This window comes from Hydractinia symbiolongicarpus, chromosome 6 (genome assembly GCF_029227915.1).
Source record: "Hydractinia symbiolongicarpus strain clone_291-10 chromosome 6, HSymV2.1, whole genome shotgun sequence".
Lineage (NCBI taxonomy): Eukaryota > Metazoa > Cnidaria > Hydrozoa > Anthoathecata > Hydractiniidae > Hydractinia > Hydractinia symbiolongicarpus.
In genome coordinates this window covers 23536448-23608536 of record NC_079880.1, presented here as the reverse complement: position 1 = coordinate 23608536, position 72089 = coordinate 23536448, and the positions used below count along the sequence as shown (strand labels likewise).

Here is a 72089-nt window from a genome sequence, read left to right as displayed (position 1 = left end):
CTATACATTTTCCCAATCAGCTTTTTCATCTCTAACCAATATATGCTACCGGTAAAAAACATTTTCGTATAATAATTTTTTGTTTATCGATGGGTTATTGCTGGCGCCATCAAAATCCAAATCACGGATCACTTCCATCGTTCCTCTGTCGCCTAGGTGGATTTTCCCACAACTTACCGACTAGTTTTTCACTATTACAATGCTAACATATATTCATATAAGGAAACATCTCCTCTGATAAAATCATGACAAAGATTCATAGCCATACCTTTTATCTTTTCATATCTTTAAGGGGAGGTAAGATTATCATCCTCCTTAAAACACGAGACACAACACCACCCATCATCTATGATATGGTTAACTCCAAGTGCATGCAAACAATTATGTAACAAACAAATGTGGAACTCTTAGTAGGGCGTCCTTTTAGTTGTCATAGCCTTTTCAAAAAGCTTTCTCACAACTTGGATTTAAAAAAAAAACACAAGCAAGACCCTGTCGTTACCCCGTTCAACTAAAACAGTCACACCCAATTTTATTTTGTTAAAGTTCTAAGATTTCTAATTTCTTTAATTACAATATAAACAGAATACCACCTGTCTCTTTGTTAAAACAGTCACGCCCAATTTTATTTTATGGAAGTTTTTGAGAGATTTGTAAGTTAACTGTATATATTATGCACCTATGATTGCAATAAAAACACTACCTGTTGCTTAGCTACAACAGACACACAACAATTTTATTTTACCAATCTGTTTTTCACATAAACAAGAAATGGAACCAACTGTTTTTTGCTGAAAGTTTTTTGGTGAAGATAACGTAAAAGAAACAATAATATTAGCTAGTATAAAAAGTACCAAACTAAATAAAAAGTTAACAGAACAGCATACATACAGCTGGCTAACTAATTGAATATGCTCTATTCTATCTCGATCTATACAGTCAAAACCTTAGAATTAGTTTGTTTAAGATTTCTATATGACTAAGAAAAAAACTATGTGAAAAAGTCTAAAATACATAAAATTAAATTATCCTTAAAAAACAAAGAATTCTACATTCAAATAAAAATTATTATAAATCCACCAACATCAATGTCATCATTTACGTCAACATTCTAAATGTTTTCACTTCACAATCGTCCAAAAGTTTCTGTGAACGTGACCCTCGAGAACAGTACCGCGTCCGAGAACGGTTTCGATCCGCTTATAGAATAAAACATATATCGCTTTCTTCCGATTGGTTAATTTGCTACTCGGCGAAGTTTTGGAAATACTTAGGCAAAAACAGTCGCGCGGCGACTCTGTTTTTAAAGCTCTACAAGGAGCGGCGCGCACAGTTACAGGCCGCGTTTCGGTTATAATCAAGTATTCAGCAGAAGAAATCAGTGGCTATTCAATATAATCCAGACATTGACCTCCAGGAAACAAAAAAAAAAAACGTTTATGTTTAGTCAAACATGAAAGATCTACTTCACTCCTCTTTGCTTGATTTGTTTAATGGCGTAACTGTGCAAACTGATATTGCTTATGTGACGCAAAATGACGCTGTATACTCCATAGCAGTTGTAACTTCATCTGCTGTTAACTATCACCATGTCAATGGGAATAACGACCACTCTATTACGCAAAAGCTGCATACGTGGGACGCTTTGTGGAGGTAGAAATAAAGGGTTGCTATATTTACGTTAAGGTGTGTTTTGTTTTAAAAAGAAACTGGTTAGTATGGAAACCGTCTCTATTTTAAAGAAGTAATTATTATTTAGGAGTAAATAAACAAGATTTGTAAATAAAGTTTTTATGATGGTAATAAGCAGTAGTTGGAGGCCATGATTTTTTTCATACTAGCTACTAGCTGTGTAAACACAACACATAATAAAGCGCTTTATTGATGGATACAAATACTTATTTTTTATCCCAGTCGCTAGGGAGGATTACAAAACTATAAAGCAATAGTTGTTTGTATAAGAACGAAAACAGTGCGGCTTTCTTATTATCAAGTGCTGCTGTAACTGGAACACTGAATGCAACGTAAATACTTCGACGCAATGGAACACTTTATGGTTTTCATCTTCGTGGCTTTTGGGCAGGTAAGAACGTTAACGTATCAAAACTGGTTGTTTAGTGACATTGTAATCAATTCTAAGAATTTATATCAGGTTCTTTATAAAAAAAAGTTGCATTAGTCAAATAAAAGGTTTCTATTTTTTCGTCAGAATGCTTTTTTAAACATTTTTTGACTGTGAAATATCAGATAATTATACACGACGACACTGAGAAACTGTACATAAGAGTAGAAGATCAGCACGAATGCTATAAAGTTATAACAATATTGACTTGAGCATAACTATAGGAGTGAAAATGACGCCCATATGCGGCTACAGTCCAAACTAGTAAAAAAATATTTTTGTGTATAAGTTGTAAAACAGCTTCTTCTTCACCAGCTTTGATATGGTAATTGATTATGTTTTGGCAGCTCAAGCGAAGCACGACATTTATATCTATCATATTGCACGTATAACTTAATTGGAGTAACATTCTTATGAAAGATTGTTTGCTATAAAAATTTTCTTCAGAGAAGCATGTCCAGTAACAGCTTATAGCGTATTTTGTTCGAATGTTTTGTTGATAAATGATAATTGTCGTCAAACTGCAGTTCTATCCAAGAAAATAAAAATGTCATATAAGCAAAGCATAAAAGGTTATATCAAAGATAAAGTTATTATCGATGTGTTGGACGTAGAGAATCCATAAAATTTCCCAGTTTTTTGAATACCCTATAAAGCGTTTTGAAGTTTCATTTACTTTTTACGTTTTTATGTTAGATCATAATATCGCAAGCAATATCAGCAAATCAATCTCTGCTTATCACGTTGACAAAAGAGGGATCCACTCCGTTCCTATTGTCTGATTTGGCAAAGGTTGCTGACGCCGTAACTAAATGTGTCAAACCGGAAGGAATATGTCATCACGAGGACGTCATTGAAAATCAGTACCACTCCACAATCAAAATCACTCTGCAGAATAATGGTACAGACTTTTCAGCTGTCGGCATTTCAATATCGCAACGTATTCGAACCAATCGCTTCAAACGGGATATGTCACAACATAGAACATATCCAACATTGAGGGTGAAAATATTTATACGAAGCGATGAAGGGTTGAACTTAAAGCAACTTGGGACAAGAAAAATGCGTGGTAAGTGATGCGTTTGTTTATTGAAATGAAAATGGAACAATTCAGTAAGGCAATGCTTAATTCCTAAAAAAACACGTAAACATTCTTGACGTTACTACTGCGCTCATAATCTTTTAAGGTATGATGCAAAAACATCATTTTTCACACACAGTGAGCCAAAATTAATTGTTCAATGCGCATTCTGCATGCCATTTGACATCAGTGGTTCTAAAATAGAACAGTCGTTGTTGTTCTGTGCAGCTATTTTGAATATTTACCACTGGATAGAACTGTTAATAGGGACAATTATCTAATGTCAAGGAGATCATGGGAAGCAGATTTAACCTTCTTAATAAGCAAATGATAAAAATGTTTTTTAATGACCTGATGTTTATTTTTTTTTATATCTCTTTTTGCTGTGACATACTTATAAGAATTTCAAGCTACTAAATCTTAAATTTAAATTTCAAGTTACTAAAGTTTGAAAATAAATCGGAAATCATAACACTGTAAAGACATATGGCTTACCTTTTCTAGATTATCTGAGCTACTTGAAAACAATGCAAAAAAGGCTGTTAAAACCTGTTAAGACAAAACCTGATAAGGTATCTACAGCACAGAAGAAGGAGGTTTCAAAACATTGCAAGATTTTTAAAAGAACCACTGTCCCAGAAAGAACAATTTATCGTGAAAATATGCAGCTTGAAAATGGTGACAATTGGACAGTTGATAAGTGTTTAAAACGCATTGCGTCTGTGTTTCAATCCTGTACTGCGTAACATGGCATTCACGTGACACTTATCAGTAAGCAAAAGACGGCATATGGCACGCATGTGACTAAGCTTCTTTTATGCACACAGCATTGTGATTCTATTTGTCACAATGCGCACTATAATGCACCCTACATACGAGCATTGGTGCTGAAATTTATGCATCAAACTCTGTTTATCGAAACGTTAAACGAAATATCTTTCAACAGTGTAACCTGTGCAAACAAACAAAAAAATTGTACTGGAAATTTTTTTTTGTATAAATAGGTAAAAAAAGAAAGACAACTAAAAGTCTGTTTTTAATGTTTTTACAACCCCCCTTACGCGTTCCTTATTGAAAGAAATTAACAGCTACCCCCACATTTCTGCTTTCACTTGCCAATTTTAAAATTGCAACTTTTAATAAAGCCATTAATGGATCTAAATTCTTTTTGACCCTGACACTAAATCAAAACTGTAACCTATTTAAATTTTCTTTTGGTACGTGTGTTGTGTTCCGTTAGAATTCAAACCACTTGATGATTGCAAATATAACATTTTTTTATCCTAAAATTAAGATGGATTAGTCATTTTTCACTGAAGATCTTGCGCTGAAGAAGTGATGACTGTTTGTAAAACTGCATTTTATTGCCTTTCTAACAGTACCAGTCCGTTTGTGTTGCGTCACATATTTATACCAAATCGAACTAAGCGATAATATTCCGATACAACTGGGTTCCATTGGTTTTAACTTTGAAGCGATTGACCATGGAAAGCTAGTAAAATGATTTTGACCTTTCGCGTAATAACTGTGATAAATGATAAATGATAAATAATATTCTTTTAAACTTGGAATGACTACTTGACCTCCGGAACTTTGGAACTGTTGTATTTAAAACTTAAGATGAATAACACAATTTTTATTCTGGTATCAATCCTGGGCTTTAATGCTCGCGAAACACGTATTTCATTGGCTTTCTAACAGTACCAGTCTGTTTGTATTACAACAATTGCGTCACATATTCGTACCAACGTAAGTTTATTGATAATCTTTCAATATTATTGAGTTCCATCGGTTTTAACGGTGAAGCGATCAACCTTGGAAAGCTAGTGAACTAATCTTAAGTTATGAGTAAAAACTGTAATAAGTAAGACATTTCAACTGCGAGAAAGACATTCTTCCAAATTTGGAATGACTGCTTGAACTCCGCAGCGGTGTTGGACGCTGTGCTAGTGCTTCATTCAAAAATTAAGATAAATAAGCCAGTTTTCACTGTGGTACCAACCTTAGCCTTTACAGCTCACTGAAGAAGTGAAAACAGTTAAAAAAAACACAACAACAAAAAGAAATCGTAGGTATATCTCTTTGCCTTATGTCCACTATGATACTTAATTTTTATCACCCACTCTTCCATTTAATATAATGTATGGTCAGGTTTATTGCATAATATTTCCCAAACTTCAAACGGCAGAGAGTCCACAAAGAAAGACCAAAAGAAGCTACGAAGATAAATAATTTTAAAACGTAAAAAAAGGGAAATCGTTTAGTCAGGACTAGTAATAACAATAACAATAACAATAACAATAACAATAACAATAACAATAACAATAACAATAACAATAACAATAACAATAACAATAACAATAACAATAACAATAACAATAACAATAACAATAACAATAACAATAACAATAACAATAACAATAACAATAACAATAACAATAACAATAACAATAACAATAACAATAACAATAACAATAACAATAACAATAACAATAACAATAACAATAACAATAACAATAACAATAACAATAACAATAACAATAATAATAACGGTTATATTTCAGCTCCATAATTGTACAAAATGGCTCTTCTTCTGAAGTAATATATGATATTTGTATGTGCATAAAGGTTAATATAAAAAACAACAACACAAAAACAGTTCATAACATTGTACGTTTCACAAGAGTATTAGGAAGAGAATTATAGAAAAGATCAAGAACTAGTAAGATGGATAATTATGTGAAACATACTAGCTATATTTCCTATATATATTATAGTTATAATATTGTTGCAAGGCATTTGCAAATTTGTGCAAGTGATGAAGAGACCAAACATGAGTTGCAGCTTATCAAAGGAAGGGAAGGAAACTTTTTGGGAGTGCGGTCAATTTGGAAGGAGCACACCGATTGCAATTATTAACACACTGCTCTGGCTGTTTACCCAGCATTTTGGAATGAGGAGAAGACAGAAACATCATGCAATGAAAATTGAGGATTTCACTTTTTGAAATGATAAAAAAGCACACAATGCTTGACTTATGCTGAAGGAATTACAAAAACTAGGCAAAGTGGATTGCATGAAAAACACAGACTTGTTACATCGAAAATGTTTGAAACAAAAACCGCCCGTTGCCCAATTTCATTGTTCAAATGTTATCTATCAAAACGCCCCTATGTCGCTAAAATCTACCGTTTCTTTTTATTTATCCATTATTACCAATACTGTTTCAAATAATCCTATTTTAAATAAAGGTGATTGTTATTAAGTCATGCTACATACCTAACCGTTTAGATATTTTGAAAGCTTTTCTTTAGCTTTCCAACAAGGGGTTAACCCTTTTATCATTTACTGTATAAACGTTATGAAGAATTGAAGATGTGTGATTGGAGTGTAAAATTTGACAAATCGCTACGCACTCCTCCATGTGGAAGGTGGAATTTTTTTCGGCCCAAAATGCAATTTTTTTATCACGGAATATTGTGAAAAAGAAGGTATAGCCTCGGAACACAGAACTCGGAAAAAAATTATCAATTTTGATTGAAATTCGGTATGAGGGAAGCTAAGTACATAGTATCAGATGAACTCATATGATACTTCAAAATATCAGTGCGCTTGCGCAACAACAACACTACCAAATATGATCAACAGCCAAAATATAGCAATAAGGCGTATAATAAAGATAACTGACAAGACTAATTCTAAAAAGATTATTGCAGAGTACCACGTGATATTCAAAAAGTATATTTCACTGACCAGATTCCGTGTACTTTACGGACCAGGATCTAAAAATGGTAAAAAAGCCTAAAATCATCAAATAAAATCGAAAAATACTCGTATAAATGAAATAATTTCTATCTACCATTTTAAAAAACTAATTAGGTGGTATCACGTGATATATCAACATTATATATTTCACTAACCAGGATTAGTATAATTCACAGACCAGGACCTTGAAATGTCAAAAACAGCTATAAAATCATTGGATAAGAGAAAAATGTGCATTGTTAAATAATTTGTGTCTGTAAATGGACTAAGCAGTACCACGTGATATGCCAACAGCATATTTCACTGACCAGATTTTGCGTAATTTACTGACCAGACCCTTAAAATGTCAAAATAGCTTTATAAAAGCATCAAATAAAAATAAAAACATGCACAGACAAAATAACTTATGTCTACTATTTTGAAAAAAAATAGGTAGTACGATGTGATAAAATAAAAGCATATTTCATTGACCAAATTTAAAGTAATTTACAGACCAGACTAATCAATAGATTAAATTAGTAATGAACATTCAGATAAAAAACGCAGAATTGGGATAATCTTTGTTCGCCTTTTACAAAAATGATTTGAGTGGTACCACATAATATTTCGAAACAATTCACTGACCAGATACTGGAAAATTTAATGACCAGACTCTATCTCATCAAAATAAATATGCAAAAAAATCACATAATAATATTCCCTATCACATGGTGTGATGTATCCGCAGAAAGAACTATGGAAAATTTACTCCTTGCGAAATAACTGTTAGGAATTATAAAAACTACAATCCTATAAAAATGAACGAGGATTTCATAGTGCTTGATTAAAGGTGTGTATATAATAAAGCTGATGTAGATATAGCACTTCAATACTTTAACGATATAATGGAAACGATATTTAACAAATATGCCCCAATTATTAAGGAAAAGAATCGGGGAAACGTAGTGATCGGATAACTCCTGAAGTTAAGCAATCAATGTCTCATCGTGATAGGCTGTATATGAACGCAAAAAAATCGAAAAGTGACACCGATTATTCGTCGTGTAAAAAAGCAACAAAAATGCCGGCAACAATATGATCAAAGCTACTACTGCAAACTTTCATAAAAAACTTATTGGAGAAAATTCAAGCAATCCTAAGAAGTTTGGCGTTATAATCATGAAAATATTTTCCTCCAAATCAAAGTCTATCAGCAATGACACATCTAATAAAAAGGTTACGGCAAGGACGTTTAGTTCATATTTCGCCAATGCAACAAAAGTTATTAAAAAATCAGTCTTACTTACATACTTCGTGTGAAAATATCATTGAAAATAACTATGAAAACACATCAACTTTTCTAACTGCAAATATCTCTAACGTTTTCGTAATGAATCAGTTAAAGAATCTTTGTCGCCATAAAGCAACGGAAAACGATAGCTTACCATCTAGTATGGTTAAAGACTGCCCGGAACATATATCTAAGACATTAAGCCATTTTACTGATCGATGACATCAGAAAAGAGGTCGATGCCAGTAATTAAGTTGGTTCATGCTTTATTGGCTTGAGTAGGGCTTTTAACACCGTAAGTCACAGTCAATTGCTAGTGAAACTAAAAGTATATGGTGTAGTAAATACTCAACTACTCTGGTTCACAAACTATCTTCTTGGAAGGTCGAAAGTCGTTGAAAGAGAAACTTCAAAAAGAACTAAACAACCGGTTTATTACGGTGTCACACAAAGGTCCATTTTGGTAACCTTAGTGTTTATATTCTTTTCTAATAACATTGTTGACATTGTCAAACACTCCCATATATTAAAGTATGCAGATAACACAATTCTTTGTGTCGAGAAAAAAAAAGTAAAGAACGTCAATAAATAGCTAATTGCTGACTTTTACTCTATTGATAAGTAGTGTGTGGGGAACAATCAATCTTGCCAAAGGAAAGACAGAAATCATGCTGCTTGGAACAAATGATGAATGTGAAAATTCTAAACTGAACATAATATAGCTACCGTAACCAGCAAATTCACAAAACGGCAACGTATAAGTATTTGGTAATTACCTTCAACCAGACTTTATCAATGATTGAAAACTTTGCAAAAAACATTCAAAAAAGCTAATCTAAGAGTAAGACTACTGCAAAAACTGAGTTCGACATCAGATACTATACGCACATTGTCACGATCTTTCGCCAGGCGCGGATTTAGTCTATGTCAACCCTGTCACATGACGTAGTAAAAAAATAATCCGAATATTACGCAGCGGTGCACGAGAAAAAAGTTCCGAGATAAATTTGGGTGTTTTCAAATTATACCTAGAATTCCTGGGACGAAAATTTACTTCTTTGTTTCCTTCGCCTTATCTGCGATATCACATAACCCATAATGCGAATCCAATCAACCGGTAGGTAAATCCATGGAATGTTATACCTAGATTATACTTTATAGCACACCAACCCTGTCAAGGTTGTTTCTAGGTATTACTATAATATGTTCTTCCGTTGAGAGTTTGACCGTGGCGCTAGACGTTATAGCGCACAAACCCTGTCAAGGTTGTTACTAGACATAACTTTAGTATGTTCTTTTGTAAGGGTTTGACCGTGGAACTAGACTTTACAGCACACAAACCCTGTCAAGGTTGTTTCTACGTATTGATAAAGATTATAGGCGCTTGGTATAAATATCGGTCACACATGTTCGAAGGGATCTTTCCGCTATCAACATGGATTGAAACAGCTTGCGAGAGCGTGTGAATTTGGTTCTCGAATGAGAAAATTCTGATGGGATACATGAAATTTATGCCGAATTGCTGGAGGAACTTAAATATCATTCTATGTTACTATTTCCTGACGTGGTACAAAAGCAAGTTGATTTTTGCTTAATACAACGAAATTAGCCTGCAGAGTACTATCTTCCTGCCCATAAACCCAAAACAAACAAGGATTGCTGCGCAGTAGCTTTACTTTAAGGTTAGTTGTTTTTTTTTTTTTTTTTTGTTTCTATGATAGCTAAGCTATGTATTTCTCCTTATTTGTTATTATGGATATAATGTTTTGTTTATAATATTAGCTAATTAAAAGGTGCAAAATATTAGACTTAGAAGAGCAACTTTCAGTCAATTTCGGGGCGAATTTAGCTGTTTGTGGTGTCAGGTTGCTACATCTTTTGTTTAGCTAATATCTAGCGTTTATGTTATAACAGAAGTCTAGTAAACTACACTTATCATTCTTCCCTTTTTGATATTTTTCATGAGAGCGGGGAAGACAGATATGCATTCTTTCCACTTATAACTATTGTCCACAAAATTTATTACATTTCGTTAGCAAAAAGTTGTGAAATGTTGACATGAAGCTTAAAAGAAGTCTTCTATACCGAACGGTATTATTTGTTTATGTTAGCTTTTTTTATAAGCTTTTTAATGATTTTATTTTTTAAATAAAATTGACTTTAGTTATCACAAAAAAAGTTTCTTTGCCTCACATGTCAATTAAAAAGCTTGTTATGATTTTAAAATATCCTGATTGGTTTAAATTCTCGAAAAATCAAGCTGATTGGTTTAAAAAACAATGCCATAGCGGATCAACCGTGACTAATGTAATAAACAATGTGCCTGTTCTTCGATTGCTGATTTCGCATTTCTGTATAAAAACACTTTCAAAAGATGCTGAAGAAACTCAACTCTGCCGATCAAAGTGTTCAAGAATATTTTGTAGGAGGAAGATGTATTACTAAGACTTGAATAAAACTAAACGATACGACTTGAAATTTTCCCTTGTGCCACGACCTTGTTGAGGAAAACAACTTGGTGAATTACTGTACGTAAAACTCGTTTTAGTAGCGAAACTTCTGACGCAATGGCGTAGAACAGAACAAGTCCCCCTGCATTGTTTTCTTTATATTCAACGCTTAGACATAATAAAAAAATGGCTAGATTCGTGCCTGTTTTGCCGCTGTTACATTGCGTTGCCATTAAATCTTACCTCTATAAATTTTATAATAAGAAATCAGCAAAATCAAAGCAATAGCTACCGATTTTATCATATATTTATACTTTAAAACGTATAGTGTTCACCGAAGTTCTTGACAAATTAATGAGGACAACTAAAGTAAGTGTTCACTCTTCAGTCAAAACGTATTTCTTTAGGCAACTAGTGGGCGCTTGATCAAGGGTGTGCTTAATTGAGAATGAGTGCTTAATTTTCATCATCTGTCGAGAATTAAGCAAAATACAAGCTGATTTATAGACATAATATTTGTGAAAAGTTGCCGTTTATTGACTTTTTCTTGAAACCAAACCAAAGAGCATCATTTGGCCAGTGCTCTGTGGAGGGCATGCTTCGAAAAACGTGCTAACTGCAATTTCCATAATGTGGGCGTCACGAAACATTTCGCTTCACGACTTAAAGGTCGGAGAATTAAAACGGGCTGTCGTCAGCAAGAATTGCAAAGTAATAAAGAACAGGATCAATTTACATAGCTATAAAAATGTTAGTCTAAAAATTGGGAGTGGGACAAAAGCTATTATCTATTAATGTGAACTGTCAGTTAACTAAACTCCGTCAAGTATTGTTATGAGCAAGGAAGTTTTTCACACTATTATCGAGCCATCCAGCTTTAAACATATTAGTAGATGTTGTGTTTACAACGTTTGTCATTTTTTTGATGTCATTTTACTCGCCAACTTGGTGCGGGACACCAAGTTGGGAGTGTTAAAAGCTTAACGCAAATCTACAGGTAACATCTGTAACGTGATAATTTGATCATGACTCAGAGCATATGTTCAGAGCAAATGTTCAGGCCGAATGCGTTCAGAGCGAATTTTTGCAGTAAATGTTCACAATTAATTTGGTTTCTGTGTGGTATGAGTGTTCAAACCGATTCGATTTTCTGTCTTATTTATGCCGCAAGAACTGTCAATTAAAAAACACAGTGTAATTAGGCAAAAGTGAAAGTAAGTAAACTTTTCAGGGCAACTATAAAAATACTCTCTTAAGAATGATTTCCAGATACTCGTCTATAGGGTCCAAATGAACAGAATTAGTGTCAAAATAGGCATAGAAGTTTCTCCCGAGTCAATTCAACTTTGCTAAAGTTGCTTCTACATTATTTTACAATGGGGACGTTCTTGTTTCATGTTATTTCATTGTCGCCATGAAACATGAATTCTTATTTCATACAATTACGTCAGCTCACATGACTCAACCAAACGAGAGAACGCAGTCATTCTTCTACATATTTTGTTCTAGAAACAAAAGCACTCTAATTGTGTTTCTGTGAATAAAGACATATTTAATAACTTCCATAAGTTTTCTTAGCAAGCATTTTTATTAATTCTAAGTAGCCGAATTTTTTTGACAAAGATGAAATGACTTTATCAAGTATTGTTCTGCAACGGTTGCGTTAACAACCGTAGCTAATCTGAAAATAATCTTTTTCATCAGTAAATCCTTTGTCTCCGAATTCTTTTGTTTATTAAACAGTCTTGATTTCGAAGGTCCCTTTTCCAATAAATTGCTTTGTAATCTATGTGTTTCGAGTCACGTATTGGCGAGTGTGATTCAACTAACAACTCATATTTATTGAACATAAGGGTTTGTGATATTAACTTCGAAGGTTGCCTGCGATGCTTTCCTCGTTGCCGAGCCGCTTGATTAGATTTAATTTTTGTCTTTTTATACTATTAATTGGAATCGAAACGCACGTTAGGCTACGTTAGAAAGTTTTATTGGTTAATTAGTCGTCATGCACACACAGACAGATTGCAGCTCTTGATATTATGAGATTGAGGTTTGAAGGTTATCAATGATGTCATCAATCCGCTGATTCCAGACCAGATAATTTGGCCTGGTTTTAGGAATTACTCAATTTTCAACCTAAGTAAACCTAGTTATATCGTTATAAAATAACTGATGCTGCCACCCTATTTTCAAGTTATTTGGCCTCAATGCAATGGTTTTGCAAACCGTATTAAGTACATTGACGTCAGCCTCTTGGGTTGACATCGATCCATAACATCAACAAAGTTGCCAAATGAGAAATAACTGTCGCGGAATAATCAAAGAGGGAATGAGACGAACATGAATTGAAGGTTAAGATAGTGTGTTGCACACTAGGATCAATTCTGATTGTCATTCTCTTTTCGAGTTCTTATGTAGTATATTTATTGATAACTGCTTCAATCACCTGCTGCCTTTAATTCATATACATTTTCAACTATTTCGGCTAATGGCAGAAACAATTTAATAAACTTGCCGATCCGCTCTCTTTGTATGTATAGACTGGAACAACTCGCTAAAGCCTAGCGAATAAATGCAAGAAAATCATGATTTTGTTTTATTTTTACCAAAAAAAAGTTGTACATAAATTACACAATATGGACGATGGAAATATTGTCTTCATTGGTTTCTTTTTGACGTTATTTCACTCTCTCTCTTCACTCCAAAATAAAACGTCAGAACATAGTTGCATCACTGTTAGCAGTATTACAAACTGCACGAGTTATAATTTTTATAAAGATATGAAGATTTCCTATAATAGGGAACCGCGTGTTTGGTATTTGTTTGAAAGATGCTTTTTGTGCAATCTTGCAACTACAAAACTACCACAATGTATTGCAATCAATTTCGTGTTTTACTTTTCCGTCTAATTTTAAGTTTATTCAATTATAAGTCTATATACTTAAGAATCCGTAGGTTTGTCCACCATTTTTTAGTTTCGCTGTTCCCATTATTACGAAAGTGATTTTCGCTGTTTTCATTGCTTGTATGGAAGTATCGGAAATGTAGCAGAGCTAAAAAAATTTCAAAATGTAATGCAGAAAAGTTTTATGTGTGAAAAAAGCTTTCCTTACCAATTGATAATAAGTTTGAAATACTTACAATCCCCGTAGGTTTGTCCACCATGTTGAGTTCCGCTGTTTTCAATATGCTTGAAGCAATTCCCGTTAGTTTTGTTGCTGGCGGAAAAGACACGGGAAGGTAGCGAAGCTAAATGAAAATTTTATAATGTAATGCAAAAGAATATGTATTTTAAAGAGCTTTTCCGGTCAACTGAAAACAAAATTTCATATACTTACACTCTCCGTAAGTTTGTCCCCCATATTAAGTTCCAGTATTTAAAATATGGCCAAAGGAAGTTCCGCTGTTTTCGTTGCTGGTGGGAAAGACACGGGAAGGTAACGAAGCTAAAAAATGTTTATAAGGTGATCCTAATGATTATGGAAACGAGCTTTTCTGGTCAACTGAAAATAAATTTTATATACTTACACTCTCCGTAAGTTTGTCCCCCATATTAAGTTCCAGTATTTAAATTATGATCAAAGGAATTTCTGCTGTTTTCTTTGATGGTGTGGAAATCTCGTGAAGGTAGCGAAGCTAAAAAAAATGATTATAAGGTGATACAAAAGATTATGTATGCTTTGAAAGAGCTTTCCTGGCCAGTTGGAATATAAATCTATATGCATACGATCTCCGTAAGTTTGGCCCCCATTTTGAGTTCCGCGATTTCCAATACGACCAAAGTGATTTCCGATGTTTTCGTTGCTTGTGTAACTATCCGCGATCATGACTGGTGCTTAAAAATACAATATGCTGTCGTAAAACTCGTTTTATAATCTTTTTTGTAACTAAACATTCCATTAAGTAGGGTACTATTTTTTTCTAAAAACGTATTTCGAAATTTTTCTTGTGGAGAAAATTATCGACAATAAAAAGTTCACCCTGCGATGTTTTGTTTAAAGTATTTTGCATTATGCAATCTGAAAACTTTAAAAATGTGACCCAAAAAAATTCTTGAAATTGCTCTGCGGGCCTATTAAAAAACATCTTTATACTTACCATCTCCGTAATTTTGGCCGCCATTTTGAGTTCCGCTGTTTCCAGTATGACCAAAGTGATTTCCGCTGTTTTTATTCCTTGTGTAGAAGGGCGGAATATACAGCAGAGCTAAAAAAATTTTTTTCACGCAGATATTATGGTCGATTTTTTTTTCAGTTTTAAGAGAAACTGTTGTTTCTTGTACTACCCAGTAAATTTATGTAATTTATAACCTTATGTCTAGGAATAATGTACTCCAAAGAAACATTTTTATTTTATCGTGTTTTTTGCAGAAATGTCGCAAGAATAAATTCACAGGATTATTACTAATTTTTCACGGTTCGTTAGTTTTATACATAGCCACAGCTGCTTAATAATATGAAATAATTTGTTAACATAGAAGACTAGCTCAATTCCCGTGGAGGAATCCACTGAATATCTCATTGAATGCATGCAAGAGATACCAAGCAAAAACATACAACATACTGACTTGAATTTTTAAAACGCACAATTCAACCTTGGCTCTTTGTCTTTTTTTATCACGGGACGGAAAAAAAATAAAAATAAAGCACTGTTGTGGTGATTGCTCACAGACTGCATTACTCTATATTTATGCCTGTTAAAACAAAAAGTTTAAAAATATAAGCAGATGCAACAAAATAATAAAAATAAAATAGAAAGGCAAAATGTCCAACAAAATCAAAGGCGTCCAACAACTCTTTCGTATAAAGCGAGATCTTCTAAAAGTTATATTTGCTTTGCCATGGCAGAAGTACAACAGAGAAAAAAGTATATCAGACATTTAAAAAATCCATCATATTTGCCAAGTTATACAAAAAAAGTTATCACAAAATTTCCACACTGTGCAGTTTGTAACACGTCATGCCAAAATCATATATTCAGTCTATTGCATACAGCATTTCTAAAAGTTTTGCACAAAAGAAAAGAAATTAACAGTTATCATTTCATAAAATAGAAAACTAAAAACTTTTTCGCATATTGTATACATCCAAAATATTAAAGGAACAGTTTGCCTAACAGACCCAAACTCATAATTAAGAAAATCCATTAATTTGGATTTATGTATCAAGAAAACAACGTTTTCGAATTTAAGAAACGAATATATTTCAAAAGATTGTAGCGTAACAGATGTAAACATCGATGTAAGTTTGTTTATATTTTTTCTGTGTAGAATAATGACAACAACACTGAATCAGCCACTTCATAGCGTTAAAAACGGTAACAATGGAAAGACTACTTTTTAAAGTTCATATTACCTCTTCTCCAGGGGAAATACGCTGTTTTATTTATGAATAGTGTTTTTTTGTGTTCAGCCTTAATGATCTTACTTTTGAAAAATATTATCTCCTCGTTATCCTTAAAAGATTCTTAGTATAATAATGGTCTAAAAAATACAGTTTACTATAATTTGCTGTAGCTAACGGCACATTCTGCTGCGCGTGACGCGTTTATTTTTGCCGGATAAAGAAGTTCAGTGAGAAAGTAACCTTCCAATTATCATACATCAGACATTTTCATTTTAAGAACTAACAATAGAACTTGGACATATTTTTAGGACATTCTTAATTCTGATCTAATTTTCAGTTTATATCCTTATAAAAAATGCATAAGGAAAACATGTTGAGGTTGAGATACAAAAGTTAAGACAGCTGAAGAATTGTTACACAGCTAAATTCATTTAACTACCGGATACTCTAAACAACAGTAGATCATCTTCTTAATGTTACACCTACTTTCTCAGTAGCTAGCGTTCTCTGGATAAAAATCCAATCAGTTTTCCACTTCTATTACTAAACCTTCACTGAATCCCAAAGAAAACGGATTGGAGATGTATAGTTAAAATCTTAGACATTGTATATATTTTCAATAAGTTCTCTTTGAGACGTTACATCATCGTACGTTTTTTTTCTTCATAAATGACATTTCTAAACTAATCGACAACAACGGTTTGTGTTTTTGTAACATTTTTTGTTCGAATTATATTTACATGCGATAGGAAAGATTAACATAGATTAATTTTAGGAAAGTAAGTACAAAAGTTCTTTGCTTCGATTTTCTTTTTTCAGCTGATAAACAATTTGTTTCCGTAAGATACGGCATGTGGATGCTAAATCGAGGGGTACAACCAAAGTTATTTGAACGATAACGGCCCTGTATGGTTTTAAAATAAGCAAGAAATAAACCCCTGTTTTTCGTTTTTTTTAACTTAGTAAATTTTAGCGTAACGCCACGCTTTTCGGACACAATGCACGAGGAATAAGAAGGTGACCCGTGATTTAAATACCGTGAACTCACATAGTCACTTACACAAGCGTATTACAATATAGATACTTGAACATAGGATGTGTTTATAATCAATATAGCAGAACAAATTGTAAAAATATCCCTGCCCTTCCCTGGAACTTCAAAACACATGTTTCTGCCATTCCATCGTATCGGGTTGGCAAAATCTAAGCTTCTCATTTACGACAATGAACAAGCATATTATTTTTCAACTTCCAACCTCTTTTAAATATTCAAAATAAATTCAATAATTTTCTCAACTGCTCAGGAAAATTTTAAAATTTTGAGGTGATAAAAACTTTCCACGCAAAAGATAAAAGGGATAAAAGAAGACATTCCAAGTCCTGGCATAAATTAGCGGAAAGGAGATGGGAATTTCAAAGTTAACAATTAAAATATCTTATATAGTAATAAAAATAAATTATATACAATTAAATACACAAGGGTTTAAAACTGGTTTCCATCACCATCATCCTACTATCAACTTAATACATGGTTTCTACAACTTGAATTTTTCTGTTCTTTTAGTTCTATTCCAGTCATGAGAACCATTAAGTCTCTGATGTTGTGTGACGAGTGTCCCTATCCAGAATTTTTCTTTATCTAATAGCAAACTATCAATTTGCCTGTTTGTTAAATTCTATCCATTGTTCACAACATCAACTATAATAAACCCAATATTTTGCACGGAGACATCAGGGCATTCATCAATAAAATGTTTCACAACTTTGCAAGATGGTATCTTCTTTTTAATGTGGGATTTGTAATTCGAAAGTCGAGGCTTCCAAGCAACGGTGGATCCAACACCCTGCTTACCACATAATTTACCAAAAAGCAACGTATATAACGTTTTTTGAAGATCTCTTTCGTTTACTAACAATAAAGCACAACAAATACATGTTTTTTTCTTAAGTTTAGACTATACAGATCCGTATTCTTTCCTCCAAGGTTTAAACAGTATTGTGGCGTTAATTAAGTGTTACTGTGTTTAAGAAAAAAGAAAGACTGTCTAATTAAAATACCCACAACACAAGAAAAACATACCTATCTGAGCCTGATAATGCTTATAAGTATTACAGGTTTTATAAGACCAAAAAGCGCATCCGGCCAAAATAAGAATGATTTACCCACCTAATCACGCTGTCGTTTAAGTCTTGCTTTTCTTGTTGTTCGAGCATTGTTATTTAGTTTTTATGTTTTTAACCTAGAAAATGAAGCACAAATTTTATCAAACTAAAAAAATCTAAAACACAATGAAACAGGTTTTATGCAAAATATATGTATAAATATACATTATGTTGTGCTAAAGTATGTATAATAAGCACCTGATAAAAAGAAGACATACATACATAGTCTAAATGAAAAAAATAAGACTTGTAAATAAAATATTTTTTTAAGAAACATTTGAGGCTTAAATTAGCAAAATTTTATAAGCTCAAAGCTTAACCAAATACTTGCTGCAAGCACGTTTTAGCATTATAAATAAACACAATGGATGTTATATTAAAATAGAAACAATGCAAAATTTTTATGAAATTTTTTCTTGTCGACAAAAATATGTATATACAAAAAATTAACCATTAGTCGTTAAATAATCTGTGAATAACAAAATTAATATTACAATGACTTAGAAGGCAAACTTATGCAAACAATATCAACATGTTGCTTGCTTATTCTTATCTGTTCTTTTAATATACGTCCATGCACAAACTTTAGCGGTATCAACGATCTTATATCAATTTCGGTACACCATACTTTCATGGGAGAGTTCACACCGAAAAAGTTATACTGCACGTGTTTCTTAAACCAGCTCACATCAACAACAATATAATTCACAACACGATCAGAAAAAACGACTTTAATTTCAGATATACCATTCACAACGGCTGGTCTTAATTCTTTTGGCTCAAAGTCAAAATAATCACAATGATTATATCTTGCCTTTAAAAATGATCCATGTCCATTGCTCCGAATGTAATGCTTTGAACAAATAACTTCATTACCAAGCATGATTCTTTTTATTTGCACAATGAATCGTGACACTCTTTTGATATCCATATGTCGGTAAAGAGATGAAAACAACTTAGTTAACTCGTCTATTTGATGTACTGGTAAACTAAACTGAGTTGCTTTGCTGAGTTTCTCTTCACAGCCTGTAAACTCAAGTTCAGTACCAACAACTTTATCACTGTCACGAACTTTTTGGAGCTTTAGGAGTGATTCCTGGGAATGCACGGTCTCTTTGTCAGACGACAATTTTAGCATATCAGTGAAGTCATCCTCCAATAGGTTAAAAGCTCTAACCTGACAACCAATTATAAATTTGCGCATTAGTTGGATGTTATGTCATGATTATTTACATGGTATGAACCTAAAATTCCATTGAAACGTTCATATCTAAAACACCAAAATGCATACACAGGTCGGTAATCCAGCAAACAATCTTTTAAGTGAAGGTGAGCATGCATATTTGGAGTACACCATAACTTTCCACATATATTTGCAAATATGCCAATAAACATGCAAAATAAAGTATGCACTTGATAAACGTCACCTGCAGTTATACTTCGTGTGCAGATTTTATTGCAAGCTGCTACAAAGATCAACCACATGTTTAAATCATTATCTGGTATTACATCTTTTCAACAGAAGCATGAATAGATGTGTGTCCAATGGCGCCACTCATCACACTTGCTGCACCCTAAAATCACAGCAAACATAAATATTTTGTCTCGTGAGCTAACAAGAGCTCCAACTGGAAAACTGTTAAAATAAATATTTTTGGTCAAAAATAACATGCCTGTCATAATAAAAAGTTAATGCTGTGATTTAAAAAGAATTAGTTTTTTATTTAGAAAAGGACATTTTGCAAAACAAAAATTTTCACCTGACTTTGCATTAAAATTCAAAAAACCACCAAACTTTCGAGTAGCAGGAATATCATTTGATATTGATATTAAAGCAATTTTATATAAAGAATAACCAATGCTACTTGACTCTTTCATAATAACACCATCCCAATATTGTAAAAGCTCATCAACCATTGGTTTGATAAAAGAATTAATATGAAGATTTCGCTCTTTTGCACCAGGAATAATACCTATGATGAGTGTGTTTTTCCACAGCAATCGGTGTTGTCTTGGTAAATTTAAAATTGACAGGTAAATTACACCAACACTATGCTCTCTGTTCTTATACGGATTAAACCAATCAAGGTTTAACATAACGCACAAATTTCTTTTATCTGCAAAATATAATTCCCCTATGCTGTCCTGAAAACTTTTCCAAATTTGTCCATCAAAAATATCTGACATTTTGACATGTTCATCAGGTTAGTAAATAATAATTTCAAGAAACCTAGACGTGCTAGCAACTCTTCTAGGCCAGTCTTTATACTCCGATAAGCATAAACCTTCTTTGGGTATAAGTTTATATTTTTTTCAAAGGATACAACCACTTTCATTAAAATATTGTTGCAATGTTTCCTGTAGGCAGGAAATGGGTGATTAGGGAATTTCACATGACTACATTTGCTGCTTGTCTTTCTACCAGTAATTTCTTTTTTCCAGCATTGATTATAAGAATACTTTGTAAAAGAATCCCAATTCAGAGCCAGATATTATCGAGCTATGTATAATGAATTTGGAAATTTTTCCAATATTTCATCAAGAATGCGTAAACCAAACATTTTGTTGAGCAATAAACAAATCAGTTTTGAAAAACCTAAAATACTTTCCAATGTGTTATCAGAGAGAAAAATATGAACTTGCAAAATATGGATTGCTTGCAGTACCAGAGTGATGAATTTTGTGGTATGATGGTTAGCATGTTGACCAACAACAACATTAAAGTCATCCTCTGGTTCTGCTTCAGGATCTTCCCACAATTCCGTTGCGGTTTCTTCATTCTGTAAATCAAGTGCAACATAGCTAAGCGTTGGCATACTTTATATACATTATAAAATATGGAAATTGTTGCAAACATGTAATTTGAAGACCAAATTATAACAAAGGATGTTATCACCAATTGTCATCTGGATCATGATGAACATTACATGTTGATTCATCACTCTCGATTAAAACATCACTCTCAATTAGTGTGTGATCAATAGGCAGAAATGTTTTATCCTAAATTAAGGCAATGCATATATTTACATTTTTTCTACATTAGTTCACAAATTTAGAATAATTTACAACTCAGCTATTATCATGGCACTCTTAACAAATATACAAGCCTAACCTGAGAATGTAGGTTAACATCTGTATGTTGCACGTCATTATCATCTTTTGTTTGTATTATTTGCTTTTTCGAAGATAAAGGGTGAAGTTCTAAATGGAAAAGCACAAAAGGTAGCAAATAATGACGAAATTAAGCAAAATATACATGTTTTTTTTATTAGCATATGACTTTTTGAAAGCAGGATCAGGTATGCTTAGCATTATTTCCAAAAGGGCTCAAATTATGCTAGGAATACGCTTATTTCCGTTACCGTTCCAAACCTAATAACCATAATAAATAACAAAGTTTCACATTTTTAACTGTATTTTCTTAAAACATAAACAGACAAAAATGACTACAGCAGTCAAACACATGTCTCTGCAGATAACGATTGTAAAATGATGCAATGTGCTGAAAATACAGTAGACGTCCGTTAATTGAACACGCTGGGGACTAAATTATTTGTTCGAATTAACGAATGTTTGGATTATTGGAAGTTCAGAAAAAACAAGAATTTTAATAACCATTTAAAAGTTTTATGCTAATATAACTTTATTACAACTTTACTACAACTTTTTATAAAAATATTGTAACGTCGTTTGCTTGGAGATGGGCAAGGCCTCCAAATTCCTTGTAAACTACATTTTATTGGAAATGTCAATTTAATCGAATTTTGCCACTATTGATGCAACAAAAATGAATAAAAATGAAAACGCTTTTTTTATTTTCCCATAAGATTTTATTTATCAATACACAAAAGGTCGAATTAAAAAATTGTTCGAATTAGCGATATGTTCGAATTAGCGCAGTTCGAATTAAGCACTTTATTTAACCAAACTCAAGAACTTAGCAATTTGTTCGAAATCACGGAAACTTCGAATTAAGTTATGCTTGTAATATGCTTATTTTTTCACCAACCCTGAGCCTAAATATTCTTATAAACGTTATGCTTAGAAAAAAAACATGTACTCCTTTTTTGTTGTAGTTTTAGATTCCAAACTGCTAAAATAAAAAAAAAAATTGATTGCTTTGATTTTCTTGAACTTTCCAAGTTCCATCTCGGTAATATAATTCTCTGTGACAAAAATATGCAGAATGAGATAGATTTTCGCTGCAATGGGGACATAACATCCGTTTCTTTATTTGAGGCATAAAAAAAGTTTAAATTTTAAGGAAGTAAAAACTAAGGTTTGTCTGCTTTTTCTTTTCTTGCATTTACACAACGTAGCTCGCGCGCAATCTTTTTAGCTCTTTATCCTGAATGATGTTTTACAATATTAGGGGGTCAATAATAGCATTAAAGCCATTTTTAACGTCCCTTAAAAATTTATTTAATAAAATGTTAAATTATTTTCACGAAAAACTTTTGTTCTATTGATAATATTTTATTGTGAATACATTTTGTTTCGACTATTTTAAAACATTTATATTATTAATATTTTTTTTACCCCCTACCTCATCGCAATTTGTATCGGGGGTAGTCTATTTTTTACCATGGCCTAAACGCTCAAGAAAAAGTTTTGCTCGCACCCCCAGAAGACAAATTCCATTCAGGTTTGGGCGCGCAAATTTGTTTCAAAAGAACGGTACAGTCAGGAGCAGCAAACTTAAAGAAAACATGGCGTCTTCGTTTTATGGAAATACTTCTACTGCCACAAATCCAGTAGCAAAAAAAGAGCCAAGGTTCTAAATCCAACACCACCGCCACGTAAAAACTCAACCAAATGTGTTTCACGAAGCCCTGATGTGAAGTTTAGGTATGTAGCTAGCTAGCTAGCTAGAGCTAAAATGATTATGTTCTCCATGCCATGTATACTTTTCACTAACATAAGTAATTTGGTTTATTTCAGATTACAGCAACAGAATGAAAGTTTGGAGGAAACTTCATTTGAGGAAAAAAATAATGCTTCACCACAGTGGTTGCGGTAATAACATAATAACATTACAATAACTGAAGTGTGCTTGCCCACACTGCTTACATGAGGTTTAAGCACCCTCATAAAAAACATTATATTTCCTAAATTTTAATTTTACTTGTAATAAATAATTTGCCGTCATTTTTTTTTTGCCTCAGACAGTGTGAGAAAAATTTATCTCAATTGGGGTATATTGTATATATACCCCAGATCGAGATCGTTCTCGTTACTGCCATGCATATTTTTTACTTCATTTCATATTTTTTATACAGGGCTCTCACTAACGTTAATGATGCACTGAGAAAGAGGATTTCATTGCTGGAATCTCAAACTCAACAATGTAAGAATAGAAAATGTGTTCACTTGTAGATGTAAACAATAAATGTGCGAATCAATTTGATGATTCAAAAAAAGGGAAATTGCCACCAGAATTAACTGTAAGTTAATGAAAAGTCATTTATTTTCATGACATATTATATCCAGTATTTAGGCACCTTTTTTGAATTTTTTTCAACTGATGAAAAGGTTAGCTCAAATTTTAAGAGCTTTAAGTACAGAGAATGAATTAACGGTTCGCAGATTGCGAGCCAATATTCACTTTTTGCGAACCATTTTTTAACATTTTTGAACTAAGAAGTGGTTGTTTTGCTCGTTTTAGCAACTTGTTTGAAATGCATACAGAAGTATAAAGAATGAAAGTACTTGGAATTTTTTAGAGAGGTAAGGTTGATTCTCTAAAATGTATATAACCATTTTGCTGCACTTCCAAGATAATACTTGTAAAGACTGTCCACATTATTTTATCAGATGCTTGTTTGATTGTTGGAATATAAATTTTATATTATGATAGGAAGTAACTCAATTACTATAACTTTATAGATTTGACTCCATACACAACAGTAGGATAACTAATTTGGTTTGCCAAATTGTGAAGGACAGCAACGAAAATTCCTATGCTCCATCTTTAATGCACAGTGAGTAACTACTGTTTCTTACCATAAGGCGTAAATTTATTTTGGTATTTTACATAATTGAATTGTTTGTTTATATATAATAGGGTCGTGTAGCAGATATTATTCTACCCTGAAACGAAAAGAAAAGGAGGAAGATAATGATAGAAATAGTGAATTAAAACGTAAAAGAAGGCGAGCAACTCGTCGGCACCGGGGGTATGCTGTTAAATTTTAAAAAAATTATGCTATACCAATTTGCCTATGTTTTTTAAACCACACTTAGCTTTCATTAAAATTACTTTTCATTGTCAATTATTTTTCTTTTAATAATTTTATTTTATCCGACAATCAAAATGCGTGCCACGAGATAAAGCCGACATCTGGATGTTATGTAATGTCGAAATAATGAGTGACGAACATTCAGATAATGAAGCAGAAGGATATCTACCTCCACCGAAGTTCAGAGGTCACTGAACTGCTTCACTTTATTGATAGTAAACGCTTGGGTAAAGATGAATTGGATGCAAGAATACCTTGAAGTTACTCAGATCGGGATATAAGGGCAAAGGTTGACCCACTGTTGTTAACAAATAATAGATAATGTTTTTAAAACGTGATTTTTTGTATATTCTTTAAAAACTAATTTAATTTTTTACAACTATTTTTCTAATATATTTTCTTACGTTTTCTTTTAGCTGAAATTTAGTCTTGTACGTTATAATAAAATCGTTCTGATTAATAAACTCAATAGCTGCATTAGCTTCCATCCTTATTTGTTATTTGAATGTATATAATTTTGTTAATATTTTGGTAAATATGTCTGTATATATATATAAAACGTTTCAATAAATTTTTGAACTAACAAACTTATTACATTCATTATTCTTTAAACCCCTTTTTTGCTAAACCAAATAACGACAGCAACTCAATGTACAGCTCCTAAATCCTTCCTGAAAGTTTAAAATTCTGCCTCGAAAATTATCAAAAGGGGTGAAATGGGATAAACCTGTAATTCTCTCAGGCAGCACTACACCAGATGTACTCCGTATATTACCTCGTACTTTTGTATACAGTCGCATATTTTGATAGAATACGACGCGAATATTTTCGTATACAACGTTATAGTTAAATTACGACGTGTATAGTCGAGGCATATAACGTCTGCGATATTTTCGTGTTACTTGATACCTTTGTATACAGTCGCATAGTGTGATAGAATACAATGCGAATATTTTCGTATACAACTTAAACGTAAATATACGGCATGTAGATTCAAGACGAGACACGGCTGTGATATTTTCGTATACTCTGGGGTCCTTATACGCAAAGTATATTTTCGTATTCCACCATACTATACAAAGAAAAACGCTTCAGTATATTTCCGTATATTGACGGTGTACGAAAAAAAAATTTAACGAATCTGGTATTTTGCTTCTTATTTGAGGAAACAAGGTGCTATAATAAAGTAGTGAAAAATACACTCAAAAACGTTGCTTGTTGTACATAATATTGGAAATGAAGATGCATGGACAGAACTATATATAGAAAAAAATCCAGAAACTTTATGTGGTATTATTGTCTATCCATTACATCTATGTTGGATATTGGTTATTAAAAAGTACTACATTGGTACTTACAGCAAATCGTTTTCTCCATCCTTACCCACCAACTGGCACCGTCATATGCGTGGTATTTTTGCTGGTTGCACGCTCTCTATTATTTTGTTTTTAGCAGGCATCAAAATTATACTTGAATACACTGTCCTAGCACCAGCCCCCAATTTCGTGTCTTGAAAAATGTATCTCTGTCACTGGTTAGAGCTTTTATGGATGACATCAATCTAATGTCATCTGTGTTCGGTGCACAGAATCTCCTTTCCAGATGCACCACTGCTTGAAATGGACTGGCAAGGCATTTTGCCCTTGTAAGTCAAGTTGTATACTACTTGTAAAGGGTAGGACTTTAAACTCAACACCAACTGACTTCTCTTCGTGTATCTCTTTAATTCATTAATCACCGGTTCGGTTTCTGGGTCGCATTATTGACGAGCTTGACAGTAAGCTATCAGGTGGTTTTACAATCATTAATAATTTGTTTCAAATGAAGCCAAAAACTTTGGATTTTGCAAAACCTTCTTATTCCTAGAATGCAATGGCCAATCCTCATTTATGAAGTCCCTGTATTTCGGGTTACAAAGTTGGAGAAAAAAACATCAGTTTTTATTAGGAATTGGCTATCCTTCACTCCTCTACCACAAGCATTTGTTTGTAAAGCTCATGCTCTCCTTGTTCAATGCTTATTAAAAGCTTCACATCGCTATTAAAGCATTCCAAAATCAGTGGTCATTTACTCTTAAAAGATTCAAAAGATTCGAAAGATCATTTAGTGTCCAACAGTGCTCCAAACTTAAAATCAGGTTTGTGGAAATTAGAGGGTGCTGTAAACACAGCCAAAGCAGAACTAGCTGTGAAATCTGGGCACTCCCCAGTTTGGCAGGGCAGGTCTGGGTATACGCAAAGGTGTCAGAGTTCCCAAAACAAGGCAGCGTCATATCGAAAACTTATTTCAGAAACCGCAAAAGACATCGATGAGGAGACACACATGGGTAGAACCTTAGAAGTTCAAGGACAGTGGTCCTGATGAGAAAACTGCATCAAAAATGACCTGTCGTGGAATTCCATTCTAGCCATGTTTCCGAACTTACCTCTTTTCTGCCTGGCCTCTACTTTAGACGTTCTTCCATCTCCTAGTAATCTTAAGCGCTAGAAAATTTGAAGCTGTTCTTTATGTAATACACAGATATACATAACGGCACATGTCACAAACCTTAAAGAGTTCTGGTCTAACAACGCACCATCTTCTGGAAAAATATTTCAAAGGATACCCTTTTGTCAAATCACACATACGCACATGAATTACTTATGGGGGCATCAGTGTCAGTCAGCGTTATGGGACAATTCGCGTGATTTTTTTTAATTTACTTTTTTTCTTAATTTCAATGGAAAAATTACTTTGTGGTAACTAAAGACAATATGTAGTGGTCTTATTACAAACATACATCGCTTAAAAAACCTTACAAATTCAAATAAATCGATTTAAATCATACCGGTGTGAGTTAGTGTTATGGGCCAATTTTTATTAAACGTATGTAAATTTATATTATACATATTGTTTTTATTACCATCATATTAGAAATACTTTTTTTTGTCAAACATATTTCTCTGTCCCATAAGTTGTGTGTGTCCCATAAGTTGTGTGTGGTCCATAAGTTGTGTGTGTCCCATAAGTTGTGTGTGTCCCATAAGTTGTGTGTGTCCCATAAGTTGTGTGTGTCCCATAAGTTGTGTGTATATTTCCTTTAGACGTCGGCCACGTCAACACTTGCCTAAGTAGAATTTTCCAATGGGAAAATTCTGTGTATTTAAAACTAGTTATTGGTCTAAAAGCATTGCATAATTTTATTATAAGCGTTTAATAAGGTTCCTTTGCGCCCAGGATCCGAATTTGGATTTGTTTGAGCTGCAAGAAATGATTAAAACCAGACCTATTGTGAAAAGTAAGTTGAATGAATGGAGGGAATGGTTGATAAATCATGTACCTAAGGCTATTAAGGATAAAACAACAAAAGCTTTCAAAACCATGAAGGATAAGATCATGAGTTTGTATAAAAAGGGTAGTGGAGAGAAAGAAGAGGAAGAGGTGAAAAAGGAAAACCCCTATACTCCTATTGAAGAAGCGTTTGTAGGTTCATACAAACGCTTCAAGATAAACTCGGATGGTGAGAAGAATGTCAGGGTATTTTTGAAAAAGGTTCATCCTATCGTCAAGAGGTTGATGAAGGACTTGCTCGAACAGAAGAAGTCTTTGAAGACTCAGGCGACCTTGTGGGTGAGGTGGGTAAGGGATGATTTATCCAATGAGGATTTATCTAATCCCGAATCAATAGTAATGCATGTTGATAAAGCGTTCAATAGCTATATGGAGATACTGCACGCCCACGATGACATTTCCGATGTTTTCGATCGGATGTGTAATAAGATAATCGAGCAGATTGAAAACCCCGCTCTACCCGCCAGTGGGTTCACAATCGAAAGGATCCTATATATGCATGTGGACTTTCATAAACTGAAATTAACCAGAGGTAGTTCTTACTTGCCGCTACCCAAGAATTTCAGTGGAAAGCGATCTGTGATTAACCCTTATAACGAGGATGATGAATGTTTCAGATGGGCTATTATCGCTGCGCTTAACCACAATCTGATCAATAATCATCCTGAGCGTATCTCAATTCTTAAGAAGCATGACAAGTATAATTGGGATGGTCTAACTTTCCCAATGGTACTAAACAAGATAGATTTGTTTGAGAGAAGGAACCCTGACGTTGCCGTGCATGCTTTGACAAAGGATAAGAGAGAAGGTATCTACATGTGTCGCAAGTCAAATCATCTGGATCGTAAGGAGACGGTTGTTTTGTGAGAGGGATAAGAGACATTATATCGCTGTTAAGAACTTGAGCGGTGTCGTGAGCAAGGTCAACTCAAAGCATAAAAATAAGGAGTATTATTGCTTGAATTGTCTAAATGGATTCTTAAGCGAACAGAAAAGGGATGAGCACTTTGAATACTGTAAAGAGAACGATTCTGCTAAGATTCAACTCCCTAAAGAGGGTAGCACCTTAACCTTCACTGATGGTAAGTTTCAACTCAAAGCCCCATTCATCATGTATGCCGATTTCGAAGCTTTCACAAAAGAGTTGCCTGAAGAAGAGAGAAAATGCGGATCATCCACCGAGAAAGTTGGTAAGCATATCCCTACAGGTTTCTGTTGTTATAGCAAATATGCTCATGGTGAAGTGCCGGACCCTCTGAAGCTTTACCGCGGTGAGGACTGTGTTCCACGCTTTGTAGATCATGTAGTTTGTAGATCATGTAGTTAAAAGGTTATATAACATGTTTCCTCAGAAAGCAATGGATCCACTGACGGAGGATGAGCGTGACAGTTTCAAGAGAGCCAGGGTGTGCCACATTTGCATGGAAGAATTTGATGACAAGGATGACATCAAGGTTAGGGATCACTGCCATTTCACCGGTAAGTTTCGCGGGGCTGCCCACCGTGAGTGTAATCTCCGATACAAGGTACCCAACTATATCCCTGTCGTCTTCCATAACCTGAGTGGATATGACACACATCTTTTCATCAAAGAGCTTGCTAAATAGCATGGAGAGGAAGGTATAAGCGTCATTGCCGAAAATAAGGAGAAATATATCTCTTTCTCGACTGATGTTAAGGTTGGTGAATACATTGACAAAAATGGGGAGACCAAAGACAAAAAGATACAGCTGAGATTCATCGATTCAGTTCGTTTTATGGCTAGTAGCCTGGATAAGTTGGTAAACAATCTCTCTGATGATCAGTGTAAAAATCTTCGAAAATTCTTCAATGATGATGAGCAATTCAAAATAATGAGAAGAAAGGGTGTATACCCATATGAATATGTTGATTCATTCGATAGGTTTAATGAAACTAAGCTTCCGTTGAAAGATGACTTTTATAGCAAGTTGAACATGAATGGTATTAGTGATGCCGATTATGCGCATGCCCAGAAGGTGTGGAAGGACATGGAAGTTGAAAATATGGGTGCTTATCATGATATCTATCTCAAGACAGACGTTATATTACTTGCTGATTTTTTTGAGACTTTTAGGGAAACATGTTTGACAAACTATAAACTGGATCCTTCACATTTTTACACGGCTCCGGGATTAGCCTGGCAGGCCTGTCTGAAAAAGACAGATGTTCAGCTAGATTTGTTGTCCGATATGGATATGTTACTGTTTGTGGAGAGGGGTATTAGGGGTGGTCTCTGTCAGGCTGTTCATAGACACGCCAAGGCCAATAACCCATATATGGGCGCTAGATATAAGGTGGATAAAGAGGACAGCTATCTCCAGTATCTTGATGCAAACAATCTGTATGGATGGGCTATGATTCAGGAGCTGCCGACAGGAGGGTTCAAGTGGATTGATGCTAGTAAATTTACAGCTAAACTCATTTCAAAGTTAGCTGAGGAAAATGGTGAAGAGGGTTACTTCCTTGAGGTTGATGCAAGATATCCGCGGGAGCTTCATGATACCCATAACGATCTTCCTTTCATGCCTGAGAGGAAGGTGATTAATGGCGTTGAAAAGCTGACACCGTGTCTTTCAGACAAGAAGAACTATGTCATTCATCCGTGCACTTGATCAAGCGTTGAAGCACGGTCTCATTCTTGAGAAGGTTCATAGGGTACTGAGGTTTAAACAAAGCGCATGGTTGAAACCTTATATCGATTTTAATACCGATCTGCGTACCAAATTAACGAATGACTTCGAAAAGGACTTTTTCAAGCTGATGAACAATTCAGTCTTTGGTAAAAGTATGGAGAATCAACGTAAACACAAAGACATACGCTTGGCTACCAAGAAAGAACAATATGAGAAGCTGGTGATGAAGCCCAACTTCAAGGGTGCTATCTGTTTCTCGGAAACACTGATGGGCATAGAGATGTCCAAGATCAAGATCAAACTGAACAAGCCAATCTATCTAGGACCGGTGATCCTCCATCTATCGAAGATGGTTATGTATGAGTTTCACTATGATTACATGAGACCTAAATATGGTGAGGATGTAAAGCTTTGCTACATGGATACAGATTCATTCGTGTACCACATCAAAACCAACGACTTCTACAAAGATATCACTGATGATGTGCCGACGAGATTTGACACTTCAGGGTACGATAGGAGAGATGGTAGACCTCTACCATTAGGTTTGAATAAAAAGGTCATAGGTCTGATGAAGGATGAGTTGGGTGGTAAGGTAATGACGGAGTTTATCGCTCTTAGAGCGAAGAATTATGCTTATAAACAGCTAGACGGAAAAGAAGACAAGAAGTGCAAAGGAGTCAAGAAATGTGTGGTGAAGAAGACCATAGGGTTTGATGATTATAAGAGATGTCTGTTCGAGGGTGTAAATGTTTACAGAACCCAAATGACCTTCTAATCGATTATGCATGATATTCACACGGTAAAAACAAATAAACCCGCTCTAAATGCAGGTGATGACAAAAGAATAATAGTTGATGGTATTACTACGTACGCTAGAGGCCATTATAGACACAGTTGAATCCTATCACTGTAATGGGGGGACACGGCGGGGATTGGGGCCCAGGGGGGTGGGGGACACGGCGGGGATTGGGGGGCAGAAATTCTTCTATCGTTGATTTAACAGGTATGATCCATGATTTGACGTAAAATGATAAAGTGCTAAGGGATTTTGTCCTAACATCCGCATTTTCCTATCTCTTATATAACTTTTTGACATCTTTTGGTTTGACATATTGGACGGATAGTTCCATCAACAAATAATCCCCAGCAGAATTTTACTCATGACCAGCATCAGCATACTCTCTGAGCTTTATAAAAGCTAAGCAATTTTGATTGAGGTCGCGCAATTTGTACTTAAAATGCTGATAAATCAAATTTACACGAAATTTGAAATCATACTTAGTTCTAGAACGGATCTCCCAAATCGATGGATCATGTCACCATACCCACATGGATAAGCGGTTTTATATATATCAAACGGTTGTTTTGTTTTGTTTGAAGATGAGATTGTAACAGGTACTGGAGATGAGCAATAACTTATTTTGCTACTTCCCTCTCGGAAAAGTCCGCAAAATTGTAGAAAATGTATAGCAATGCCCACATGGACAGAGTTTTTGTTGTTTACACAGTTTAACTCAGCAAACGTTTTTGATTCAGATAGCGTTGATCATCACATGTCCTGTGATCGAGGATGGAACTCACGCAAACGGGCAAAGGTTCCGGCAAGCAAAAATAACGCGCAGATCAAAATAGAAGTCCGTAAATTCCTGTATTATAATAAGGGACGCCCTAGGTGCAACGTAAAAGACGAGTGCATATTGAAACTGGCGCTCTAGATCTATGCTGAAATTTGCGCAGGACTGTATTTACTATGATTAAAATTTACCACAGGCTTTTTAACAGCGTTGATCAAAACATCCGGTGAAGTGTTCATCTTATATTATACCCGTTTTTAAAAAGTATCTACTCTGTTAATGGCTTCACGCACAACCACGTCCCCAGGGGTTCTTGCCTTATTGAGATGTAGCCCGAGCGCTAGCGGATTTGACTTATCAGGCAAAAAATCCTGGGGACGAGGATGGTTCACGCAACTCGTTGATTCTTACCTGTTGGGAGGCTGAAAAGAAACAATGCTTTTTGGCACTACTTCTATTTGTCCCAGATATTAATTTTATAACTATTCACAAAAATGTTTTATGAGTTTTGTGGCAACATGTTCATGGGGTTTCTTTTACCATCTAGGAGATGACGTCAATCTGGATTTCATCCCACAAAAAAAATTACCATTCGAATTTTACTTAATAAATGTTAAATTGCTATTCTTCAGTATAATCAGGATAAGATGAACTTTTTTAAAATGGGAGGAAGTTTATAAAAAAAAGGGGAGAAGTACTGGAAATTAAAAACCGGTAAGCAAGTGTGAATGTTTAATATATTATACAATATTTATTAACAGTTTTTTTTATACATTAAATAATATTATTATAAGTAAATAAAAATATTTTTTACAATGTAAAAAATATTTATATAAAAATATTTAGATAAAAATATTTATATTAAAATATATATATATATTTTTTTCTTATTAATATTATTTTAACCATTCTAAATAATTCTGTCAGTTCTTTTATTTTTTTCTCGACTGCTTGTGCATATTTTGGAAGAGCGAGACAAATAATTATTTTCAAAATACCCACTATACGTGGGTATTCTGTCGTCACGTGACCAGCCAGGGCCAGGGCCTTGTTCAGGCCTTCAAAATATAAAAGGCCTAACAAGACTTGGGGACGAGGTTGAGAAAGTATATCAGTTGATGTTTGTAATAAGATTTACTCTACATTGCACCATGCGGCAAGTTTGAGACAGTTTAAAAAACACGTGACCTTTGACATGTGTCGCTTCCTGAATGAAATATAAACGAAACAAGGCTTGATAAAAATCGATCAGAAAAATGTTTCAGTACGTTTTACTACAAATAAATTTATTACAATATAAAATAAAACTAAAAAATGGACTCGTTCCTCATCTAAAAAATAAATAAATTTCATGAGAGAAAGTTAAAAATAGAAATAACAAAAGAGAAATATATCCAATTGTATAAATTACCGTCTCACCTCACAAACTGATTGTTGTTTTTCAAAACAAAATCATTTGAAATATTTACTTCGTCCTGTCCTGAAAGATAAAAAGATTTGTTATTTCAAAGTATAGTTACCTAAGTATTAGAACAGCCATCGTCATGGCCATGTCTTCTAAATGAGAGACAATCTGTCAATTTGTTCATAAAATCCTTTTATAACACGAAATTTGTACAATCGCTATGCAAAAAATAAAATAATTTCGGATTACGAAAAAAAAGTTTAACATCGTGACATTCTTATTTTAAATGTTTTAAATATCTTTTATTTTAAATATTTTCACATCTATATTATTTAATTCATGCTAACAATAATAACATTCAATTTCAGAAGACATAAAATAAAAAACAGTCTGGGTACGAAATTGTATTTTTACTTCTTCTTTTTTCTTTCAAATTTATTATTTTTAATTTCTTTATAATATATACTTATCTCTTACAGTATCTCCTCTCATTATTTTTACATACATAAAAATTAATGCTGTCAGAATTGTTAACAGCTATAATTATTCACTATTTTTTACTAAAAATACTTTCTACTTTGGATTGTCACAATAATCTACTTGACAACCTTAACATTTTATTCTTAAGTATTTTATTCATTTTATCCAATTTGTTATAAAAAAATATTTTTGACATTCAACATTTTATTCTTAAGTTTCTTAAATTTGAATTCATTATATCCTTCAATTTGTTAATTAGTTTACTCCGCTCAAATAAAAATCATCCATCCTTTTATTATTGCAAATCATTACATTCGTTTTTTAACTTTCAGTTATCATCATTATTATCAAATTAAAAGAAATAAAAAATTCATTCTTCTTTCTAATTTATTAACTTATAATTTCTTCGCACCAAAATTTAAAAAAATAAAAACATTCCATACCTAAATATTTATTTAAACATTTATTTAATCCTTATTATTTTCAAATTAAAATAAAATACAAATTTATTCTTCTTTCTAATTTATTAAATCAACTTAATAACTTACTTCGTATTCTTTTATTTTTCGTCTTATTATTTCCCGCTTTTGTACATTCTTCCACCCTCCAACACAATCATAAGCTGTGTCTCCATATATATTTTCGATCGCCACATCAATATTTCCATGACGCAACAAAACATCAACACATGAGATGTGACCATACATTGCAGCAAGATGTAATGGTGTGAAGTTGAAAACATTTCCACGGTTGATGTTTGTTACATCATGTCGACATAACATATCTAATATTGTGTGACGATCATAATATGCAGCGTAATGATAACTGTTTCGTTTCACACTATCTTCCGCCCAAACATCACTCCCATATGAGATGAGTATTTCCACCATTGATGTATTGTTGGTGTAACATACTGTCCACATCAATGGTGTGTATTCATCTTCATCTCTCATGTGAACGATGTTTGGATGAATGGATAGTAATTTTTTCAATTTGTTGACATCGTTAGATCTAATAATTTTCACGATATCTAAAAATAAAATAATAAATGAATAAAAAATATAAATTTATAAATTAATGAAACATGATAACGAAAAACTTATGACATCATTAAATACTTTTTTTATTGTAAAACATTTTATAATGTATTAAACATAAAAAAAGTAATTGTGAAAACGCAGAAACAAAACGTATAGTAATAATTTATTTTTATTCAAGTTAATATTAATATGTTGACGTCATCATGTATAGGATAATTTGCATCTGGAGAAAATTATTCTACTTGTATGAACCACGGAAATGTTTCAGTTAAAGTCGAGACCCTAAAATTTTTCTCCTGTTAAAATAATTTCACATGACATTTTTAATAGAAATCTCGGAAGTAAATATAGTTATTCCTACAATTACTACGATAACATAATGCGTTTTTATAAACCAACCTAGTCTAGCACTTTCGTCCCCGGGGATTTTTTTATCTATTTCTTATGCGGGAAAAGAACGAACAGGTAAAGATCCCTGGAGAATAGAATGGCTAGCTGTTTATTTCATGACTTATTTAGCCTTTTTCAAAACAAGGGGAAAAATGTACCAAATATTAATATTGCCTAGTGTAGCACTCTCGTCCCCAGGGATGTTTTATAGCGAAAAGGCAAAAATCTCTGATAACGAGGGTGGCTAGTATGCTTATTCCATGACTCTATTTGGCTTCTTAAGAACAAAAGAGAAACTTTACCAAATATCAATATTGCCTAGTCTAGCACTCTCGATTCCAGGGATTTTTTTATCTATATGGCATGTGGGAAGACGGCGATGAATCCCTAAAACCGAGGCTGGCTAGTATGCTTATTCCATGACTTTATTTAGTTTCTTACGAACAAAGAAAAAACTTCACTAAATATTAATACTGAACTTCTACTTTTTATTTTGCACTCCTTGTGCTTACCTAACAAATGAACAAATAACGCTTTCTTCAGATTGTATGGAGAAAAGTGCAGGATAAAGGTAGAAAATAATCTCAAGCACGCAAAAAGAGTTTCTTAGTTTTTTCAGTAAAAATTGTAAAAATAAATTAAAATTACACAGCTCTTAGTAAATACTCCGTTAATTGTGAACAGACTTCTCATGAATAAAAATAATGTATAATAAAAACTAGCTGCTGCTTTTATCAAAATTAAAATTTCTCTCACCTCACACGACCAGTTTCTATCAACATTATTTGTTGAATGAAACATATTCGTTTTGGTTGAGTATGATATAGTGATAAAAATAGAACGACTGTACTCAATATATTCGATTTCGTCTGCACGAATATTTCAAAGATGTTTCTCTGACACGCGATGGGTTAAAACTGCGCGGGTTTCTTTATAAGAACAATTTTTAAAGAACATGAGACTTAGGTATTGCAAAAATTGAAAATAAAATGAGAACAGCTTCAGGCTATTGGTAAAACAAAACTAACCGACTTAAATTTTACCATGAAATGACTTGTTGATTTGCTTGTAATTGTGTTTTTTCTCATGATTTCTATTAGGAATAATTTTCAATTATGAGCAACTTAAAAAAGAGGTTATTCATTACTATATTGTAACTAACTTAAAACCTAACTTAATTATTTTTATGAACAATTTGATGTGAGTTAAATTATTCACCTCCTAATGCAGAATTTACATGCACATGCAACCGATGCAACTGGATACAGTAGCTAATTATTTTCTCCACTAATGTCCAGATTGGTATACTAGCGATAATTCTTCTATTCTTGGTCGGAACGTTTACAATGAAATGTCTTTTCGATAAGTATGATTTTAAACCGACCGCGGTTTCTTGTTTTATTTTGATTGTGCTTGGAAAAATTCGCTTCGGTGTAAAGTAGAAACAGTTCCTACTATTTAGCGGCGAAATATTTTGATGTAAACTTTTAACTAATCAGACTGCAATATTCAGTGTTTATTCTTAAAAAAAACACATTACTTTCAAGAATTCAAAATAATTGTCTTGTTTTTAATACCTACAAGACCGCTTAAATACAGTATCTTAAATTTGCCAAACGTTTTTTGTTTCCCGTTAAAATCAAAAAAATATTTCGCTGCTAATTTGCCGCCCAATTCGGTTTGTCGGTCAAGGTAGGTCTCAAAAGGACGTTCTCCCTTTGCATACACGTGTTTAGTTGTCCGGTACTGACACGCAAAGTACAATCTTCTTTTGCGAAGTTTGCATCTGAGTTTAAAAATAAATTTTATCTTGGATATCTATAGAAATCCCTTGTTCCAAATTTGTGTGCCATTACGTTTGATAAAAAATTATAAACAGGCTTAATTAAAGAATTTCACACCACATACCGTGTCTTTGAAATTTACGAAAAATATAAACTACACTCAGCCAGGAGACTTTTATTTAATTTTACTTAAGGTGTTTCACCCTAAATTACGCTGGGTCTCACACGATTTTTCTGGCATCATAATACTGACTGCGCTCTTTGATTGGTTAATTCTATTGTTCTTCGCTCACGTGATCAATATAGGAAAATCTTTTGTTTTGAGCGCAAATGACCTCACTCACCCGAACAAATATAATTAATTTTTGTAATATTTAAGATGTTAACCACGCCAGCTTTGTGCTCATTGCTTGATTGTAATGACGGGTTTGCTGTGAGGGGGAATTGAATTTTAGGGATTTGCACTTATTTACTTTTAAATTATTAATAATCTATGCTAAATATATGATTTGAATAAATCGAGCAACCACGAGATAATATTTAAGATTAAAGATAATATTTGAACAAAATTTCTTCTATAGATAATGATGAAAAAAGTATGGGTTAATATGGAAGATGTACTTTATTAATACCAAGTGAGAGGTTTCGTATCACTTTTATTGACACCCTTCTGTAACAGGCCAAGTTGAATTATCGATTTTTACGAACATTCGTACGAATCATTATGTGGGATAAGTTTTATATTTTCTTGTCATGTATTCCTGTATAACAAAGAAAAACACACTGATTGGTTTTTTTTCTTATCGCAAGATATGGTTTATACGAAGGGATGCGTGATCTAATGTTGTTGGGTTTTCTGTTATCTTGAATAGCTGCGGCTTATGTGAAATGAGGGTTATATGCGGGAAATACGGTATGCATTTTTTCGTACGAAACAGAATTTTATAGCTTTGTGTTGTTTAAGCTGTGTATTAGACATAAAAATATTGAAGAATAAAAAAGTGTTTACTGCGATCTGATAGCTTTTAAAAATTAAATAGAATTTACTTCAGTAAAGATAAAAAAATAGACTTGAGTTATTAGGAAACTAGGGTTATTAGGAAAATTGCAGCCCATTTGTATCATTTTTGCACCCAAATTGGGCTATTAACAAAGATTTATCTACTTTTATCAGAGCGTTCCAATGATGTAGTCGATAATTTACATCATCGTATCTCATTTTTGAATATTTCACAAGTTCACATTCCCTGATGAGGAAATTGGGAAAACTTGAAACTAATAATTTTCTTCATCGAAAAAATAAACTTCATATATACGAAATGTCAGCAATTTATAAGAGATTTTAGAAAAATGTCAAGTTTAAGTGGTCGATCAGAGTTACTTTCAATTCTCAAAATATTTTATACCTATTATTATCAATTATTTGTTTAGTCATTGTCAAGAAATAATATAAATAGTATCATGTCAGAAACAAGCGAGTTTAGTTTGGTCTATGACACAACAGCAACAGAGCGCGCCACATTTTAACGACTCTGGTGTTTTGGTACTGCGAAACCCACTTTTAAGAAATATATTACCAATATGCAAAGTAGCTTTATTTCAACTTGATAACACTCAGTTTTTCTTAATTAATGTCATATGACCAAAAAGCAAAAAGTTGTTAAAATTTTATAAAAAAGTCAATAACGTCTAATAACCTCTTACGTTTTTGGTAAAGGTCTGTTTTAAAAGCAAGACCAGATGGAAAAAATTAGCGAAAGATTTTTACTTAAAAGGTTCTAAGAATAAACTCGTTTCAGACAATAGTGCCATTAAATTGACTTTGCGTGTCCCATGGTATAAGTACAGTAAACATAAAAGTAAACATAAATGTACTTTGAAACAAATTAAATGTTTAACAAATAATCAGAATCATTTTATTCTTTTAATATGGGTAGCGACATTAAATAAGCAATAATTATAAATTTTCATGATTTTAAACATCTAGTTTTAACGAAATTTTTAAAATAAATGTTACTTTCTCCAAACCACACAATTAGTCAACACTCCTGAAATTATTTCTGCCTATTTTTTTATATGTCTTTTAATTTTGACAAAGAGTCTCGTGGTGATTTTATTGCTCAAATATGCTGATAACGATAACTACTTCTCTTACCTTCAAATCTGACACCCCTAACGTTTGGAAGTCTAAAAAAATTGAGCATATTTTAATATTTCTCAAGAATGACATACTTCTCAACACATGGCTACAAAATGTTTTAAATAGGACTTGAATATAATCTTACTTGTGACAATAAGACACAATGCTGTCATCAGATACACCAAGATGATTTTTAGCAATTACACAAAACTTGCACGATTCACCAATTACCATGTAATCAACGATGTATTGATTGCAAGAAAAGTCAGTTACTAAGTTATTCCAGGTTAAACTATTACTTTCTTGTCTACTAACGGTGTACTTATCAGCGTCCAGTTGCCATCTCAATATACATGATGTACTTGACAAATATGAGCAAATTATATTGCTCACTTTTCCAGGAGGATAAAGGCTAAAATTATTAATATTGCATTTATATCATATTTTTTAACAAAACTAATGACTTTTACTTAATAAAATAAATTAAAAGATGATCAAAATTTTGTCTAATAATTTTTTATTATTTTCATGCTTAGCAGCAGGTTAACATTTTTAACATCAGAAAACACTTACAATGTTTTTATTAAGTACAGAATAGGCCCTGATACATATGTCGTGATTTTTTTGCCTATCTAGAACAAATTTCACAAAAGAAAGGAGAGAGGATTGTGAATGATCACACTCATCTCTCCTTTAAGAACTATTCAAAAGAGAATTTGTTCTCTATTGTTTAAAAATTTTACTTACTTTTTCCTAACGATCTCATGCGCATTTAGGCGTTCATCCGTTGCCTGAAAACCAACATGTTCCAAATCTTTTATCATTTTTTTGAATTTCCAATATTGTGGTTTTATGTTAAAAACTATTTTATTGTTACTTTCCATAGACTTTGTGAACGGTATTTCCGTATCTTCATCGTTTGAGACTTCTACATTGTATTCAACCAAATGTTCAGCTAACAGTTTACTGATGATATGACCAGTTGATGATTTTACTGTATCCGATTGGTAGACGTTGGACGCTGAAACAAGGACCAGATTTTGTGTTGCTCTGGACATTGCTTCTAACGTCAAATGTTTTAACTTGCAATCATTGCTTTCAATTATACAGATGCATTCGGCTGCTTCAACTCCACGACTTCCCTCAATAGTAGTGAGCAGGTTATAATTTTGACTCTGCAAGGGATTTTTAACTATGATATCATCACAATTTAAAACTTTCCATTCAGTGTACTTGTCGTAGTGAAGAAAATCAATTTTTAACAGTTTTAGTAATCTGTAAAAAATATCCTTTTGAGGGAATGTGTTATATATGAACAAACGTTTAGTGGCATGATGTAAACATACATCTTGTAAAACAAGCGCTAACATTGGTATAAACTCTTTGTCTGTTGTTGGAGTATTTGCCGGATGTATCAATAACGGTTTTGTTCCTTCGATATTATGACCGATTGAATACGCTGTATTAAATTTTAATGAAATGTCAATTCTAACATTACCCGAAAGATCCCCATCTTGTATGGAAGCTGCAACGACATCAATATCAACCGGTGTTTCAAATACTTTTTCTTCTCCTTTTATTATCGGCGTGACATTGCTACTGGTAGTTTGTCCTTGTTCTTGTTGTTGTTGTGGTGGTGGTGGTTGCTGCAGCTGCTGCTGTTGTTGTCGCCGTTGTTGTTGTGGTTGTTTCAGTTGTTGCCAAAATTTGGAATAGAGATTCTTTTTTTTTTCGATTTTTGTTTTGGTGGATATTGCATCTTTTGATTTCTGATCGGGAAGCTTCATTGTTACCTTGTCTTGTTCTACTTCATTTTCGAAAGCCTTTAAAAACTGAAAGATTATCCGGGTTGTTCTCATTGCTCTGTTAAGTTTTAATACTTCCATTCCTGTTTCTTCATACTTGTACTTGTCATGTATTGTGACTTTTTGGTGTGAAATTAATGTTCTATGTTTCTCAATGGATTGTGGGAAAAAAATGATGAAGGAGTTATTTAATTTGTCTTCAGTCTCCAGATAGTGTTTAAGCAAAGATGATTCTTCCTTGTTCAATAACTCTCCATTTAATTCATCAATTATTAGATGCAGGTTTTGGTCAACATGTTTCTTAACCAATGACTCTATTAACTGGTATGGTGTTGGCACTTCATTCATTTTCATATCCTGAGCTAACTCGACATTATCCTTTACAACAACTTCGACAGCGGCTTTGAAATTAAATCTTTTAGTATGATTGACAATATCCTGTTTCAGCAATGTGTTGCCGTCCCAAACTACGTAGTATATGATCGATCTATTCTCAGAGCGCTCGTAAGCAATTTCCAAATGTGCTAAAGCTAGCACTGTCTTACCACTGCCTAAAGGACCGATTATAATTTTTTTTAAAGAGTTGTTGTATAAATGACGGAGTTGCTGTGGAGAAAGTATTAACGAGCTTATTTGTTCGTGGACGTTTTTACTGAGTGAAGGAACAGAATAGAGTGCTTTTCTTGTAGCCATAAAACACATGACTTTACCGACTATGTTGATATACCGTTCCTTGTTATCCTGAACATTATTTTGTGCTTGTGAGCTTTGCAAAATATTTGAAAAGAACTTTATCATATTTCTATCCTCAGCCAAAGTTTTCTTGGAGAGTAGGTTGCAGTCTACACAAAGGTGGATATTTTCGATATCTTCGAAATGTGGTGCAGCTACAACATTAACCATTTTCAGGTGACCATTTTTAAGATATTTTTTAGTGATGATAGATAGCTCCTTCAAGTCTTCTTCGCCCGCTTTGACTTCATCTTGTATTCTAACTGCGTCGGTTGTTTCTGTGTATCTAATGTTGACGATATAATTTGGCAACACAAGTAGAATTCTTTTGTTATCAGTAATTGTGCTTTCCAAACTCAAAGAAAATTCTTTATCCAGTTTTAGAAATTGAATATGTTCCTTCGTGTTATAATGCGTAAATATTGTAAACAAATGTTGTAATTCGATTATAACATCCTTTATCTTTTGTGCGAATAAGGAATGTGTGACGTTTTGCATTGGAGGTGGAAATTGGAGTGGTTCTTCCATGCATTTACCATTGACGGTGAAATAACGCTGGATGTAATCTCTTTCAAATGCTTCGTACTCCTTAGGTTCCATTGTTTGCAGGCTACCACCACATATAAATTCAATATCTGCTTCTTCTCTTTCTGCTCCTACAATGCATTTTATCTGTTCAGATATTCTTCTACTGTTGTGCGTTGTTACATCAAAATGGCTGGTTTCACACATATGCGCTTGGACCAATTTAATATCTAATTAAAAAAGTTATTTTAGTTTGCAACATTTCTACACAACCAATTTTAATCCAAAGTAATGTACAAAAAAACGCGCTAGAGTCGTCAAAGTTTTGGTGTAGAATACAAAACGTTATTTTTTAAGAATCTTTGCAATAATTTTTATATATTTTTGCGTTCGCATAGCCAAAGTAAAACTTTTGTCGAGGTAAGTGGCTTGCATCGCTAAAATGATTGCTATTCTAACAAAATCTTGACAATGTTTTTCATGGTTCGAATAATATTTTAAATAAACCCTTACATTTGCTTGTAAATGTAGCTTTCCAAACTTGTTTTACTTGTGCTCTGCCCTTGTGCACATCCACATTAGTTAGTAATGTATTTTTTGTGTTCTATTTTTATTTTCATTGTTCCAACTCCTTATTTATTTTTTTCGAAGAAAAATAGCGCCTTGAACTTTTTCTGGATAGAATACGTCATCTAAATTTACTCACCTTCAATTGAAATCAAATGAGTTTTATTTTCACTGTCAACTAACGTAATGGATAACCCATTGATAGATTCAGCATTGATAGATTTGTGATTGTAAATAAGCAGTAATAGTTTTCCTTCTTTTTCTTCTACAAAATAATCGTCGCCGAAATTAAGTTCTTTTGATTGTCTTGTAAAATTTTTAGTAATAATAGTTTGTATACTTTGTGCAGACCAGTTGAAGCAGTCATCATCAAATTTTATTACAAAATCTCCATGAAAATTTTTTAGTAGCATATAACTAAAATAAGGATTAAAATATAAATTAGAATAGAACCGTAATTTTTTTCTAAGTCAATAGTGTTTAAATGACAAGTTTTTGAACGATACGATGACAACAAAGGACTTTACTGTTCCCATTCCGTCTTTCAATCTTTCATAATCATTGTGAATGTTCCTAACTCCGTTTTGAGTTTTCTTACATCAACTTGAATATATATAAGTCCATTCTTTAAGTTATATAGATTTTACTTATTGTTGTCTTTGTTTTTATTTACTTTACATTTTTGTATTTCAATCGCTGCTGTCATAATTTTAATCTGCTGTACTCTTATTGCTGATGACTCTCCTATGCATTGAAATCATTACAGAAAAGTGATTTAGTTACACCAAGATAAAGTGGAATTTAATTGAATGGTAATTTATTTACTTTACCATATTTGCCTTTTATGTTAAGTTGACAGAATTAATTTAATGATGCAACAACATAGAAAAAGAATTACACACCTGGGTTGTTCTTTTATAGTTTCTTTCAACTGAGAACTCTTCTGATCACATGATGATGAAGAAATAGTTTGCTTTACTATTTCCACTTCGGCTGCTAATCGATTATAATTCTCTTTATTCTCTTTAATACCATCTTCGTTTTGCTGAATACTGTCTTTATTTGCTTTGATGTCATCTTGATTTTGTTTAATACCACCTTTGTTTTGATGAATATTGTCTTTATTTGCTTTGATGTCATCTTGATTTTGTTTAATACCATCTTCGTTTTGCTGAATATTATCTTTATTTGCTTTGATGTCATCTTGATTTTGTGTAATACCATCTTCGTTTTGCTGAATACTGTCTTTATTTGCTTTAATGTCACCTTGATTTTGTTTTATATTGTCTTGGTTTTTGTTAACATTGAACTTTAAAATTTCAGTAACTGCTTTCATAATTTCAATCTTAAATAAGTCCAAGTCTTTTAAACAACCAGACTTCAAATCTCTAATTTTCGTTATGTCATATCCAAGTCTTCTTAATATACCTTCTATGGCGTTCCATAACCGATTATATTGTGCTGAAGTCATTGCTCTTCCATGCATAACAATATTCCGCTCATTTCTGATTCGAATGATCTCCGCACCGACACTGAAATCATTCGGTTGCGGTTTTCTGGTCCTCCACCCACCGATTGGTGCTTGTATACCGTTACAACAATTAATTAGAACGTCACATAAAATAGTGATGTCAAACAATCCCGAATCTGTTTCCTTATCTTGTGGAAAAACGATTTCCAGCTGATCTCTTTTCAGATGGTTTAAATGTTTCTTATATTTTTTCAATGACAGATATAATTGTTTCTTATCCCTTGGCATGTTGCCACGGGCAGGATCATGTAAAATTTCACGTAAGTGGTCACAACATTCGTTGAGAAGCGTGACCAATTTAATTTGATATTCATTGTTTGCGATCAATGCGTGGTGAGAAGATCCTGTTGGAGGTACTGCCGTTGCCATGACTATAATATATATAAGATAATTTCAATTTCAAATCAAGAAGTATCAATAGAAGTTATAATTTTGATACTGGTTATCAACAAAATTTCTACAAGTTCATGGAAACTCGACTGTCGCAACAAAGTCGATAGAGCTACATTGCATTTGTTATTTTGTGTCCTGTAGCAACAGTACATCAATTATTTAAAACAACAAGAGAAAGGGAGATCATATAAAACGAGTACTTTACAACTTAAGACTTCACAAGTTTAATTTTTAAGATATATTTCCATTGGATCTGTATAACTAAACTATGATTTGTTTGAAAAAACGGACTTCGAGCTCCAGGTTCGAAGTCCGTTTTTTGTGTTTTGCTCCACTCTCCCTCCTTTTTACTTCTTCATACAGAATAAAAACTGTCTCGCCTTTTTGTTAGCATCCATTTGTCACCGCGGTCTTTTTACGCAACTTTATCAGTCAGTAAAACAGCCCAAGGCAGTTGCAAAATGTACATAAACTTAAATTCCAACATAGTGCGAATACTATGATTACCGTAATGTCATTTGATAAAAAAAACACAAGTTTTTTTTATTTATTGACTCTCGCCATCTATTTGAGTATATCATAATACGGTACAATAATACTATTTAAGAGTTATTATACTGTTTGCATTTCGTGTTTCCGCAACACGACTTTTTTCTCGCGCGCAAACAGACAGATAGAATACGGCTTTTATTAAAGAGATCAAAGAATGTTGACATAAATGTCTGTGGTCTGGTGAGTACTCTTTACAGATGACGCATGTGATCAAAATAAATCTTCGCAAGTAAACCATATATAAATATTTGTGTTAAAAAAACTTATGGACAGTTAACCTGAAATAGCTGACTGGTAAATGATAAAAAATGATCATAAAGCAAAATAAATTCAAAACTAGCCTTATTTAAACAGAAGTTCCGCAAAAACTTTCCGAAAGGTTTTTACGCATAATAATGATGCATTCAAGTTCTTAACCTGGCATTTAATGCTTGTTCAGTAATGGTTTATCCCGTTTCGACGCAGAGGTGGTAATTTATTTAACCCCGAGTTTTGACGCAGGGTCTGCTGGCTTGTATGTGATATAAAAATTGGTAATTTGCTTGCTAAGACAAACTGGAATTGGTGTATTAATATAATAGACGAATCTGTTAAACACGTGGGTGAATCGACTTACAGAAACTTTTTTAATGTGTTGCTTCTTATCATAAAACGGTTTGTTAATTTTAGTATCATAATATAGATGATAAAAAGACTTAAACAGAATAGGCAACACCAACGACTTAATTCAACGTGAATATGTCCCAACATAAATTTGTAACAAAGCATTTACATTCATTGTAGTTACACAACCCGCCATTGAGATTAAATTGGCAGAAAATGAAATTCCTAGCAAGTGAAATGACTTTAATTTTGTCACGTGATTTGTTCTACCCAATCAAGAATGTAAATGGAAGTTTTTAGGGGGATGTTTTATATAGTCGCTTTTGTAGAAGAAATATTTTTACATACAAAAAATAACACGCAATTATATCTAATTACAGATAAGGTCCTTCTACATACACATAATTACAAACATATATTTTATGGAATATATGGGTTTATCCACGGGCTACCGACTAATTTATATTATTAATACCCGTCTACATGTGTCTGTAACGCAAAATAGTACCGTAAGTAGCAAGACGCACGCAAAGCGGTGTAAAAAGAACAAAAAAAACCCGTGGATTTTCTAACGGGTCATGGACTAGTTTTTAATAGTCTCTTCCACGAAGAGGTTTTCGGTAAACAATAAAAGTGATGTCAGAAAGATACAAGATGCCCTGGGGACGAGGTTTCGTCTGGTCAGGAGGTTTTATATTTAATGTTTTTTATTATAAGTAGCTTTAAAAAAAGAAGTTATTTTTTCTTCTTAAAGCTCGTGCCCAGGGATTTTTTCTTCCACCGGCGCTGCAGTTTTTGGCGTCAGATATACAAAGAGACAACATATCCTGGGATTGAGGTTGAGGAACCTATCTGCACAAGAAATTGCGGTTCGAAGTCCAACTAACTTAACTTACATAAAGGCTGAAATGCACGATTGTATTTTAATGTCTTTTATTTATTTCCATTTCAACATTTCACGTCAATAAATTAATACACATCTATTTTTATTTAATTACTCTCATTCTCCAATCACTATCACTTTCGTGTACCTGACCACATGATATGTTCAAGTTCATATCGCTCTACTTACGTAAGCAACACAATCCATAATGGCTGTAATTAGAACCCACTTCTCCATATTATCACAACACCTTCATTCCCAACTTTATATTAGACACCCCTAAAGTTTTACACTGTGATACACGCCCGAGCGTTTTTAAAGCATTGTAGTATATGTATGGAATTCCTTTATATTAGTACTAAAAATATTAGTACTAAAAACGTCAACGAAGGAGAGTTTTTGTTACAAAACTGTATTTTGGAATGCAAATATTTTCAAGTATTTATTTATTTAATTACACACATCTTGTCACGAGAAGAACATGAGTCATCATTTTTTACTTTTTTACACTCTCTTGCCAAGTTCTATACTTCGCCAAAGTTTTTGTCATCAACTCCACTTTTATTGCACATTTAAGGTTACATCATTACCAATTTCTAATTTTTTTTGCAATCTATATTTTTAGTAGCCATCGCCGTCAACCTCGTTCAAGGGCCTCTAATTGCTGTCCCTGACTGTGAGAAGAAGAAATATTGTCGGATGAGGTTGATTTTACTCAATTAGCATTTATTTTATATGAAACATGTTTAGAGGAAACTCACATGTGAGTCTCTGTATTAAGAAAATTAAGAACATTTGCTACTAGATCGCTGTGATTAATTTTAAAATAAAAGGTTAAGAAAAACCTGAGTCAGACTGACAATTCTTACATTAACATTCTATCTGTTTTATAGATGACAAAAATGCAAGTGAACAAACTTAATGCAAGAAAGCAAAATAAAAAGACAAGGAAATAAGGAAACCAAAAAAACACAACATGAAAAACAGACAACAGCAGTATAAAACCGAAAATATCACTTCAATAATATTTCAAAAAAAAAATTACTAAAAAAGATGAAGAAGTGACTAAACTCACCAGTGTAACAGATTTCTTTTATATATATATGTAATTATATGCCCTGTCCTGATATTCTTTCAACGTTAAATGCTGTTCGGCTGAAAAAAACAGAAACTTTAAAGAAACAAGGAGACTTAACATCGAAATTATCAGTCAATAAGATTTTATCAAAATAGATGGAGAACAACTGACTAAACTCACCCGTGAAACAGATTTTATATATAAATATTTGTATATAAATATATATTTATCTTTTTTTAAAAAATGTGCTGACGTTAAAAGCTGTTGAACTTTCTTCGCTGAAATCTAAAAGTTTATGACAAACCAACCCTAAACTATATTATGTTGTCATATTGGTAATCGTCATGCAACATTGATTACATATATAATTATTCTTTTGTTCAACATAAAACAAATTATTTATATAGTCATGGTGTAATATAAAAAGTATTGTAATAATAATAACCAATCATATTTCTTTTCGTGTTTACGTAAGCGTATTTTCTCTCTCTAAACGACGTAAATCTAATCACATGACTACTAAGTTGCTTAGAACTTTCACAAGAAATTCTTTCTCATGCTATTCTTTAACTAGAACACAACAGACTTTAACTGCGTCCTACAGGACTGAACTATGATCTGAGCGACGCGTCTGTTTACGTGAATGTCTCGGGGCGAGAAACACGGCGAAAGGTGTTTGTGTGCCCGCGAACAGGAAAATATACCAGCAGGTAGCAGTCACTGATGCTTACTGCCCTTGTTCTGTTAATAATCCATGGGAGTAGCTCATTTTGACCCAGTTGTAAATAAATGAAGTGCTGCAATGAACAGTTCTGGTAAGTTAATAAATAAGGTAGCATTTGCTTATTTGTATAAAATCTCGCTAGTATTAGTAGAGAACGATCTCGTATGTCGTTTGCAAGTAGCAAAAGAAAACGATGTAGTAATGTTACGCACACATTTGGCAGTCAAGTATGTCCGATGACTGTCATGGGACTATACTCGTCTATGTGTACAAGTGAAAACATGACTAAAAGTAATTGATTGTAGCATATGTTGTCATTATATAGTAGACATCAATCACTAAGCATGGCAGTAAACATAGATGTGTCAAAGCGGTAGGTTAGAGTAAAAGCAATACCAAGATTCTTTTCAGGAATATATAGACTGCGGGTAGGTGACGCCGGTTTTTACCTCAAAGGTGCACTAAAATACCGTTCTATTGACTAAACAAGGGCTTAATTTCTTTTTTGCGAGGTTAGTAAAATATTCGCAAAAGAAAATGTACGATGGAAGTGCTTTTTCATTTTCTTGACGAGAAAAAACGGAGATAGTCGTGTTACTATTCTTCTCCGTTTGTTTATTAATTTTCCAAATTTAGAGTTTTAAACTCCAGCTAAACAATAACAAACAAGCATCAATTCCGTTATGTTTATACCTTTTTCCAATTGTTGTTTCAAAACTTATTTTTTCATTATATATATTTATTTTTGCTCAATTGATTGCTAAAGCAACAAACTTTGTGGATTGTATTTACAAGAAAAGAAACAAAAGTGGTTGCTATGTTGATATTGAAAACAAAATTAGATACATACAAATAAATAATTTTGTTGATGTCTATGTTAGAGTGCTATGGTTAGAGATAGTCAAACTGTTATTACAACTCCACAAAAAGGATTAACGAAAGTTATGAAACCGGAGATTTAGTACTACGAATTAAAATATTCTTGTGTTCACGGTGGAAGAAAACTCAAAGGAAGAGGTTCTTGACAACGAGCTGTTCAGTATATGTTTTGTTTATATTAATTACCAACCTCGTTTCCAGACCTTTTTTATAACTTTGTTCTACTAACTGAACTTTTATATTTTTTTTAGTACTATAAAGCAAGACTGCAAGTTTTCACTTCCTTAGCGAGTAGATGAATCTGGACAATTTTAAGAAGTCATAGAAATTCACGCATAATCACGAATTAAATGGGGTGGGCAATTCTCATCTACCTAACGATTATCAATAGTCATATAGTTTCATTAAATATATAAAAAGATAAGAATCTTAGTATAAATTATTGTTTGCATTTTTTTTATTACTTCTGGAAGCTCTACAGGCTTACTTAATCAGAAGAAACTAAATGACAGTAAGAAAATTTATCTTGGAGTATAATTATCATGATGTATTTCAATATTATTTTTTAGATAACAAATCAAAAAATGCGCTGTTTGGAAATTTGCCCTGTCGTTTGTCCCAGGATTTATGAAGATTAATTCAACAGTTGAAGGGTGGAAATAAATCCGACAAAATAGGCATCTGTGTAATGTGTTAAGTAAGCTGAGATGTTTTCCCGCCACATTCCAGTTAATTTAAGTTTACTTTTCTACCAACTTCGTCCTTAGGGGATTTTGCTTGTTTGATATCCATAAGTAAGCGCTAGCAGCTATGACATAGGCAACAGACCCTAGGGAAGAGAATTCTTTTCTACATTTTGAGAATCAGTTTAAAACAAAACTTTGCTTTCAATTTGGTACATGGAAAAAACAGTGAAATATCGATCCTGTTTTCAAACTAATCTTAGACTTAACAAGAATGCGTCACGAGAAAAAGATGAGAATTCCTACATTCATAGCAGAAGCAAATTAATTGGCAGTTCGCTTACACTTTTTTTTTGGGAGGGATGTACTTTATTTTATACTATTTCAGCCTTTTTTCTGAAGAACACAGAACTTCAGAAAAAGTTGCAAAATCCATTTTCATAATTTAATGCCAGTTGCGAAATTCATTTTCAAAGTTATTGTTAGTTCTATACTACGTTATTTTGTTTTTATTATCTATGAAGAAATTCTGACTAAGAATTTCCTTAACATGTTCTTTATTTTTGACACAATCTTTATCTCAAAGTGTTTTAATACAACCTTCTTATTAAAATATTATCTTTTTTCGTTTATGAAAAGCAAAACAAATATTCCGTGAAGCGTGTATTTTGTGTATAACTTTTAGTTTTATAAACAACCCAAAAATTTTGCTGATCCTAAACTGTTCCTCACTTGTTTCTTCTTGACTATCTATCTACAAACGAAAGAGGCAGACCATTTGGAACCATGCCACAAGTCAGTCCGACCTTCATCGTCACAGAGAATACTGCGAGAAGAGTGCGTACCCATGCAAGTTAAATAAAACCAGAACATGGGAGAGGTTAGGTTCTGTGAAATTAACTTTTTTGACGAATGTTCCTATAAACAATTATCATACCGACGAGTGTGCTTGGGATGGGTCGTTAGCTTAATTATTTGTTTTATATAATATTTTTAACTCTTTTTACTTTCGTCTACCTGACCACATGATATGTTTAAAGTTCATATCGCTTTACTTACGTAAAAGCCCATAATGGCTGTAATTGAATATGTTTTGTTTTTAGTTTCGTGTATTAGACCACGATATTGTCTCTGCGTAAAATCATCTAGCGTAAACACACTCCTTCGTATAATTCAAAAATAATTTTTATCTTTTTTAGTACACACCTATTTTGTATTTATCTGTCAGAAAACTTACCTTATTGTTTTCATTGAACGCTCGCTTCTATTATTTAGGCTTCTTTACGATTGAATCCAAGTCCCCAATCTCTGTAATTAAAAAAAACAATCTATCACTATTACTTTTTTTCGGTTACCCTGACAACTTATCGCTATCACTTTCGTCTACTTGACCATATAATGACGTATATTCATTATACGCATTGTGATCAAATGTTTATTTGATCACAATGACACTAGCCATTTAAACATTTACGGTTTCAAGCTTTTTTAATTTTCTGATACATGGGATAAAAAATAATATTAAATAATATACGTTAATGATATAATACAAATTTTCAATTTTCAATAGAAGTACGTGCTCTTTCTTCGTTTATGCTAAGAAAGGAGAAGTTTGGAATGCAAATAAGTTCAAGTGTTTATTTATTTAGTTACACATCTTGTCATAACCATTGTCATAAGATGACAATGAGTCATCATTTTTTAATTTTTCGCACTATCTTACACAACGTTTTTGTCATCAACTTATTTTTTTTGGAACGTATGTGAAAATACAGTACCAGTGTTTTAACTCTGCTCCCCTCCATAACTTTTAATATGCTTTTCCAAGTGCGACTAAACTTGATACAAAATGGATGCACTGGTACCTGCTTTAAATTTAATTCCTTTAATTTTTAATGATAGGCAAACTCGTTATTTAAAATATTTTTTCTTTTTTAATTTTCGAAGAAAATCCGAAAAAATCGGGAAGTCGGGTTAATAAATACAAAACAAAATTATTCCGCTTGACGAAATATAGTTGTGTTAAGAGTTTAATGTTTTTAAGATAAGAATTTCTTTTAAATATAAGGGGTACTTTTGAGTAATAGCCAATACATACCACTCTGAGAGGGTTAAAAAGGATTTTTGGTACTCTGTTATTGCTAAGCAATAAATAGGGCGACTTTTTGTTTGAAATATATATCTATTCAAGTGTTTATCATAAGATGGCATGAGTCAGTTCTTGTACTTTCTGTATCGATTTCTCTTATCAAAATCTATACTTGACAGAACTTTCGCTATTTTATTGAAACTTGCCATTTCATTTTCCAATATCCTATAATTACAGTTTCTATAACCCGTCATGACAACAACAATGACAATAAGTTTGTACTTTTGTTTTATTTTCAACGTCAACTTAGACCAAACAGACTAAGCATAAACAAAATAGAACAAAATTCAATACAAATAAAAGAAGTTGTCTGGAATGTAAACATATATAAGTGTTGATTTGCTTTCTTACGTAACATTTGTCATGAGATAATGACAACACAATTACTGTACTTTGTACCTAGTACTCTTCTCACGAACTAAGTTTATAATTCACTTTCCGTATTGCTTTGGAGTTTTAAAAAGATAGGAAAATCGCTTAAACTTTCTTGCTGGATATCCATAGCTCAAAAGATTATTTAAGACATCAGATGTTCTTAAGTTTGTAAACTTATCCACAAACTTGTAAGACTGGAAAGTATCAAAAATTATATTCAGGTTTAAGTACAGCCACGACTAAAGACAAACAAACAAACAAACAAACAAACGAAGAGAAAAAGAAAGAAAAATAAAAATAATAAATTGGTAAACTTGCCTTATGACTTTTCTTTTATTTCAAAAATCTGTATGGCTTTCCTCACTGAATGGTAAAGTTTTTTTCTAACAATTGACCAACCCCGTCTGATTTTATTGATTGTCACGAGTTCTATGATTGGTTTCATAAAAAGCCATCTCTTTGTTCACAATGTTATAAAAACATACCCTAGTAACGTAATACAAAACCAATTGTGAATGTGATAACCAATCAAATCCATTTTCATATTTACGGTAGCCGTTTATTATTGTAAACAGAGATCACATGATTACAGCATTTTTTTTAGCTCTGCTATGATTAAGATTACTATGGTACATTATCCGTTATTATATCTTTTGTTAACTTACATTATCGATAAAGAAAGGTGGTTAAAAAGTGACCACATGTTTGCTAGGCAACCAATGTTTTTTCCGGTTCTTATTTGGCATTTCTTATTTTCTGCCCAATTTTTTTTGCCCAATTTTCAATTCAGTATCTACATGTGAAACCATAACAGCAATAAAAAAACATAAAAAACAGATTGGTATCAGTCTCTGTGCTAACTAACGTGACCAGTGAGTGTAGTTGAGCAGAGGGAAATGGAAGCGGAAAATATGTTTAAATGAAAGAAAAAGAAAAATTAATTATTAAAATTGACAGATTTATAGACAGACTTCTTTGTCCTCTTCTTTAAACATCTTATAGAGGAAAAAGGCATTGGAAATTCAAACTTTTGTTTTGTTTTAAAAAAGCGTGAATCGTCATTCATATTTTTATTCATATAACTTAACGCAACAAGATGGAAAGAAATATCACAATTGTAAACACGACATATATGTTAACATTCCATGTATTTTGAAATGGTCTTAGCTGTCAAATTTAGAAAAACATTTAATATGTGTGTAATCTCTATAAATCTAGGAAACCAGCGCATAAAAGATCCGTTTTTTAAGTTGTACAAAGTTAAACACTTTGAAAAGCTTAATTAGCCAGAATCACACTGAAATTAGTATGTAAAAATATGCTTTGAAAGTCTCATTAAAATCAAGTTGTTATTAGAAACAGTGACGCATTTAGTTGTCATTCAATATGAACACTCAAACTTCTAAATACATCTGTCAGATTGTTTCGAAAATACATTTTAGGGTGTTTATTTTGTAAAATTTCTTGCAATAATAACCTAAGAATCTGAAAGTAAAAGTTTCAAAAGCCTCTTCAACTTTTGTCTTGTTTAACCCTGTTCTCTCTTGTTTAATCCTGTTTTGTCTTGTTTAACACTTTTTTGTCTTGTTTAACCCTGACTGGTGCATAAAGATATATAGGAGAGACAGAGATCTTTTTGTTTGTCTCTTAATAATATATGTTTTGCAAATGTTATGATTTCGGTGTTTCGATTTACTTTCAAAACTTGAGTAAACTTCTTTCCAGTTACTTTATTCAAAAATTTCGAAGATATAATCTTTAAATACCTTCTTGCGTGAACAAAATCTTAAGAACTTGTCTTAGAACCAAATATAAATGAACTAACCAGACCCGAAATTAATTTAAGAAAAAAAGCAATACCTAAAATTTAGACAAGATTATTCTGGTCGAATAATAATTTTCTAATGACGTCATTGCAAAAGTGCCGACGTAACCTTAGCTTTAACTGCATTTCCTCTTTTCTACAAACTGTTAATAAGATTTGCGAAAAATCCAACAGCTGATAGCAACTATATTTTTTTTCATTGGGTTGCGAAACTTAACGGTGTGTTAATCAAGGCAAAGCTGTTTAGCTATAATTTTCTGGTTGTCACAAAAAAACAGTAGTTGTACAAGACACATTATCTTATATGTGAGAACCAATTATGTAGGAACATTAGGTTTTAAATCTTGCCAAAAATAGGGACCGATCAAAAGGGTACGAAACAGCTCAAGTAAGATCTCCGTCATTAATGTCACTCTCCATCCTTTCACATACTTAATATAATTGTTTAATCACCAGGCCAAGGTTGAGCTACAAGAAATTATTTTTTAAGAAAAAAGCAATCTAGCTTAGGTCAAAGAACTTTAGAGTTTTAATAGGAAAATTGACTTAAAGACACCGTAATGGTTTAAAAACATATTCGGATAGTCATTATTTCATAAGTTCTTTTTTTACAAAACTATTTAATCACTAAAATATTAGATATAAAAGCAAAGTAAATTGTCTATAATAAGTTCATAACAAACAAAGGTCTGCATTTTGAAAATATAAAAGGTCAAACAAAAATCACAATCTCAACCTCAAAAGAATCAAATTCACAATACCTTCCAATGTATAACAATAATGTTAAATTTTAATGACATCATTTAGAAATGCAGTATCAACATGGCACAATAAGTTTTGTTGAACGCTGGTAGTGCCGTCGAATATGGACTTCTTTTTTCATAATATGTCCGCTGGTGGGGTGATAGTAGACTGCCGTTGACTAGAAAATTCTTAGTGCATTATTTGCGACATGGCTAGCGTGCAGGGCTTTTTTGACTCGTGTAAAAAAACTTCGAATAGGCTTCACCGCCTGACAACTGGGGGTTTGAGGGCGTTGTGAGCCCCAAACGAATTCAGTGCGGCGCCCTGGAAGCCAACGGCCTTTAACGCCCTTAAACGGCTGAAATAGCTTAAAATCATCTCTCAGACTCATCTTTGCTAAGTAAGTGTAAGGTGGGTTTTTTAGTTTTTTAGCTGACAAAGATTATATTTTGGAATGTTTTTTGTACAACTTGAGTAATTTAAATGTTTTTTTTAAAAAAATTTGATGTCATACGTTAATACTTTTAGGGAATTTAAAATGGGGACATTTAAACAACAGATAATAATATACAAGATTTATTCCTTTTTTATCAAGACTGTTACACTTTTAATCGTCGTTCAGGATATCTAACATTTTAAGTCTTTTTGGATATTTTATTGCCAGCATATCGATACATCATTTAAATTTATTTTCATCCCGTTTTGGATATTTAGCAACACATAGCCATTAAATCGATCCTGAACAAAAGTTTTAAAATTATAATCTTGGAGGAAAGAATACGGAAGGAGAAACAACTCTTTTAAATCTTTTGAAACACTGCGTGAGGTTCTAGCAGGCGTCTGTATAGAAATTTAATTTAAAATTTTGGCGGTTGTGTGACTAAATTATTCGTGAATAACAATTCGCAACTATGATTGGTTACAAAAACAATTAGATAATTTGATGATGAATTTGATAATATTAACAAAATAAGAAGCCATATTGAAATCGGTAAAATTTCTTTTGTTCTTATGTTAACATAATTAGCGAAGAAACACATGCTCGACACTTTTATAAACAAAAAGAAAAAGTTTATTATCTCGTTTTAAAACGACGTTCTGTTATAAGAAGTTATTTCTTTAGTTAGAATAAACATTAATCCAGCACACATTTTGTCGGCACTCGTCCGGCGCATATCTATCTATATTGTTTTTCATGATCAAAGTGGTATACTCAAGCCTGCAAAAATAGGTTAATATCATGGATAAACGCTTATTTCCAAACGTATTGTTGAAGTTTTTAGCAGCAATGTTTACCGTCTTATATTAGGCACACTTTCCATACAAATATCACGTGCCTGCAGCGTGTTACAGTCAGATTTTAATAGAAAAAAGTCAGCCCCTATTAAAGGAGAATATGGAATTTGATCATTTTTTTGCGAAAAAGACTCGGTCGAGCACCTCACGCACTGATTCTTTTGAAATTAAAAACAATAGAAAATTCAATACATTTAAAGCGTACAGAAATGAAGTTGTTTCTCCTTCTGTATTCTTTCCTCCAAGATCTTTCACAAGAACATGTCGTTACTGGCACTTCAGCAAGAATATGTTAAATCTTGAAGATATTTGGGTAAAACATAAAAATATGTGCAGCTAATGCATTATTAATTATTTCTAAGAAATAAAGCTGAATGTTTACTTGCAATGTTCAGAACTTTTTCTTTTAAAAACACAAGCAATAAATTACTTCTTAGCTACCTCTTAAAGGCGCGTAATCACCCTTATCGAAAAAAAATTAACATGTACATTTTATTTATTTATTTCAAAGTTCAGACGGAGTTATGGCTTTCCTGAAAATTTGAGGATGTAAAAGGTATAAGAAATGGAAATAATGTACTACTTTAATATCTTAAATTTATTGTTGTTTTTTTCAGCCGCCATATTTAACGACCTTGTTGTTCTCTTATGCCCGTCTAATAAGCGGGCAGTCACAAAATGTTCGTGTGAAACCGTAGGTAACCAAACGGCCTTAACTTTAAATGAGCTCTGAGATGGAGTTCGATAAAATCACAATATGGTAGGCTCCGAGTCACAATGCTGTTCTTTTTGGCTTGTTTTGTCTTTGCAAAAAGTAGAAAGAAATTTTAATTCTGTTTAAAAAAGTGGCCGCGCGTAAAAACATAAGTATCACTTTCTCCACTCAGATTTAATTTTCTTCTATTCTATTCGTCAATGTTTTTAGAGACCAGACAAAACAAAACAGAAAGAAGAAATCACAGCATTGCCTCGTAGTTATTAATTATGATAATTAATGCTTATAACGCTCTCTCTTTTTTTAATATCATGACCGGGATTACTGCATATTATAAGCCAAAATACCCAACGGGGGAGAATGCTCATTGTGATAGTTGAAGATAGTTGAAGCACTATGGAGATAATTAAATTTAGAGCATCAAAGGGGAAATTCTGAAAATTTAGGTATTCTAATTGTCTGGATCTGATACCGTCTCCATAAAGAAACGACTAACTGTTTGAACAAAGGAAAATAATCAAAAGGTAAGACAGCTAGCGAGGCGAAGCTGTCTTCGGAAACAGCAACAACAGGTGGTCAGTGTTGCAAAGAAGTCTGATTTCAGTAATTTAGAACGTTTAAATAATAAAGAATAACACAGAAACTTCGATTGATTTATCTGATTTATTATGTTCGGAACTTTGTGGATACATTTATAAAATCATTACGATGGAAACACAGCTACGGAGACACTCCCTCATGCATTATTTTTTCTGTAATGTCATGAATCCAGCAACCATGTTATAGATTTTGCCGTACGTTTATTATCGCATGATTCGTGCAATGAAATGCAATGGCGGTTCTGTAGGCGAAGAGAAATTGGGGTTTATTTCTATGAAACATTTGAACATGTTCTGGTTGTCAGTTTTCAATAAAATCTTCAGGATAATGTTTTCTTATGTATATCTTTCATTTTGTACAATAAAATAGGCACTCCTAAAAAAAGTTGCCTACAGGGTGATTACGGGCCTTTAAACCTTTGCCATTTAAATTCATTGTTGCTGACGTTTTGTCTTTTTTCATGGTAGTAGGAGGTATATACAAAGTAATTTGGCTCAAATAACCCAAATGGCATTTTTCTCACCTCACCCATTCTTGACTACTAATGGTGATTCATTCGCTCGTATATTCTGTACTTGTTCTTGGGGTAATCAACCCATTATCATAACTTCCATGGATATCATCTATATCATGAGGGTATACGGTTTCAATATTTTTCCCAATAACTATTGCAAGAGCAAGCATATCCATTAAAGAGCAGAATCTTGTATTCTTAGGATTAAAAATGGCTTCCTTGATAACACATGATATTCTATCTAAGTTTTTATTTCCTGTAAATTCATCAGCAACATCATGAGGAAATATTGATTCAAAAAGTCCTCTTTCAATACCAGGAAAGTTCTCCATAATTTTTTTATCAACATTATGTGAAGCATAAAAGTTTGAATGTAAACGCAGCTCAATCGAATCGACAGCTCGAAGTAGATAGCAAAGGCTCTGGAATTATATAAACAATTGCCGTTTCCAGTAGATCTAAATAATGTTGTTTCTATTATTTATAGACGATACTTAGCTACAAAGTTTTCTGCAAAAACATGATGTTAAAATGAAAAAATAGAACAAAAAAATAAACTATAATAACTAAGTCTCGCTGTATATATTATTGATTAGACCTTAGTTAATAGAAAAAACACTGATTCGGAAGACCGGCAAACTTCACAGAATTTTTAAACGATGTTTATATGTACGTCACGTGACAACTGAATAGCCTAAATAGGCTATGAAAGCCAAATTAGGCAAAATTTATCTCCTAACTATACGATGGTTCCTATGGCTCACTTCTCTTCCAAATCAAAAACACTTCTCTTCTATATAACGAAACATTTCTCTTCTGTATTTTGACACTTCTCTTCAGTACTTTGACACTTCCCTTCTGCACTTAACACTTCTCTGCATGTGACTCTTTACAACTTGAATTCTAAAATCTGGTCCGCAATTTTACATCATTGGTCCGTAGTTTTAACCTTTTTTGAGGTTTATTACATGGGACCAGTCCCCTCGCCATGTGACATATTTTTTTCAACCGTCGTCAAGCAAGCATGAAACCATCAGCCACAAGGTCTTCGTTGTCTTGTGTAACTAACACAAGTCATGCTAGCAGTAGTGATAGAACATCAACATCTGTTAGCACCAAGAAAAGGTGCTACTGCTCCCCGCGGAAGGACTGATTCATTGTACTTTGTTCCAGAAATATACGGTTGGGAGTTTTTTAAAAAAACTTTAGATCTTAATGAGCTAGAAGAGTTTCGCGAACTATCTGTACCAGATCAGATGAAGATACAGCTCATGAATTTGTTGATTAATATATCGCCTTGATTTGTGCAGTAGAAAGATATATGTAATACAACACCTGTAACAATGTAAAATGCTTGGATTTTAGAAATATATATATCTTGTTTTTTGAAAACCACGAGTTCTTTTCCCAACAAACATCACAATGTTTACTGCTACAAAAAAAATATCTTGGTTTTTGTAAATCACAATCAATGTGTATTCCCGGACAAAGTGAGGTCAATTGTAAGCCGCAAGACGTTCTAATTTCGCCGAATCGCAATTATAAAAGTTCAAAGTTAGTGGAAAGTAGATAAAAAAACAATCTCGTATTAGGCTTCTGGGACCGTATAAGAATATAGCTTGAAATTTCGCAAAGTTTTTCCTGCAAAAAATCTTATTTTAAACGCGCAGGGCCCGGGGTGTGCCATTTATTCATGAACAAGATCTGGATAAATTCATATATTAGGGACCAGATTCAGTCTGGGAAATTTTCAAGCTTATGGAAGAGAATTTTTTCGCACTTGGAAGACAAGTGTTTCGAACGGAAGAGAACTTTGGGTATCAAAGTAGAGAAGTTTTTTATACAGAAGAGAAGTGTTTTTGTACAGAAGAGAAGTGTTGTTATACAGAAGAGAAGTGTTTTGACTTGTTTTTATTGAGAAGAGAAGTGAGCCATAGGGGCCATCGTATAACTAGGCTATCGGCAGTAACTTTTCTTATTACAGCCTTCTGGTTAGTGGTCGCACCGACTTCTAAGGTTATTAATGATCTAACAAACCTCCTAGGATGTAGAAGTATTATTTTCGTAAATGTTATGGTGCGTATTGAAGATAGTGCTTTTAGTTTAACCCGATGCGCACAACGTTTTTTTCCGACGTGTTTTTGCGAAGCAATTAAGCCTTGAGAGCAAAGCGAAATTGTGGAGCACGTTTGCTACCCCGGGAAGCACTTCATGAAAGGATCCATTTAGTCTGTGAATATGTCCTATCCGACATTGTCGCATTCTTCCCAAGACGACAACGGCATCCGACACACGACGTTAGGCAATTTATCAACATCGTAATGTTGTTAATACATAATACTGCCTGGTATACATACTACTGCCTAGCATAATATCTTTGCAATATACAGTAATACGGTGTAGTACGTAATAATATCCCGTATTTTACAATGTATTACTTTGTAGTATATTCAGAAATACACTATAATACCTTGTAGTATTCAGTAATACACTGTAATACTTTGTAGTACTCCGTAATACACTGTAATACCTTGTAGTATTCAGTAATACACTGTAATACTTTGTAGTATTCAGTAATATGCTGTAATACCTTGTAGTATTCCGTAATACACTGTAATACCTTGTAGTATTCGGTATTACACTGTAATACCTTGTAGTACACTGTAATACCTTGTAGTATTCGGTAATATGCTGTAATACTTTGTAGTATTCAGTAGTACACAGTAATACCTTGTAGTATTCAGTAATACACTGTAATATCTTGTAGTATTCAGTAATGCACTGTAATACCTTGTAGTATTCAGTAATACACTTTAATACTTTGTAGTATTCAGTAATAGACTGTAATACTAAGTTAGTCACAGTATTAACCTGTCCTTTTGAAAAGATTCTGATAAATATTTAAAGATTAATCGGATCACCTTTTTCACCATTCTTGTCCCCAGAGCTCTCGAAGCTAGCTCTGAACCTGTCTTGGCACATGGTGACAAATACCCCACCATATGTGGGGTGCTTTCCTTTTTATGGATTACCTCGATGAAAATTTTAACATTTTCTACTATTTTTACTTTCAAACAAATTTTTTGCTGCCGCAATTTTTAGTTCTTACATAAAGAACTTTTAATGCAAATGAAATGATTATAAATTTATTCTCGGGAATAAACTTTTGCGAGATTGCTTCAGAATTTCCAACATAAGTAGGACTCGAAGTACTTGAAACTTGCAAAAGCTTATGCTCCTAAAGTTGGATGAAATATAGTTAATTAACAACATTTATAAATACACGTTTTTTCACCGCGTCTTATTCCACGAGATATAAAATAGAATAGCCTATCGTTGAGCGTTAGTAGGAAACACCAATTTATATTTTTATGGGAAAATAAGTGTTTAGCAGTGTGACAGTATTTAGTTAGCTATAGCTATATATATACTTTCCAGACGAAGCTGTGAATTCCACCTGGCTTACTAAAAAACAATTCCCTACAGCATAAATAAATATTTGCATAGCATGCAGTAACTTTTAGCTAGCTCACTAGTAGAAAAGTAACGTTTGCTAGCTAAAGACCATTTCCCTTCAGCCTCCTGGCTAGCTATTGGGCCACATGTGTTCGGCACTAAAAGTTAGCTATCTAAAGAATAGTCAAATACTAACAGTGAATGTTGGCAAAACGGAAGGCCGAAGCGTTGTTTGAATTTTGATGACCTTAGCAACCCATCCACACACACAAAAAAAGTTGGTTTCACGTTGCCTCCATTTTGTAGAGCTTAAACTGCTGATCAAAAAATATGTATATGATCATGTGGTTTTGGTGAGCGCTTAATCAGATTTTGGGGTTTAAATATTTTGCTGAAGTCAGCAATCGGCCGTCAAAACCGAAAAAAAATATTTTTTAGAAATATGTATACCTGTTGCCTTCATCGTATAGAAATTGAAACGCTGATCCTGAAAATGTATAGGATCATATACTTTTGACAAACGCTTGCAGAGATATTAGGGTTTAAAGGGTTTTTGATGACGTCATCAACCTATTCATTCCAAAACGGATTTGGGGACCCAGGTTTGGGAAACTTACCCAAATTGGTCCTAAGTGGTCCCTAGTTACCCAAACGATGAAAATCATTGACGTTACCACCTCGTTTCCAAGTTATTTGAGCTCAAAGTTTTAAGTTTTTTTTGTTTTGTTTTTTTGTTTTAATCATGTATAATTTTCTTTTTCATCAACCTGTCTACAACAAAAAACACAAAAGTACATAGACGTTATATGTGGAAAGATAACAAAGAAACATATAAAAGTAAACATTGACGCAACTTGGTAATGATTTAACAGTTCAACTTATTCACAAACCAATCTGCTTTCAAACGGCACAATGTTTACGTCTGTGTCGCGAACTAGCGATGCTTCAGACTTTACTCCTCTCGATCTACGAATACAAAGTAGCTTTCATCTTAGCACATTGAAACTTTATCCAGTTCTCAGCCAATTTTTCGTGATACTCACTGATTCATTTCGCTTTTCAGCAATCGAACAAGACAGTTTGTTGTAAAACGTAGCACATTCTCGAGACACCCTTCCAAAATATGTGAAGATTAGGGGAGTGAATGATCCTTGATCAACAGTATTGAGTCTCGCATTATACGATCTTATTTTAGTTGACTCATTGGTTTTGTAGCATGCTTTCAGATCACGGTTCAGGTGCATTTTGGCCATTGGGTTAAAAACTTTCACATCAAAAAAAGCCATTTGCTCTCTGATCTAAAATCCTCTCGCAGCTACGTCTACTCGTGTCTCGTAGTAGTTATGGTTGATGAAAAAAACTGTTCACCAGCGATTTCCTGTAATACGGGCTCTATTCTCACGTCCTTAAAACATTCCTGAAGTAGTTCATTTCACAAGTCTTCCTCTTTATGTTTTAATTTCATTTTTTCGCTTCTTCAATACGTCCTCTATTAATTCGTCATTAATATCGTCTTGACATTTCACTTTTTCAACCGCTTTACTTGTCAGGAGCCTAGAATTGCTGTACTCAGTGACGCAACGTTTGGACGGATCAAAAATTGCTAATCCTCCATATTTAACTGGAAGAGAGAGTAATAATCTCTCCCAGTCGTTGCAAACATATCCATTCAATATCCATGTACGAAGACAGCGTAAGCAGCATGCGGATAAGCTTCTCCAATTTTAGACAACGTTTCCACTTCTAAAATCCGGTTTTTCACTCTCTCTTCCACATATTTACGTTTGAAAGCTTCACTACCAACAGAAAATGGAAACTACTTAAAAAAAAGCTTTACTGCCAACTAAAGTTTTAAGTGCACTGTAATGGCTTCATTAATTTAATATAGGATACTAGTCTATAAAAGCCCGTGGAAAAATCCACTTAGGCAAAAGGTCAATAAAAAGAGAGTTATCAGGGATTAAAAATTTTGCTGACGTCAGAAAGGAGCTGTCAGGATACGAAACATTTTTTCTTAAAAATTTGTACATCAGTTGCCTTCATCGTATAAGAACAAGTATAAGGTCATGTAGTTATGACAAACAATTGCAGAAATAACAATGTTCTAAGGTTCCTTTATGACATCATCAACCCGTTCATTCCGACACAGATTCGAGGACCCAGGTTTGGAAAACTGACCCAATTTAGTCCCAGGTCGTCTCTAGATACCCACTCAGTGAAAAATGACGGACGTCACCACCTTGTTTCCAAGTTAAATTTCAAGGGCATTGTAATGGCTTGATCTATACTATAATACCCGTATACGTCTGTCTTTTACGCAAAATGGTACCACAAGTAGCGAGACACATGCAAAGCTGCATAAAAAGGACAGGCGATCCCCTGGACTGTTCCACGTACCACCGACTAGTCTCTTTATTAATAGCCGTATTCCGTATGTCTGTTCGTGCGTCTGTTTGACTTTTTGTTACGGAAAAACGAAATGCAATATATAAGGGACGGGAGAACTCTTTGTTTTAAGCACGGGCTATCAACTAGCCTATTTTGAAATACCCGCATACCTTTGTCTGTGTGTCACGCAAAATGGTAACCGCAGTAGCGAAACGCACGAAATGCGGTAAGTACAGGACATGCAAACCCGTGTAATTATCTATGGGCCACCGACAGGTTAATATAAAAAAATGGAGAAAATTTGAGAAAATTCGGAGACATCAAAGGCAAATGAAATTGCCCCTCACATAGCCACTGACACACTGTATTATTATAGGCGATAACTTTACACTATAACTGTTCGCGCTTTAATATTTTGACAAACAACAGCTTTATTATTTATTTTTCCACAAAGATCCTGAGCGCATGTCAATAATTTAATTTTGTTTAGGTGTGGATTATTATACCAATCGTGATGTTGTTATGTTCAATCTATCTCGTTGCAGCACCGTTTGTAGATTATCCATTAGAATCAACATATTGTACCATATTTATTTTAACTGGTATTCCTGTTTATCTCTGTGTTATTAAATATCAACTTTTACCTGCATCATTCATCAGAGTATACAGTAAGTCTCTGTTTTACCTTTATATCTGCATATTGCAGCTTTGTTTTCACTTCCTTATTAGCTTTTTCTCAAAAAGACATTTGCATGAAAATATAACTTTTTATTATTTAGATAAAACTGCATTCAAACTTGAAGCATTGATGGACGTTGTCATGCCAGTTTCTGAAGATGCAATTCCTGAATGATCGATTTAACTTCCGTCTATGAAAAACGTTTATTTACAAATTGGAAATTGGTTTCAACTGCTGGCCGGGTGCTGAGATTATGACTATATTTCTGACGTTTAGGTATAAAAGACAAGATATTTTAACGGGTCTCCAATGATGCATTTTTTGGAGATTCCGCAAAAAACAACGGCAAAAATGAATATAACTACTTAAACTAAAGAATCATTCGTAACTTTTGTGAATGTCGCGAAGCTTTCCAAGAGCATCGATTAGCCAAAGTTTATGAACGCAGAAAAATAATTTTTGCGAAAATTTGCAAAAAGTTTGTAGCGGCAAACTTTATCATACAATTCTTCATAATAAGTTCAGAAAAATATCGTATTTTGTATTAGTCACTGGCCAAGGAAAGCATATTTCAGTTTCAATTTTAAACTTTAGCCAACTCTGATTTATATGCAGGTCTACTTTATTGACAGACCAATCTTATGATCCAGACATCAAACTTGTTTTCATTTAAAACACAGGACATGTGTTGGCTTACGCAGTAAACAGCTGTACATGCAAAAGTATGACAGTAGCATGAGGTCAACACTGTATTGATATATACAACCTCAATCAAGTAAAAGTCATTTCAAATTTAGGTTTAAGTTTAGCAATGACGTAAAGCTTTTAATGACTATCTTCAGTACTTGATGTAGTTTAAAAAACGGCTAGTAACATAACTTCTATCATGGTGTTACAGGGTTTTATGGCATACAACTTTTATGGCTATTTTCTTTAATACTACTAGATCGATTCCATCCATTCCATAAGTATTTGTCTGTATAGTTTTGTACGTAATACGTTTACCAATGTGAAAAGTAGGTAGGTTTTTTTGTGTGTTTACTGGAGCCTCTCTCAGAATAATAAAATCTTTCCACAGTGTACGCATAAGCGTTTCTTAATTTCGGGCGAACATATAGACTCTTAGATTTCTATAGACAACTTGTAGGGGTTTCATGTGGCAACTAGAGCAGGTAATACCAGCTCAAAAGACGATATGGTGAGGTAATGCCAACGAACGCAAGCAAGGAATAATTTTTTAAATTGTACTAAAATTGATGCGTATCGATGTACAATCCCTAAGACAAATTTCAAAGCTGCAATAGCAGCATGACTATTGTACGCTATGCCACCATTTAAAAGATCACAGGATAACTAATAAAAGGCCTGGCGGTAGCAACACAGCAAGGCAAGCATCATATAGCCGTTTTAGGCTTCTGTTAAAAGACGATGCAATGTTTTTGGTGTCATGTAGATGCTCTTGACAAATAGCAACCATCATAATCGACCTTTCGACACTATCTTTCACTATTGACGTCAAAAGTAAGTCCAAAAATAATCTCAACGTAAATCGTGCTTGAGCACGTGATCACATGGTAAATTTTCCATTCCTTTTGTAGAAACAGTAACGATGCTACCTTAAATTGCTTTTAGCTTTCACAACGTGCCGCATCGCTGACAACACGTTCTTTTCAAACTTTATTAGAATGAAACCAAATTTCCTGCCTTGTCCATTACTGCACAAGAATGTGTGACTTTTGTTGTGACAGCGTCTGAAAAATGAGATATTAAAGGTTGCCATGTGGTTATCGCACTCACACAGTGGCATCGTTTGTTATCCACTCCTAGTGTCAGTCATTGTTTATAAATTATTACATAGCATACAAAGTGCGCAATGAAACAAGGACCTCGATTTGTATGCCTCACAGCAGTGTTGGTTAAGTAGTGTCAAATTTCCGACGTAGTATACCATTTAACTCAATAGGACCGATTCTATGGCTTTATATGTGCTTAAAAAGTACTGGCATGGTATTATTTTGTTTGTTTCCAGAAACCTCTTTTTAAAGATGGCTCCATTATAGGAAGTTTTAGCTGACGAATTTTAACGAATCTATTTTACCCTCGATGCGTGTCCACACGCATCGAAAGTGAAATGGATTCTTCGTTTTATTCGAGTGGACAGACCTTCGCAACTGTTACCACCTGTTTGCATCGTTGTGTTTAGTAGCCCCACATTGTTATAGCATTGACAATTTGCGTTTAACAGGACTACAGACTACTTCTTTAGAATTCATGACTGACAATAAAAAAGGTTCTGCAAGGTATTATGACATGAACACCAACTTAATCGACTTTGGTCAACAACGAAAACATGGATTCTTAAAAATACGAAGACATCAGCAAAATGTTTACCTCAACCGATCAATTTTTTATGCTAAACCTTTTATGTTTTTATGCCATAAACTTGTCGTTATGCCTGTGAAAAAAACTACCTAGGGAGAAGAACAGTGGTACAGATCGTCAGTTAAAGTGTCAGCTTTGACTCAACGATAGACAAAAAATTTTTTTTTAATTTTTTACCTGTTGCCACTATTGTGTAGAAATTGAACATCTCATCAAAAAATGTATCAGATCATGTACTTTTGACTAACGGCTCATGAAAAATTGCAGTTCAAAATATTTTGATTACTTCATGGTTAGCACAACTTTAGGGTCTCAGGTGGTCCCTAATTATCTACACAGGAAACGACGTCAGTTATTTTCAACCGTTTTTAAGATATAAAGCCTTAAAGGAGCTCTAAAGCAGCTGCTGGTTTTCGACTTTAGTGAGTTACACATATATTGAGCTAATGGCTGTTAGAAGGTTTATGATCACTGAGGACAAAAACAACATCTTAAATCATTTTAAATATAATATTGGGTATTCAAATATAACTGAAAATGACACAAAAGTTGCATATCCATATTTTATTCGATATAAGCACTTACCTTGCTTTTAACTCACCTTTTCTAACAACAACAACAACCTTTTTAACTAGTTAGCTGGCTATACTCATCGAATTTTTTCAAGAAAGGTACAAGTTTTTTGCATATAAAACCAGTTGGAGCAAAAACAATGACTTTAAAATCTTTTTAGAAGCCTTAATTACCTTCTTAGACCGTAGCTTATTGTAGCACCAAAAAGAATACTGAAGTATCTAATTCATTATAGAAAAGTAATTATTGATAAACAGGTTGTCTAGACGTCTATGTGTTTCTAAAGTGTGACTGATTTCTTGCACCTTGACCTTTTGAGTGGTCCGTGCATTACAAGCCATTCTTCGGAATGTGCAGGGATTGAGTTTATTGAATCGTTTTTTCCCCTTCAAATATAAAAGTGCAATGAAATGGCTTTGCCAATTTCAAAAATGCTATAATATATGCTAACAAAAAAGACATAATAGCGACATCAAAGAAAAGTAAACGTATCTGCTTTGAATGTAATAGAAACACGGACACACTTTGTCTAATAGTATATGAGACTAGTCGATAAGACGGGTGAAAAAATACACTTAAAAAAAAAGATGCGTCATTTTAATTATGATTTTTCTCACAATAGGTTTAGCCGCTACCAGTAGGCTGCAAAAATGTTTCTTTGGTAAGGGTGCAAACTAACGTCGAAAAGATACGGTAGCTTTACTTTTCACAATTTCTGCATCCTCGATCCGGTAGGATGCGAAAAGTTGACGAATCTGGTCATTACTTATGGTTTTAGCGGAAAACATTGGCTACTAAGACGTCAAACTAAAACTAAAGGGCCTTATCGTTAAAATTTAAGCTTCTTTTTGATTTCTATCCTCCTACTTTCAGGCTTAGAACACCCCAAAGAAATTCTTCTGTTTAGAACTTTGAAATAACATTTTCAGTTCTAACTAACCCCTGTCTTCTCTTTATCCATATTGAAATTTTATGTACTGAAAAAATGTAAAAAAAAACTTTTTTTCTGTCTCCTCATTTATATCCAGTTAAAATTTTATACGACTTGTCTTTTATAGTACAGCACCCAATACCCTGTTAGATAGTTTCTTTTGGTTCTTAGTGTGTTTATTATAACACCTTCGTGACTCCAATCGTGACCTTTTAGTTCCTTCCTTCAATAGTGATCGATGTCCTTCTACTCTCAATCCTAAGCTACTGCTTTAAATACATAGTCAGAACTATGATCGGTTCCGGTATATTTGCATCAACTATTCCTATATCCAGCAACTTTGAGTTTTTATAAAGTCAATAATCGTAAATAAAGGTAAGATCTGAAAACTTGTTCTTTTGAAAATTCCTAACTAAAAAAGAGTTAACAAAATAGAAGAAAATCCAAAAAAAAACCCGTCATTGATACCTAGGTAGAAAACCTAAAGTCGGTTATATTAATGGGGCTACAAAACGAGCTTTTGATTTTCGACTTTAGAGAACTACATGAAAGTCGAGCTTATGGAGGGGAGAAAGTTTATGCGCAATGAGAACCAAAACATCTTAATTCTTCTTAGATATCATATTGACACTGAAAACAACAAATATTCGATATTCATAATTATTCTACACAAGCACTTACTATGTTTATAAAGCATGTTTTGTGGTTAAAGTAGCCTAGTTAGCTACGCTTTCTTCGAGTATATGAAATTCAGTTTCTCTAATACGAAAGCTTAGTCGCAGAGATGCAGTCCGGAATTAAAATCAACTAAAAAGCACAAAACGAGCGTGGTCAGATATTCCACTCTCAAATAGTACGAGAATTAATTATATTCGTTTGGGTGGGTGAAGCTATTCGCGCTGAACATTATTATTATTATTATTATTATTATTATTATTATTATTCCAAATATTGATACAGGATATAGCCACTTTAGTATTGGAAACACTGTTATCAATGTGGGTCCTGTGTTCGGAATGTATTAAGTATACACTGGTAATACCTACCGAATTTCTCTCACATGGGATGGGTTGACCCGTATCTGTGGTAAAGACACTTACCTATCGAATTTCCCTCACATGGGATGGGTTGAGCCGTATCTGTGGTAAAGACACTTACCTATCGAATTTCCCTCACATGGGATGGGTTGACCCGTATCTGTGGTGAAGGCAATTGCTAAGCATGCCCGCGCTGTGGACCGAACCACTGACCTTGTGATTGCGAAGCGAACTTCATAACCACAAGGCCCGATAATAACCACGTGGATAGAGAACAATAGAAGCAACAATAAAAATGCGCGGTCAATATTCGGACAGCAGGGAAATCGTTTGCCACCCAGCGTAATCTTTTTGGTGGTAAGAAAAATCATGTTGAACTTCTCCTGGTTACACTTAATACAAATTTGAACTTTATAGACCTAGGTAGCTAGATAGTTTGATATTTTCTTCCAAATTCTGCACAGAAACACACCCAATTTTTGCATAAAAAGCCAGTTGGAGCACCAACAATAATTTTAAAATCTTTTTAGAAGTATTACCTACCTTTTTAAAGTTTTACAGTATTTTTAACAAATAAAAAGTCTTTTTAACAAAAATATCATAAAAAGAAACTTTCGATTTTACTGTTGTTTGTTTTATTTTGCAAAATTTGTTTTATTTCACCGCTCTAAAAGATAATACGTTACGACACGAATTTAATCCATTTAGACTGCCGTCAATAACATTTTTGAAATTAGCGAAGCCATTGTGTTGCACTTTTAAATTTGGACCCTAATAACTTGGAAATAGGTGGAAAAAACTGACATAATTTCCGACGTGGAAAACTAAGCACCACCTGAGGCCAAAGTGGGACCAATTTACTAAAGCTGTTTACACCCACCCACCCACAATTTTTAATTTAAGGTCCGCCGATTAATGTTGAACTTTGAACTGTTGCACGATATGACGATTTTTTGCTCTTTTATAATAGCCGTAGCTTGTCTGTTTCTGCGAAAAATTGTACCGCACGTAGCGAGACACACGAAATACAGTAAATAAAGGACGGGTGACTCCGTCGATTTCCCACGGCAACTTAATAGCTTGTTATATTTAACAAAAACTTAGACTTTTTTATCGTCTTCTCGATATTATTCAACATAAATTATATACTTCGTGCTTAGTCTCTTTTTTATTTAACAAAATTATATAATGTATATTTTTTGTTTGAAAATTGTCAATAGAAAAAAAACTATTGACAATGATTTGAACATATTTAATGGTTGCAAACTTATAAAGCACATGGACGCATCGTCCCTCCCTTTAACTGCTTTGGCTCTGCCAAAACCCTGCAATGACATTATGGAGAAAACCTTCAAACCTTGCAGAAGCTACGAACCGGTTAAATGCTCACAATCCGTATATCTTGCGCACTTATTAAAATTCCGGCAAACGCGTTTTGCGCAATGAACAGACCAGCGCACTTTGCTCGCTGGTTCAATATTTTTTTAGAAAAGTTTATTACAAAGAGACTCCTTCTGGATGAAAACATGACCAAGGCTGGGGAAGATATAAATTTCAGATATATCTATATGTTCGAGTCTGTGAATTAGATGCATGCCGGAAAAATAGCCAGTTTGTTTTTCGCCGTCATTAGCTCGACTTTCGTGTAAGTCACTAATGTCGAAAACCAACATCCGTTCCGCAGCCCCTTTAATAACTCTGTGACAATTCATCAAAAGTAGTATCAGTATATCAAGCTTTACTTTTTGTATTATGGCAGATCTTGCTAAATTTTTAAAACCTTATATTTCTTTAGTCCACTCGAACCTACAAAATTATCTTCAAAGTTTCATTGTTCTTCTCCCTAGGCAGATTTCAACGGCCTTATTGACTATCTATATAATAATAGTTCTTGAAGCGAAAAGGGTTACGTCCTTGCACCTTGATTCGTATGTTTATCGCACAATACTATTTCAGACCTGCAGGGATGGAGTGTGACATCAATGACGGATAACTGACTTCCGCTGTTTTGTAGCCCGCCTAAAATTTTATAGTTTTTAATAGGACTTACTGTATTCGTGAACTGCGCAAGTAGACGATGGGTGAATAACGTTCAAATCATTTTCAGCGTTACTAAACTGGGCGCCATATGTAATATTTTTGTTAGTGGATTGGTACGATTGGCTTAAGGTAATAATTAAATACTATCGTAATAATTTGTATACTAAATGAAAGTTTCCTGTCGTCTTGTACACC

At 33.3% G+C, this 72089-nt stretch overlaps 2 protein-coding genes and 1 long non-coding RNA gene across 6 annotated transcripts; 2 read left to right on the top strand and 1 right to left on the bottom strand.

The window, feature by feature from the left end:
• The first annotated feature begins 1818 nt into the window (after window positions 1-1818).
• LOC130647762 (uncharacterized) lies at window positions 1819-4181 on the top strand. Its single transcript, XM_057453723.1, has 3 exons — window positions 1819-2083; window positions 2819-3191; window positions 3708-4181. Exons 1-3 carry the CDS (start codon window positions 2018-2020, stop codon window positions 3947-3949), a joined length of 681 nt encoding a protein of 226 aa, XP_057309706.1. The 5' UTR covers window positions 1819-2017; the 3' UTR covers window positions 3950-4181.
• A 28534-nt stretch (window positions 4182-32715) lies between these two features.
• Window positions 32716-53095, bottom strand: LOC130647691 (uncharacterized). Of its 4 annotated transcripts, none has more exons than XM_057453635.1 (10): window positions 53033-53095; window positions 47902-47981; window positions 43767-44766; window positions 43004-43281; window positions 39983-42527; window positions 39381-39647; window positions 39251-39282; window positions 34430-34911; window positions 33416-33476; window positions 32716-33327 (listed from the first exon to the last, which is right to left on the bottom strand). In XM_057453635.1, the coding sequence occupies exons 3-9, from the start codon at window positions 44762-44764 to the stop codon at window positions 33462-33464; spliced, it is 4617 nt and encodes a 1538-aa protein (XP_057309618.1). In that variant the 5' UTR covers window positions 44765-44766; window positions 47902-47981; window positions 53033-53095; the 3' UTR covers window positions 32716-33327; window positions 33416-33461. The 4 variants fall into 4 exon arrangements, with proteins under 4 accessions (XP_057309618.1, XP_057309617.1, XP_057309616.1 ...); XM_057453634.1 differs by lacking the exon at window positions 53033-53095 and adding an exon at window positions 51428-51735; XM_057453633.1 differs by lacking the exon at window positions 53033-53095 and adding an exon at window positions 48085-48219.
• LOC130647692 (uncharacterized) lies at window positions 49067-51445 on the top strand. The gene is made up of 2 exons (XR_008982876.1): window positions 49067-49862; window positions 50077-51445. It is a non-coding gene; the product is annotated as an uncharacterized LOC130647692 (long non-coding RNA).
• Window positions 53096-72089: the final 18994 nt, after the last annotated feature.

Excerpts from the sequence above, each read along its gene's own strand:
- LOC130647762 (XM_057453723.1), top strand. The coding sequence starts at position 2,018 with ATGCAACGTAAATACTTCGACGCAATGGAACACTTTATGGTTTTCATC. Across the intron at positions 2,084-2,818 it reads TCTTCGTGGCTTTTGGGCAG|ATCATAATATCGCAAGCAAT; the intron begins GTAAGAACGTTA and ends TTTTTATGTTAG. Across the intron at positions 3,192-3,707 it reads TGGGACAAGAAAAATGCGTG|ATTATCTGAGCTACTTGAAA; the intron begins GTAAGTGATGCG and ends TACCTTTTCTAG.
- LOC130647691 (XM_057453635.1), bottom strand. The coding sequence starts at position 44,764 with ATGGCAACGGCAGTACCTCCAACAGGATCTTCTCACCACGCATTGATC. Across the intron at positions 42,528-43,003 it reads TCATTTGATTTCAATTGAAG|ATATTAAATTGGTCCAAGCG; the intron begins GTGAGTAAATTT and ends TTTTTTAATTAG. Across the intron at positions 39,283-39,380 it reads ATTGTGTCTTATTGTCACAA|ACTTCCAAACGTTAGGGGTG; the intron begins GTAAGATTATAT and ends CAATTTTTTTAG.